The sequence below is a fragment of the Bos mutus genome, chromosome 1, assembly GCF_027580195.1.
Source record: "Bos mutus isolate GX-2022 chromosome 1, NWIPB_WYAK_1.1, whole genome shotgun sequence".
Lineage (NCBI taxonomy): Eukaryota > Metazoa > Chordata > Mammalia > Artiodactyla > Bovidae > Bos > Bos mutus.
The window spans coordinates 116,041,830-116,111,412 of NC_091617.1; the positions used below are offsets into that span (position 1 = coordinate 116,041,830).

General features: G+C 42.8%; 1 protein-coding gene across 1 annotated transcript; it reads left to right on the forward strand.

The window, feature by feature from the left end:
• Positions 1-695: 695 nt before the first annotated feature.
• On the forward strand, positions 696-44,417 carry CLRN1 (clarin 1). The gene is made up of 3 exons (XM_005904792.2): positions 696-948; positions 26,962-27,141; positions 44,152-44,417. The coding sequence occupies exons 1-3, from the start codon at positions 696-698 to the stop codon at positions 44,415-44,417; spliced, it is 699 nt and encodes a 232-aa protein (XP_005904854.1).
• Positions 44,418-69,583: the final 25,166 nt, after the last annotated feature.

Here is a 69,583-nt window from a genome sequence, read left to right on the forward strand (position 1 = left end):
TCTATGGTGCTTCAGATCCATGCAGAAACCAATTCAGTCCAATATTTTATCCTGCTACAATGGGCATTTTTCAAAATCAATTAATTGTCAGTATATTTGCGTGTGTACATATATATATTTATATGTATATATACATATATAAGAAAATATATATATATATTCTTCCTACCTCTAATGCAACTCCTCTTCTCCTCCCACCTAAAACAAAAACAAAAATAAAAACACATCAATAAATGAACTTCTCAAGTAGCTGATCATTTACCAAGGGAGCCAAGCCTGTTTCTGAAAGTTTCAACTCACCCAATCAGACAATAAGCAGAGGAAAGGGGAGGCATTTATCAGGTTACACAGAGGACTCCATCTGTTATCTTAGACCTCTGTTACCAGGGGATTGAAGAGCAGATACTTGCAGGCACTTTGAAAGAGGTTTATTCTCTAGGTTCTTAGTCTTAAGATTTCAAATTAGAAGCAGAGAAAAGGAGGAAAAAAAACCAAGCAAGCATGATGAAGCCGCCTCCACCCTGGGATTCTGACATTTAACCCGGCGAGAGATGCCGTCAGTGGTGAAGTTGCTGTTTCAGTTGGGATTTGTCTGTTTAGCTTCTATAATAAATACAGTCAAAGGGGCAGTCATTTCTCCTTGGTCACAAAGGTCTGAGTTCTGAACCTCACCCTCATAAGAGCCATTTCTCATCATGCCAAGCCAACAGAAGAAAGTCATTTTTTGCATGGCTGGGATGTTAAGCTTCATGTGTGCCCTCGGAGTTGTGACAGCCCTGGGGACACCTTTGTGGATCAAAGCCACCTTTCTCTGCAAAACTGGGGCTCTGCTAGTCAACGCCTCAGGGCAGGAGCTGGACAAGTTCATGGGCGAGATGCAGTACGGACTTTTCCATGGAGAGGGCGTGAGACAGTGTGGCCTGGGAAAGAGGCCCTTTCAGTTCTCGTGTAAGTAACTATTCCATTTGAATTATTTAATAGTGCAGGCAAGCTCTTCCAAGTGTTGCAAGAAATTATTTTTAAGAACCTTGCCCTGTCTATTGCAGGACTTGTTGAAGAGGTATGAACCATCGGAAATACATAGATCTCTTCTGAGCAGCTTCTTTCTGGTTTTTATTATTTCATTCTATTTTTCTTATGACAACTTACAGTTAATGAGTTACCAGGGAATTTAACTTTTGATAAAGATAAACATTCTTAAATATTAATATTTATGTAGGAAATTATGGGCTCTTATTTTTAAAAGAGGGGAGCTTGGAGAAATAGCAAAGTGTAAGAGAAGATCTTTGTTTTGTTCTTTAAAATAGAACCAGTGTCATGTATGTGTGGCTGAGTCCCTTCCCTGTCCAGCTGAAACTATCCCAACATTGTTAATTGGCTATTTCCCAATACAAAATAACAAGTTAAAAAAAAAAAAGAACCAGTGTCATGAGCTCCTTAACCAACTCTAGCTGTTTTTACTCCTGGCACATAAGTTTGTTTCCTGTCTATACCCCCATTTCCCCTGCTAGGAACTTTACTGTTGATAAATATTTTTTTCTTTTTTCCTTACCTAATTTGGATCACCTGACTATAGAAATTTAAAATAATGTGCCATGCTACTTGAGAAAGAATTAGATACCTATTTAGGAAAATTTGCCACTGACTGACCTTTGAATTACGTGGAGCATAAGAGACAGATTTTCCTATTGCGATATTTGTGAAATGGAAGTGTTACCCAGACTATTTACTACCTGTGTGTCTTAAGAAGAGAATTTTTAAAAAATTACCATGTGAATAGGCAACTCATTAAATGAAAATTAATAAGAAGTCATTTGTTATATCTCTCCCAGCACACATTCAGAAATTATTATTATTTCAAATGGGCTGGTTTGGAACAATCTTATGAAGACACAGCCAGTAAATTACTGCATAAATCAGTCTTCAGGAAAGGAGGTTACCAATTGAGGCATTTAAAATGAATTATTATTTTGCCTGGGTATTTTTTTTTCCTAGCATAGGTGGAAAGCTAAATTAATTGAATTTATTATTAACATATGCAGTGTCTAATTAAATTTCAGTGCTGGCCTATTTATATTTCCACAACATTCCTTCCCACTTCTTAGCACCATTGGACACCAACTTTCAACTCACATAGGCTATTAAGTGATAGAAATTTGCACAGGGCTCCAGAAAATCCCCAAGAATTAGTATTCGGCTTTTTAAGAAATCAGCATTGACTAGATTGGATGAAGTGGATCCCCAACCTTTTTATTGAATGGCTTTATTTCCTTAAGGTAAGGGGGCTGTTAGAGTTGTTTAGTTTCCCAAGGGGTTCAGGGTAAGAACAAAGCAGAATGTCACATGAATTGCAACTGTATTAAAAGACAAAGAAGGAAAAAAGATGAGTGAAATGATTTAACCATGAGTCATTGGCAAGCTAAAGTGTGAGTAAAGCTTCTCATAAATGAATTTAGACAAAAGCAGAGAGCCTACAGGGGTTTCTGGAGTCTCTGCATTTTCCACAGTGAAATGAAGATAAACTTTACTCATAGCACAGGATATGTTCCAAAACAATAATATGTTTTCTAAATACGTACTTGACAGTAAGCAGTATGCATATTTTGTCTCATTTAATCCTCCCAGGGCCGCATTCCTCTGTAGTTCAGTGAAGCAATTTTTCATGGCTGTGTCCTATGCCAGCTCTGTCTGTAATGAAGTTGTTCTAATTGGGGGTCCCTTTGCTTTCTGTGAAGTTTCAGAGCTGATGGGGTTTAAACAATACCCCCGCCTACCTCACACCATTGCATTAGTCCCTGTGATTCTCTGAATGTTTCCTCCAGCCTAATGAAGAAAATTTTGCACTGGACAAATTTAGTTGGAGGTTTATTTGGAATAAATTGGGCGTTGTCAGTGTCCATGTTCTAAATGAGTTTTTGCTTGGTTCTGCTGTACAAGTTTATGTGTATTATTTTTATGTGCAACATATGTGTTACTTTTAAAACCCAGATATAAGTATAACATGGGGATGAAGAATGAACCAGAAAATAGTTAGGCAACGTTGTCATGTTTACTCCTATTAAATATTCCCTATTGACCACTCTGTCTCTTTTAATTATAACAAAAATCTCCCCTGTGAGCCTGCACAATTATGCTGGGAAAACTTCTGCCTCGTTTACTCTGGCTGATTCTCATCCATTTATGGGTCAGCGGTTCATCTTCTCGAGATCAGTAGCATTCATACATAAAACACAATTTCATTCATTATAATGAAGGACTATTTTCCTTTCAAGGCAGCACGACTGGTTGGCTTAATTTTTCCTGATATGTCACCTGTAAAATTTTAATGATGGTGTTTAAACTTTAAATGTAGCCATCAAGACAAAAAGTATCAGTTTTGAGCTCAGGGTGTGTGGGTGGGTTTCTGTTTTGGTTTGAAACACTGCGGAGCATTATCAAAATATGATCTTCAAGAATCATATGGCATTAATCATTCCTAGATGTGCTGATCTCTTCATTGCCAAGACTGTTCAATGAGCTGGGGAAAACATATGGGATAATTTTTTTTTTTTAAATCAGAAAAACAAAATTTAACCAATCACAGCATTTCGTAGCTTGTAACTTGAGTCATACTTTTTAAAGCATCTTAATTTGGACCTTATGATTGAAAATTTGTAAAAAGCTTAACAGAGGTTTAGCTTACTTCATATTTTAGAGAAGCAGAGCTTCTTGACCAGTTAAGGCATATGACCCAGATTGCAGAGGGAGCATTGAAACTACTTCTGTGAGCAAAAAGGTGGCTTCTCAAACATATTTTGGGGTAGAATAGTTGGGATTCTGGATTTCTGTGACCATCACTGAGAGTTGGCGTTCTATCCCCGTGGTCTCCTGCTGATCCCAGCTGTTCCAGGTGATCTACCGGTCACCATTCTATATGTCCTGCATCTTTCCCATCACTCTGCCTACACATGGCGGGGCTGCAAACGTCTTTGACGTTCCGCCTTCTGGTAACACTGCCTGTCTCTCCCCTCTTCCTTAGCGTACTGCCATGAGGAAGCCGGCACAGTGGGGGTAGGAGGGACACCTATTGTGTTCACGGAAGACTAGCTGGTGGGAGGGAGGTGGGTAGGATACACTTGTACTGTTTCACTCAACCTGCAGGGCCCCTCTGGCATTGCAGCTTAGGTGCCCTATTGTGTAGCCCCACTCACCCATTAGAACAGTTCCGCCAATGAGAGGTTGTTTACCTCCCATTGAGGAAAAAAGTGATTAGAAGATAGTAATGTTCTAGCTATCTTCACTAATGCGAAGGGGAAAGCCAGCTTCTCACGGCCAAATAACTGTTTGCTCCTCTCTCCTTCCCAGACCTTGATGCTCACTCTGCTATTTCTCATCACCTGTATTAAAAGTTCTTGAGATTTCTCTGCAAGGAGATCCTGAGCCCTAAGAAGGCAGAGGCTATTATGCATCCTGGTACTCCCTCATACTAGGACCTAGTACAACGCATGTCACAAAGGGGTGCTTAATCAGTGTTTGGTAAACTGGCACTATCAAGAATAAGCAATGTGGGATGGGGGCAGCACTCTGCCACTCGCTGCAGATTAGACTTGAAGCAAATTATGTCACTTCATTGCTTTTCAGCTCTTGCATCTATCAAATGGGAGGTGAAACTAGGTGATTTCTAACATTTCTTCCAGTTCAAACACTCTATGATCTGTATAACAAGAGGCTGGCTGTTCTAAACAAGGTCCCTCCAGCTTTAAATTTGCATGACCCTTCTAGTTTCAAATGCTCACAGCTTCCACTGACAGATGTTAGCCACCATCATTAGAAGTGGCGAGTTTGTGTGCCTTTGCTCTCTCATGCTTAAAGCACCTGATTTGTGAAGTATTCTGAAATACCTTCCATTTATTAGGACTCAGACGAATTTCATTATCAAAGTCAGTGCTTCTTTTTTTCCCCTGTCATAACCTTTCACTTTTTGTGTAGAAAATTGCAGGTTAAAGAAGGAGAAAGTGAAAAATGGGATGTTTTGGAATTCTAGGGAGAGGGGTTAGTCGGTTCCAAAGAGCAGGAACAGCCATAAACCCTCAAGGAATTAAGAGAGAATTATCGAGAAAGAGAAAAAGGGAGATCTAAAGGCATGGAGAGGCTGTCCAACCTCCTTCTGTTTTTTCCTCTTCATTTTCTCTAGAAGCTCCTCTTCCATCCTCACTGCAAAACTCCTTTTTCCTGAATCTGATTTTATTAACTGGTAATGTCAAGAAATGAAGAATGACTAGTATATTTAACACTCCAAGGGTGTTCTTTACCCAAAGGCAGAACTTAAGCAGAAATCATCCTCAAATTAGTGAGAAATACAGAAAAGGTGATTTTGAGAGAAGGAACTTCTGGTTCTCCTTGGCTAGTCCAGGACAAGAGAATTTATCTCTGCTTCCTTCCTAACAACTACATCTAATATCCTTATTGGAAAAAATAATCCACAAAATCAGCCTTGTTTGACAATTGTAGTCTTGCTTATATGTGTAAACAGGCTTCCCTGTTGGCTCAGTGGTAAAGAATCCACTGCCAATGCAGAAAACACAGGTTTAATCCCTGGGTCGGGAAGATCCTCTGGAGGAAGAAATGGTAACCCACTACAGTATTCTTGCTTGGAGAATCCCATTGACAGAGGAGCCTGGTGGGCTACAGTCCAAGGAGTCACAAAATAGACCCCACTTAGTGACTGAACAACAGCAACAAAATATGTAAACACACACACACACACACACCCCTGCCTTCCCTTTAAATTACCCTCCATCCTGACAGTGAGTAATGTCATTGACCTGTGCTTTCCTGAGAGAGGAAGTAGAGGTGGATGGGGCTGCTTCTGAAACTCCGTGTGGCAGGTTCTCAGTGGAACTTTTGGAACTTAATCCTGGTGTGTGAACTTTATCTGTTGGAGGATGTCTTCTAAACTGTTCTTATAATTTGCTGCTCTGCTTTCTCGTTTATTTTTTTCATCCTTAGAAGAAGGCTTGTTTAAAAAACTGGAGTATAATTGCTTTACAACGTTGGCTAGTTTATGCTGTACAACAAATTGAATCAGCTGTAATTATACATATATCCCCTCCCTCTAGAGCCTCCCTCCCACCCCACCCCCCATCCTGCTTTCTCTTCTAATCTCTGAGGGTGACTCATCTTCCCCAAGGACTTTCAGGCAATCCAGAAGAAAAAAATACTAGTTTCAGCTGCCCATTTACTGGGTGCCTCACGGGTGCCAGGCATTTTGCATACATGATCTCCAACCTTTAGATGGAGGCGTTATGATCCTGCTTCCCTTGAACAAACAGAAGTGGAAGACGTGGAAACTCAAGAGAGGTCACAAAAATTTCCCAAAGTCACAGACCTAGTAAGTAGCAGACCTAGGATTGAAATTCTTGATCTACTCATTCCTCTACCACCTTCTGTCTCCATACATTATGCAAAGAGATGAGGAAAATGTACAAGCAGGACTTAGTTTCACCACCTATTTAAAATACTATGTTGGGCTGCTGAGGACGTGGAGGAAACGGAAAAATTGTGTACTGTTGGTGGGAATTGGTAACCACTATGGAAAACAGTATGGAGGTTCCTCAAAAACTTAAAAATAGAATGACCACACAACCTGGCAATTCCACACCTAGATATTTATCCAAAGAAAGCAAAAACACTAATTCAAAAAGATATATGTAAGCCTATGTTCTTAGCAGCATCATTTAGGATAGCCAAGATACAGAAACTGTGTCCATCAACAGATGGATAGATTAAAAAAAGATATGTTTTACATATATAATGGGATATTAGTCATAAAAAAGAATGAAATCTTGCCACTTGTGACAATGTGGATTGACCTGGAGGGTGTTATACTTAGTAAAATAAGTCACACAGAGAAAGACAAATACCATATGTTTTCAATCATATGTGGGATCTGAAATAAAAAGTGAACAAATAAAACAGAAAAAGGCTCACAGATACAGAGAACAAACTAGTGGTTATCAGAGGGGAGATGGGTGGTGGAGGCAAAGTAGGCGAAGAGGATTAAGAGTTACCCACTACCATTAAGATACAACATGGGAAATGTAGTCAATATTTTATAATAACTTTGCATGAAGTATAATCTATAAAAGGATAAAACTACTATGCTATACATTTAAAACTAATATAATATTGTAAGTCAACTTTACTTCAGTTTATTTTAAAAGAAAAAAAGAAAAAAAAACCTCACAGATGAAAAAGCACTGTGTTAGTACTTCACACGACCTAGTTCTCATATAACCAAGTGATGGTAGTTGGCCTTCAGATTTGAATTCATTCATTGCCTCTTTATTTCACATTTCAGTGGCCCTGATATTTCAGCCCCAATTTGACCTTTAGAAAATAAAATAGGTAAGCCAGGATCTAGCTTGAGCAGGTCACATGCTTGTGGCTAAACTTTGGGTTATATAATTATATTATCTTGATGTTGATAGTTAACGCTGAAGGCAGAGACACCTGGTTTCAACTGTGGTTAGCTCATTTAAAAATCTCTGCCAGTGAAAACCTTCATGGTAAGATCTTCAAAGTTAGTTACTTGTGTGAGTACATGTTCTCAGTCGTGTCTGACTCTTTGTGACTCCATGGATTATAGCTTGCCAGGCTCCTCTATCCATGGAATTTTCCAGGCAAAAATACTGGAATGGGTTGACATTTCCTTCTCCAAAGGATCTTCCCGACCCAGGGGTCAAACCCATGCCACCTGGGAAGCCCCATTTAGTTACTTGCACTACAATAATTATTTAACCACGGCAATGATGAAAATGGCGGGCTGCTTCCAGAGGTGACAAGAACAGGTTTCAAAACAGAAGCAGGAATTAGAAAAAAAAATGCAGGTACATTTGATTCACTATAAAAACTGATATGAGGAGTCAATGGGTTAGAATTAGAGTACAAATCAAGATCTCTTTTCTCAAAAGATGAAAAATAAAAGCTCATTTTAATCTCTGAACTGTATTAGGGATTTCATAAAGCTAAAAGCAGGTAGATTAAAAAAAAAAAAACTCATTTAAATGAAACAACATCAGATTTGCCTTTCATCCAGTCATGTAGCTAAACAGCCAGAGTGGCTGTGGTGTGATACCCTTTCATTACAGGTCTGATAGCACTGACTAATAGCTAACGGTACCTGGCAGACTAATTTATGCAGGATTCGTATTTCGCTCCCTCTCAGCATGTTATAACTGTGGCAAAGCCATTCTTGGGAGTTATTACCCCAACATAATCATACCCTGTGGATTTGGAGCAGTTAAATGGGTTCTGTTATCGGAGACACATATGCACCAAAGCATCTGCCGTCCCTCAGCCACTGTGGGTGATTAAGACTCACTGATGGGGCTGCTTCCCATAGGCTGGAGTCAGATAGGTAGAGTTCAGCTGAAAGAAATTCAGGCGAGGTACTGAGAAAACTGCATTTTAAGTGGTTCTATCATACCATCGAGTCTCTTCCTTTTAAGTGCTGGGGTCATGGATTTCATTCTCCCTGACCATGGAGCCATCAGAAGCCTGGCTCGATACCTGGGTGTGAGATTCGGGGTGATATTAAAGGAGATGAATGCACTGAGTTCATGTCAAGAAATGTCTTTTACTGGATTTTCATAATGACAGGCTGCAGACGGGCTGAGGGGAAAAGTCAGATAAAGAGCATTTCTGTAAGAAGAAAGAAATCTTCCCCCTTAGTCCCTTTCAAGAAAATGAATAGCTGAGCACCAAGGGGCCAAATACAACTTCTTTTTGAAACATCCCTTTCATGCGAAGGACAAGTCGAGAAGAAAAACAGGACCTCTGAAGCTACCACCACGGCTTTAATCTAGGAAGAAGAGGTGGCACCATTGCTAACATCATTGTCAGAGGCTGCCTTCGTTTTGAGAGCTTCACGGATGGTGTCACCTGCAATTTACATCTGGCCAGATGAAGACAGATAGGGTCGATGAGACCTAAATCATTAGATCAGTGGTCTGTAACCCTGCTGTGCTTTAGAATCACCCAGGGAGTCCTGAAAACTACCGATGCCAAGGCCCCATCCCTGAGCAGCTGGATCAGGATCTCTGGAGGCGGGGCCTGAGCACTGGATGGCTTAGAAGCTTCCAAAGTGAGTCTAATGTGTAGCCAAGATTGAGAAGTACTGTGGCAGATGACAGCCGAGACTGGCAGAATCAGGTGAGGTCGAAGAGTCAGGAGCCCTCTGTGTTAGGGCTGGACGAGGTCACCAGAAGGCGGGCAGGGGGAGAAGTCATGTTTAGTATTGTTCCCAAACAGTTGGGAGGTTTTCTGGTCGAGTTCAAGCTGGAATGCTTGCCTTCCATTCCTTTAGCGGGCGTATTTCTAGGAAGGGTCTCACACTTCATCCACACCCACCTGGGCTCGGAGGGAACAACAGATCTGAATGGTGGGTTTATAGTAAGAAACTGAGCAAGTTTTGGCTTCAAAGGCATTCCGTCTTTCCAAATCTGCCCACCAGTTACAGGAGTCTGCTCTTCTCCTGGCCAGAGTCAGGGTGCCAGGTCTGCCCGGGGGAAGGAGGACTTTCGCTGACAGGTGAGGGCTGACGGGCTGAGGGGGTTGGGAGTGTGAGACCAACCAATTCAATGGAACTGGATGGACAATCTAAACCACCTTCTCCAACACTTTATCAAGATAAAGCTAGTATCTTGGCCTCCATTTCCCTGTCTCCTGAAGACTATCAGGGCCCCTCTTTAGAGGTGTGCTATCAGAAAATGTGCAAGGAATAGCAATAGGGAAATAGAAGTGAGAATGGGGGCGGTAAGGAGATCCAACCGGTCCATTCTGAAGGAGATCAGCCCTGGGATTTCTTTGGAAGGACTGATGCTAAAGCTGAAACTCCAGTACTTTGGCCACCTCATTCGAAGAGTTGACTCATTGGAAAAGACTCTGATGCTGGGAGGGATTGGGGGCAAGAGGAGAAGGGGACGACAGAGGATGAGATGGCTGGATGGCATCACTGACTCGATGGACTTGAGTTTGGGTGAACTCCAGGAGTTGGTGATGGACAGGGAGGCCTGGCGTGCTGCGATTCATGGGGTCACAAAGAGTCGGACACGACTGAGCGACTGATCTGATCTGATCTGATGGGGGCAGTAGATCTGTTACTGAGGGACGTGTGTGACAAGGAGCAAATAAGTGATCAAATCTGAAGTTCTTGGATTATGTATAGCAATAGTCACCTGTCAGGCCAGGGGAAAAACAAAACAAAGCAAAACAAACAAAAAAACCCTGAGCTGCAAGACAGATCATCTGAATGCCATGTAATCTCAGGGCCTCTCTGGGAGGATATTAAGTCCTAATATACAGATATGGCTCCACCTATGGGCTGGATAACTCCCACCAGTTCCAGGGATCAATCCTGAGATTTGAAAACGCCGGTGCTCTCACACTGCACTGGGCTCTTGAATCTCCCACTCTTTTTCCAAAAAACATTTATTTATTGGCTGCACTGGATCTCCGTGTGGCATACAGGATCTTCGATCTTTGCTGTGGCGTTCAGGATCTTTTTTTTTTTTTTAAGTTTCTACATGTGGGATTTATTTTCTTGACCAGGGGATCAAACCCAGGCCCCCTGCATTGGGAGAGCAGGGTCTTAGCTGCTGGACCATGAGGGAAATCCATTAAGTATCTCACTCTTGGTAAATATACAACTCTTCTGCCATTTTCATTATGTTAAAAAAAATGCTTAAGTGATTATGTAAAATTTATAGAACTTCCATATAAATGATATTGTGTTGTTCAAAAGTTCTGCAACTTATTTATATTACCATCCACATTTACAGACAAGGAGCTGAAGCATCATGAGCGGTAAGTGGCAAAACCAGATTTAATCTCAGACTTGGGCTTCCCTAGTGCCTCAGACGGTGAAGAATCTGCCGAAATGCAGGAAACCCGGGTTCAGTCCCTGGGTTGGGAAGATCTCCTGCAGGAAGGCATGGCAACCCACTCCAATATTCTTGCCTGGAGAATTCCATGGACAGAGAGAGGAGCCAGGCGGGCTACAGTCTGTGGGGTTGCGAAGAGTCAGACACGACTGCACAACTAACACTTTCACTTTTCCGATTCCAAAAGCTACTCTTTTCCCAGCCTGTCACCTTTTGATTAATGTCTAACTATTTTTCTCTCTTCCCACCAAGCTCCCTCCTCTTCTTCCTTTGGTCATGTGTGATATTCTAACCGCCTCATACTCTTGATTAGTGCCTAAACAGAGGCTTAGACCAGGTTTACTGAGTCCTGTTTTAAGAATTGCAGGATGAAAGATATAATCAGTAAGAGATAAACAGAGAACAAGGTTTTGGGATAAAATACAGCAGAAGAACCCAGGAGACAGAAATGAAATAAATTTTAAGGCAACTGAAATGAAAGCCATACATTTAAAGAGATCAAATAAAGCATGGATTAATGGCAATAAAAGAACATACTTAGCAGTTAGTAAAAACAAACAGCTTTAAAAAAAAATCTTATTCTTATTACTTTCCAATGATCTATTGAAAACAATGTCACTTCATATGTAAAATACAAATTCTTTGTAAGTTAGAGTATGGTGCTCTCACCACCCCCTGAAAAGATCATCGGTGCTTACGTGCTCCAGTGCTCTTCTAGACTCAAGGGGAATGAGACAGTACTTGTTCCTAAACACCCAAGAATCTAGCAGAAGTGTTTTTAAATAACTGACCACTTGTAAGAGCTGTATGTACAGTTTTCTCAGTCAAGATGGGTGAGGCTATGTTTTAATAATGAAGTCCAATATTATAGGTTTAAATCAACAGAAGACTTAGAATTCCATGATGGCCTAGGATTCTGGGTCTTCACTGCTGTGGACCAGATTCAATTTCTGGTTGGGGAACTGAGATCTTCCAAGACATGCAGGGCAGCCCCCCCAAAAAAAAAATTAACAAAGATTGATTTGTTGCTCACAGTACATATTCATCAGAGATTAGCTGTAGTTCCATTCCAGGATTCAGTCACCATCTGTAATATTACCAGTTATTGTAACAAAGAGCTCTCACCCAGGCAACTAAATTCTCTGACCTGGAACTGACACACACCAAGGATGTTACATGACCGAGCCCTCAAAGGAGCCAAAACATGAAATCCCCATGGGCCCAGAAGGGGGAAGAACCAGAACTATGGACGGTGTAATCGTGCCCATTATCATTATCATCAACACAATCATTTTTGTTTACAAAGTTCCAAGAAACGGAACTACTGTCTGTCAGGGCAAGGCACAGAGAGATCAGAGGAAAGTAAGGATTAGAGTTAGATATCACTAGATGGCATTGAACAAGCCATTCTGAGCAAAGGAACAGCATGAACCAACATAGGAAGAGCCTATTGTGGCCAGAGCACAGAGGACACGTGAGAGACAAAAGAAGGAGGAAGGTAAGGCTGGAGAGGAAGAAGAGAATAGAATGTGAGGGACTTCACTGGTTAACTTTATCTTGTAGGCATTGGGGTACCACTTAAGGATGTTAAGTAGGTTTGTGTCAGAACAGAAGACAGATTAGAAGACTGAAAGAGAGGCAGGGAGTATAGTCAGAAGGTTCCTCCAAGATTTGGAGGTCCAAACCAAAGCATTGTCAGAAGGCTGGAAGCCGGGTACAAATATTCCCAAAATAATCAGAAGCAAATATCAACAGAACTTGGTGATAGAGGATGAACCCCAGGCTTCCACTGGCTAGATGGTTGGGATCACTTGCCAAGATAAGTACAGAAGGGGACAGTTTAGAGTGGAAGTGGAATGACTTTTGGTCACGTTTAATGAGTTCACGTATGGGTTAGCAACAAGAGACGTCCATCAGTTATACAGATATGGAGGTCATGAGCAAGGCTGGGGCAAAGGCAGAGAGGTGGGACCCGGCAGATTGGAGGTAGTAGTTGGAGCTACAACTGAAGAGGAGGCTTCTCGAGGTGGGAGTCAAATGAGAAGGCAAAAGAAGATGTGTTCTAGAAAGCGCTAGTATTTCCAGGTAGAAGAGGAGGGACGTGCAAAGGGGAGGAGAGGAGATGGTCAGTGAACTGGGAGGGCCTGGCTGAGGGAGAACCACGGGAGGAGCAATGTTCAACCAGGGAGCAACGGAGGTGTCACATGAGAGACAATGAAAATGGTCCTTTGAATCTTATACCAGAAGGTCACGGGGGACCTTTGCTAAAGCAGTCTTGATGCAGTGGTCCTCCTGTAGGAAGGGGGAGGAAAGGACCTTGTGGGAGCTGAGGAGGGAAGGAGAGGTAAGGACCCAGAGAAGACTGAGGACAGGGAGTGGCGAGAAGAGTCCTAAGGCCAGGCTAGGGTGTGTGGGTGTGTGTGTGTGTGTGTCTACGTGTGTGTGTGTGTGTGTATACATACGTACATATAGTGGGAGGATATTGAGTACAAGTCTACGCTGACGGGATACAGCAGTAAGAAGAAAAGGCTGTAGACAGATGGGACAGCTAGATGATTAATGGATTCAGAAAGGACAGTGTGGGAAAGGGTCAGAGAGCACCAGGAGTAGGCCTAGACGTGGGAAATCTTCTGATGGCCTCTGTTTTCTCTCTGAAATGGAAGAGTTCAGTTCACTAGGTATCTTTGAGCCTTTTGTAAGCCAGATAAGACTAAGGGAGACAGAGCTGGAGCGTGGTGGGTGCTTAAGAGCTGGGGAATCTGGAATATCCAAAGAGGGACAGAAGGGGGAAAGGCTGGGAAAGGCTTTGCGGGGATGGGGGGACCACAGTTCAGAGGCTCAAGGAGAGTGGGGGTCCAGACACAAGGCATACAGCTTGAGGAACAGAGCCTCCCACTGAATGACGGCAGGAGGGTAAACTTCCTCCAGAGAGCACCACGGTGACCGTGTTTTCACTCCCAGCCGTTACCTTATGACTTACTCGGCTGTTTCATGAGAGCAGACTGCAGTCACAAGGGTCCCACAGCTTTCCTCTGTGTGCTCAGCCATGTGGGTTCCCTTGCCTTCCTATGACTTGTATATGCATGTATGTATGTGTTAGTAGCTCAGTCATGTCTGACTCTGTGCAACCCTATGGACTATAGTCTGCCAGGCTTCTCTGTTCATGTAATTCTCCAGATAAGAATACTAGAGTGGTTGAAGCCTTCCTTTCTCCAGGGGATCTTCCCAACCCAGAGATCAAACTCTGGTCTCCCACATTACAGGCAGATTCTTTACCACCTGAGCCACCAGAGAAGCCCTCCTATGACCTGGGCGCCTTCTATTCTGTTAGGAGAGTCAACTCAACGTCTGGTTTCTTCTAGCTCTGTTTCTAACTTGATATCTTGTCTGAAATCTCTGCTTTCCAGACTTTCCAAAGAGGAATTGAGCTTTGAACCAGGAGTTTAACATGAGTGTTATAGAATATAACTCACTGTCTTTAGATTCCCTTGTATCTACATATCTAGATGGTGTTCTCTTAGTATTCTGGCCCAAGTCATTCTATTCCTGGGAATGCCTCCAAAAGGTTATTCCTGCACATCACCCACCCCTATAATGAGAAAGAAAAAGGTATATACTTGAAAATGCTCGTGGGAAACAGTAACCATAATGCTGAAATAATGGAAGTCAACCTAACGGGCAGCAGGGCAGCAGTTTGATGGAAAATCCACGCAGTTATCGAAATGGTAGTTATGAAGACAATCTGTGTGACATGGGGATTGCTTATATCCTGAATAAAAAGAACAGAATGTGACCTCAGAACTCCATTATGATTACAGTAATATATTTGAAAGGAAAAAAAAAAAAACAAAGGAAAGGCTTGCTTTTTATGTTGATGGGATTGCAGGTGAAATTCATATCTTAATTTCCATTTCAATGTTATAACATTTTTCAGTTATAAGTTCCCTCCATAAACAGCAGGAACGTTGGACAAACTAACAGAAACACAGAGACAGGAAGTCCGTTTTGCCCCATTCTCCCACTCTGGCAACAAAAAAGAGCTGTGTCATGTTAACATTTGATGTGGATTCTTTCACAAATTCCAAACTTTAAACCTTATTATTAAATAACAGCCATCAGTTTCCATCTAACATGTTGACAATCCCCCAAGTATGTTGGATTAAAATTTTTCTTTTAATAAAGAGATTTGAAATTCCATTCTAGTTGCCAGCCAGGTCTTTCAACTTCTTAAAAAAAAAAAAGACCCACACCAGCTCCTCTCATCCCTTTGGCAACTATTCTATTTCCACATTGTCCCAGATTCTCTCCAAAAGCTCTTTCAATTCAGCTTCGATTACCACCAACCCCAGAAACAGCTTCTATTAAGGTCACCAGTGACTGCCTGACTCAAAGGACAAATTCTGGTTCCCAACCAGAAACTCCCAACACACTTAAAACTGCCAACCTGCTTCTTCATCTACTTTGGCCCTGTGGTCTCTGGCTGGACTGACCTCTCCCCTCCTTCCTTCCCTCCTCATAGATGCTGCACTAACGCCCTCCCATCAGAACCACTGGTTTCCACCAAAAAACCCCAGACCTGCTAACCAGGCTCTGCCCCTACATCCTCCCCAGAGCGAGACATATCCACCCAACACACACGTGTCCAGCAGCTACATGGTGCATTCTCCACAGCAGCAGAAACCCCCAAAGGAGGTGAAAATTAGTTCTTCAGGGCAAGCAAAAACCCCTACTCCTTCAAAAAGTGTATATTATAAGGTATACAGTACACATACAAATATAATACAGAAACCAATACATAGTATATCTGTGGTATTAAAATTTCATGTGTGGAGGGCGATTAGGAGAAATGTCTAAAAAGACTCCTGGGGTGAGAAGCAATAGTGAAAAAAAAATGTTGGTAAATACTGTTCTGCGAGCATCCTTAGATGCCAGGAAGACAGCAGTGGATAAAACAGACCAAGGCACTTGTCCTCATGTTATGGGGGAAACAAACAAACAAGTAAAAATATACAATTTATCAGATGGTGATAATTGCTGTGGAGAAAAATAAAAGCAAGGAAAGGGGTTGGTAGTGCGGGGGGTGGGGGAATGGGCAGGAGGTTGCAACTTTAAGATTCATGTTGATGTATGGCAGGAACCAACACGATATTGTAAGGCAATTATTCTTCAATTAAACATAAATAATTTTTTAGAAAAGAAGGTCTCCCTGAGAAAGTGACATCTAAGTAAAGACATGGAGCTGAAGGAACAGGCTGTGAGGATATCTAGGGGATATACAGGCAGAAGGAACAGTACAAGCAAAGGCCCGGAGGTGCAAGTGTTTCTGGCACATTTGAAGTACAGGAATGAGACCAGTGGCTGGAGCACACCAAGCAAGGAAACAGGCAGCAGATGAAGTCAGAGGTTTGACAAGAAGTCCAACCTTGTGTGTGGGTGATCTAATGGGCCATTGTAATGACTTGGCTTATACTCAGCAAGATGAGAATCCACCAGAAGGGCTTAAGTGGGGAACTGAAATAACCCAATTCACTTTTGAAAGATTCCACTGGCCACCGGGTTGAGAGCAGAGTGCGGGATGGAGGGGTGGTGGCAGGGAGACCGGTTAGGAAGCCCTTGCAGTCCTCCAAGTGAGAGATACTGGTGGCTTAGACCAGGAGGAGTAGTGGAGACAGGGAGACGTAGTCTGACTCTGAAGGCAGAACCAGCAGGTTTTCCTGATGGGTTCAACACAAAGTGTGAGAGTAACAGAGGAATTGAGGATGAGGCCAAGAAAGAATGGGACTGCCAGCAACCGAAATGAAGAACGCTAAAGGAAGCAAGAGTGAGAAGAGGAGATTCTGAGTTCACTTTGGGACACACTGACATGCCTACTCAATATCCCATGTTCAGTAGGTAATTGGAGGACATACAAGTTGGGGATTCAAGAAGAAGTCATGCTGGAAACATCTGTTTGAGAGTATTTCTGGTCAAAGCTATGATACTGTATAGAGCACTGGGGGAGAGGGTGAAGAGGGAGAGAAGAGGTCAAAGAAATGAGTTGTCCTCTGGTTGACTCAAGAGATGAAGATGAGCCAACAAAGTAGATCAAGATGGTGGCCAGGGAGGTAACAAACCCAGGAGACGGCAATGTCTGGAAGCCAAGAGAAGAAAGTGTTTCCAGGAGCAGGGGAATGAGCCACTGTGCCAAATGTAGACTGGGTAAGATGGGGAGAAAGATGGACCCTTGGGTTTGACAGCTTGAAGCTCTTGGCTGTCCTGGGAAATGTATTAATAGTATTAGTGCAGTGGGTTCAAGAGAGAAGGTGGAAAGAAGACAACGACGCTGAGAATGTAGGCAACTCCCTGAGAGCTTTTGCTGTAAGAGAAACAGAGAAAGCGGGTAAGAGCTGGAGGAGGACTTAAGTGAGATTTTTTTTTAAGATGAGAAAAATGAGAGCATGTTTGTATGCTGATGGGACTTATCCAACAGACGGGGAAACTGATACTCTGGCAGAGAGAGGAGACCAGTATCTTTGAGGTGGTGGGAGGGATGGATGGTAGGGAAATTGGCCTAAGACAGGGGTGCACTGTAGCAGACCTCTCCTGAGCACTGATCACACACTAGGTTCTCCTTCCACGATGTCATTAAATCCTCACAGAAGTGAGCAAAAGATGGGATTAGTCTTATTATTATTGTTGTTTTTAATTGGCCGTGCCATGCAGCTTGCGGGATCCTAGTTCCCCGACCAGGGATCAAATAAAGGTCCCCACAGTGGAAGTGCTGAGTCCTAACCACTGGACCATCAGGGAATCCCCTTAGTCTTATTTTTTTTCAAAGAAATCAAGGTTTAGGGAGTTCAGAGAGTTAGAAAAGAAGCTAAAACTGAATTTCTTTTGTCTAATTTCAAATGCCTAGTCCATTCCCAGGCTGCCCCATGGAGACCCTTATTTTACAGAGAGAAAGAGGGATCCATTAACCTGCTCACAGTCCCAGAGTGGACCCGAACCTGAGTGCCTGACTCCTGGCCCAGTGCTCCTTTTCTCATCTCTAACCAAGCTCTTCCTTCCTCCATGCCAAACGGTCACCTTTGCCGAGGCTATCACTCACACCTGGAAGGCAGCATTCACTTTACACCCTGTTCCTCCTGCTTTTCTTTGTTTTTGGTGAGCTTTACTGTCATTGTTATTCAGTTGCTCAGTGGTGTCTGACTTTGCAACCCCATGGATTGCAGCATGCCAGGCTTGCCTGTCCTTCACCATCTCCTGGAGTTTGCTCAAACTCATGTCCACTGAGTCAGTGATGTTATCTAACCATCTCAGGTATAACTACATACTGTACATTTCATCCTTTTTAGGTGTACAGGTCTATGAATTCTGAGAGGCATAGAGGCATGTTAATACCAGCACAATCAAGATATAGAACATTTTCATTACCCCCCAAGTTTCCCTTATGCCCCTTTGTGGTCAGTCTCCTCCCCACCCCTAACCCTGGGTAACCAATGATCCTTATCGTTTCTGTCCTTATCATTTTGCTTTTTCCAGAATGTCATCTATATGTAATCATACAATATGCAGCCTTTTGAATTCACTTACTTTCAGTTAGTATAACACATTTCAGATCCACCCTTGCTATCATGCACACCAATAGTCCATGCCTTTGTATTACTATGGAGAAATAAATGGCAACCCCCTCCAGTATTCTTGCCTGGAAAATCCCATGGACAGGATCCTGGCAGGCTGCAGTCCATGGGGTCGCTTATTTTACGGACAGGCCACAGTTTGTCCATTCACCAGCTGATGGATATTAAAATGTTTCCAGTTTTTAACAAATATAAATAAAGCCATTGTAAACATTTAGGAATAGGATTGCTGGGTCATATGTTAAGTCTATGGTCAGCTTTAAAGTCTTGAAACACTAGGTATTCATATGTAAAAAAATTTAACCTTGGCCATACACAAAAAATAACTTAAAATGGATCGTAGACTTAACTGCAAACCTAAAACTAAAAAATTTCTAGAAGGAAAACATAGGGGAAATTATTTGTGACCTTGCAGATCTAACATCTAAAACATGATATATAAAAGAAAAAAAATGATAAATTGGAATTCTTTAAAATAAGGACTGCTCTTCAAAAGACACTGATAAAAGAATGAAAAGACAAACCACAGACTCAGAGAAAATATTTGTGAATTACTTATCTGATAAATGCCTTGTATCCAGCACACAGAAAGAATTCTTGAAACTCAATAATAACAGTAATAAACAATTCAGTAAAAAATGCACACACAAAAGATATGAACAGACACTTCAACAACAAAAAAAAGATATATAGAAGGCAAATAACTCACAAAAGGATGCTCAACATCATCAGTCATTTGGCAAATACTAATTAAAGCTACAAGATAAACTACACTTCTATTAAATGACTACAATTTAAAAAAACCTGCCAAGTGTCCCCAAGAAAGGAGAACAACTGGGACTCTCATGCATGGTGGGTAGGGAAGTGAAATGGTACAGCGACTGTGGAAAACACTTGGCAGTTTCTTATAAAGTCACACATTCAGGAGCTTTGTATGGAGGATGGGTTGACTACAAAGGGGAAGCAGGAAGTTTGGGGAAATGTGGAATAGTTCTGATAATTGATTGCGGTGGTGGTTACATGATTGCAAGCATTTGTCAAAATGCACAAAATTACATTAAAAAGAGAATATTTTACTGTATTAATTTTATTTAATCTTGACAACAGAGGGCAAAGTAAAAGCAAAGGCAGTGAGGCCACTGTGTGACTTTATACAATTTACTTCTCTATGCCTTCTTTTTTTTAAATCTATACACTGAGCATATAATAGTACTTTCTTTATATTGTATTAAGTATGCTGATTTATGCGATATACCTAAAGCATGTGGCACACAGCAAATGCCATATAATTATTTGACTCTTATTTTTATTCGTATTTTTATTACTCACGTATTTCTCTTTGAAGAAGTCTGGTGAAAAAAGAAAGGGTACTTAGGGGTTTGGATGGTTGAAGGATGAGGAGACCTAGACACACGGAGTCATAGACAGATGGAGGAAATCAGTGATAAGGGAATGAAAGAGAGGGAGAGTAATGCTGAACCCACAGACCAAGCCTGTGCTATTAATATGGCATCGGCTGCCCGTTTTCATAAATAACTCCCTTTCACTTGTCAACAGCTAATCAAGTAATTTCTCGAGGCCAGAAGTGACTTGCTGGATTAATGACAGCCCCTCCGGAGATCAACATGTTCAAATCCTTCTTCTGTGTTGTAATCCTACACCTCAAAGAATGGAAAGAGGAACAAATCTACCTCCTGGACACAAAATATCCACTATCATTAAAGTGACAACTTCCAATTTTTATTTGAATGGTCTGCTCTCATCTTCAGCAAAGGAAAAGTCAGATTAGTGTTGGTTGGAAAATGGAGAGTTGTTATCAGAGCTCTGATTGGTCATTATAGACCTCAGGGAATTTTTATCAAACAAAGAAACTTGATAAGATGTAAGCATAATAAGCAGGGATTAGTGCCCTCCTGGGTAACTTTCTCACAACTGTAGGAATTTTAAGAGACTTCGTAAGAATTAACATGCTCCACGTGATATTGACTTAGCTTCTGGCTTTTCTTTCCAGGAGGCAAATCAGTACAATTTCTTCTGCCTTTGTTTCGATTTGGTAATAACCCTCCATTTTCAAACAGGTTTCACCTACCTGCCCCGTCAGACATGAAGAGGTTGCTACTTATTCTACAGGTGCGGAGATAGAAGCAACCAAGGTTTTTGATAACTGCTGGTCAAAACCAAAGCAACAGCTGACCAAGTATAAGAATAGCAGGTCAGATTGATTGAGATGTCTCAGAAGTTGGAATTTTGGGAGGGCAAGTGATCACAGACCAGCTGGTTCACTCTGTGCCCTCAGAACACAGGGCAGCATGGACCAGTACAATCACTAACAACCCAGGCTCAGCATTTCAACACCCCGTGTGCCTCCATCTTCCAAACAAAGCAGAGGCATTTTCTTATTTTATTTTTATCTATCTATCCAGCCATCCAATTTCTAATTAATAAGAACTTTTCAAAACACAATCACAACACCTTTAACATAACCAACAACATCAATAACAGTTGTGTAATATCTAAAACTCAGTCCACTGTCAATTTTCCTTGGTTATTTCAAAAATGTCTTTTACAAAGTTTTGTTCAAATCGCAAACAATACCCACACATTGCATTTGGTTAGTGTATCTCCTAAAGTCTCTTTTAATCTAGAGCAGTCATGGGAACTTTTTGTCTTCATTTATCCTTTTGTGTTGTTTTTAATATTCATGTATTTATTGAATAGATAATGCGTGCAGAGTGGTAAATTTTTTTTTCCCAAACGGAACTAAAAGGAATATCATGGGGACTTTGCAGGTGGTTCAGTGGTAAAGAATCCACCTGCCAATTCAGGAGACATGGGTCTGATTCCTGAATTGGGAAGACCCCACATGCCATGGAGCAACTGAGCTGGTGTGACACACTACTGAGCTTGTGCTCTAGAGCCTGGGAACCACAACCACTGAGCTCGTGTGCCACAACTACTGAAGCTTGGTGCCCTACCGCCCATGCGCCCCAACAAGAGAAGCCACTGCAAGGAGAAGCCCACACACCGCAACTCGAGAGTAGCCCACACAGCAACAAAGACCCATCCCAGCCGAAAATAAATAAGTAAATAAAAATTATGTTTTTAAAAGGTACATAATGAAAAATCTCTCAGTCTCCTGGCCCAGAAGCAATGCTACCAGTTTCACGTGTAATCTTTTAGAAATAGTCTCTGCCTAGACAAGCATGCCTGTCCCCAAGGCTCTAGCCTGGTGAATAAGAGTGGACATGAGTTCAAGTCTCTGCAACTCACTAAATAAAAACCTTGGGCACATTACCTCTGAGTCCCAGATGTTTCCTCTGGGAAAGAGAGGAAACTATTTGCTAGAGGAAAAAAACTAATAATGGTACCTATACCATGGCATCGTTGAATTAAATCAGATATGTGAAATACTTATTACTTGTTTCTATATACATCCTCCTTTGGCTTTTCCCCAAATGACAGAATCAGGCACTTTCTCCTTATGTGTGTTTTTTTCATCACACATCACATTTTAATGATAAGTCCATACCTGTTCTTAAAGATTCGCTTCATTGTTTGAAATCATTGACTTACATTCCATTGTATGGATGCCATACTGATAGACATGTAAATAATTTCCCACCTTTTGTTTTTACAAAAAAAAAAATGCTGCCATGATATGTACACCTATGGCTGATTCATGTTGATGTTTGAAAGAAAACAACAAAATTCTGTAAAGCAATTATCCTTCAATTAAAAATTAATAAATTTAAAAAATGCTGCCATGAATATCCTTGTGACATTCTATTGAATTCATGCACAAAGCATCCATAGGATAAACTCCTGGAAGTAAAGTGCTGAGCGAAGGATACATGTATTTTAATGCTTAACAGTCATGTAAAGCCCCAAAGGAAGCCACATCAACTTATACTCCTAAGAAAAGTACAGAAAGGACTCCATTTCCCTACGTCTTAACTAACACAGTCTATCACTATATGTTTTCATCTTTGTAAATATGATTTGTGGAAAATGGTATCTCACAGATTTAATGTGCATTTCTCTTATTATGGGGCTTCCCTGGTGGCTCAGAGGTTAAAGCGTCTGCCTGGAATTTGGGAGACCCAAGTTTGATCCCTGGGTGGGGAAGATCCCCTGGAGAAGGAAATGGCAACCCACTCCAGTACTCTTGCCTGGAGTAAGAGGGAGGAGCCATGGAGGGAGGAGCCTGATAGGCTACAGTTCATGGGGTCGCAAAGAGTCGGACACGACTGAGCGACTTCACTTTCTTTCATTTTCTCTTATTATGGGGCTTCCCCGGGTGGCTCAGATGGTAAAGAATCTGCCTGTGATACAGAAGACCCAGGTTTGATCCCTTGATTAGGAAAATACTCTGGAGAAGGGAACCCACTCCAGTGTTCTTGCCTGGGAAATCCCGTGAATAGAGGAGCCTGGTGGGCTTAATAGTCAATAGGGTTGCAAAGAGTCAGACATGACTAAGCAACTAACACTTTCACTTTTTTTTCCCTCTTATTATGAGATTGTAAAGGAAACATTGTGTAAGTAAACCTCAGTTCAAATGACCTGCCCAGGACTCCTGAGTGAGGACTCAGAGAATACCGCGAGGGTACAATTTTAGACTCATAGGAAGTTGCAATGACGGTGCAGAGAATACTATCATTTCGGGTATCCTTCACCTATTTTCCCCAGATACATTTATTTTTATTGATACACTGAGGGGTTGGTTCACAATGACTGAATTTCCAAAATGATATTTAAAAACATGAACTTTTTTTGTTTAGAGTGACAAATGAACATGAGCATCTTTAAGTATAAGTACTCTCTCCTTTTTGTGTGTCTGCTTTTCAGTTACAGAGCAATTACTTAAATTTCATGGTAAAGCAATGTTTACGGGTCAGTCTATTTTTGGGGTTTTACATTATGGCATTTCAGAATTTGCTTCATTTTACCTAAAAGGCAGTAGTAGTGTTAAGTCACTCAGTCTTGTCTGACTGTGACCCTGTGGACTGTAGCCCTCCAGGCTTCTCTGTTCATGGAATTTTCCAGGCAAGAATACTAGAGTGGGTTGCAATTTCCTTCTTCAGGGGGTCTTTACAACCCAGGGATCGAACCCAAGTCTCCTGCATTGCAGGCAGATTCTTTACCACCTGAACAACCAAGGAAGCCCATAAATAAAAGGTAGATTTTTATGCTTAAAAGAATGACCTTGTCTGTACTCGTGAAGAGGACGCTCCCTCTCTGATAGCACTAAGCATGTTTCATGCATGTCCATATGTTGTGAGTTATATCTTACAAGTGGTGAAGGGTTTGTTCTGAACCAATGCACCTCCTTCTCCTGGTCGCTTTCGGACACATGATCAGGAGCACAGCACTGTGGCCACAGGACCTGTATTTGCACAGCTGACCACTTCCTCCTTGAGACATTTTCTTCCCTTGGCTTCCCTGCTGTTCAATCTGTGAATTTGCTCCTAACTCATAAGCTCTCTTCCTCTCCTGAGTCCATCTTTCCTCTAGCTATAGCTTCTCCACAAGTGATAGCCATTCCCTGGCTTTAATGACCAGGGCCAGGACTAGGATGAGGCCATGAAGACACCTTGGTCATAGAAGTTAATGAGACATCTACCCTGGGTTCGTGCAAGTACAGGGTTGGCCCCAGAGTGTCACTATCTCCTTAAGCTTTCCTTTTTGCTCTAGACACCTTGCTTTCCTCACCCTAGTTTCACCTCCTTCAATATCTCTGCCTGCTTCCTAGACCTCCAGATACATACAACCTATTTGTCGTCTCTACTTAGGATAGCTTAAATGCAACTCAAACTTCAAATATTTAAAATAGAACTCTTGCATCACTGCCCACCCCAATGGCCAAACCTGCTCCTTCTACTTGTCTATTCCACTTAATAGCATCACCGTTTATTCAGTTACTACAGGAGTTATCCTCAATTTCTTACTTTCATCAAGTCTATCTTCTGTCTCCAAAATACAGTACAAATCTGACAACCTCTCACGGCCTTTGCCACTTATGCCTTGGGCCAGGCCTCCATCTCTTATCATCGCCCCAAATCCATCCTCAGGATCCCAGCTTCCACATGTACCCTTCCCCCTTCTTTCCCCCCCTTAGACTCATGACTCTGCAAGGCAGAGCAATCTTCTTTTTTAAGAAGATTTGTTTTTTCAGTTTTGGCTGTGCTGGGTCTTGCTTGCTGCAGGTGGGCTTTTCTCTAATTGCAGCAAGCAGGGGCTATTCTCTAGTTGCACTGCTCGGGCTTCTCATTGCAGTGGCTTCTCATGTTGCAGAGCATGGGCTCTGGGTGCACGGGCTTCATTACTTGTGGCTCCCAGGCTCTAGAGCTCAGACTCAGTCGTTGAGGCACACGAGCTTATTTGCTCCGCAGCATGTGGGGTCTCCCCATGCCAGGGATTGAACTGGTGTCCCCTGTATTGCAGTGGACCACCAGGGAAGCCCCAGAGCTATTGTTTTACATCCTGGAGTAGATTATGTCATTCTCCTATTTAAAACCCTCCAGTGGCTTCCAAATGAATTTAGCATAAGGGCAGACCATCCCCCGCCCCTTACCATGGTCAACAGACCAGGAGCTAGCAGGTGTAACAATTTGATCCCAGCCTAGCAACCCCACTTCTGCCTCAACCTCATTCACCAGGAACCTGCACTGGCTCCCTCCCGCTTCAGCTGTGTTCCTTTCCCCTGGATTGCTCTTCCCCAGATCTCTGTATAGCCACCTCCCTCTCAACATTCAGGTGTCAGCTCTGGTGTCACTTTCCTGACCACCCCCATCCACTTATCCATCACTCAAAATCCCATCACCCTCTTTTATATCTCCATAGCATTATCACTATCTGAAAGTGTCTTGTTCCCAGTGCAATAGCTGCTCAAAGCTCAGGGGCTTAAAACAAAAATGTACCAGTTCAGCTGGGACAGCTCTTGATTGGGTCTCTCTCTGCTGCAGTTGAACAGCAGCTGAGGTTGGAGTCACCTGGAGGCTTTTCTGGGCTGGATGTGTAAGATTCTTTCCTCCTGTGTCTGGTGCCCTGGTGCTCCTCTGGGTGGTCTCTTTTCCCAGCAGAGAACTGGACTTCCTGCACGGCAGCTCAAGCCTCCAAAAGAAAAGAAGTGGAAATGGCTGGTCCTCTTACAGACCAGGCCTGAAAGTGGCATGATGTACTTCTGGGTGTGTGCCAAGTTGCTTTAGTTGTGTCTGACTGTTTGCAACCCCAGGGACTGTAGCCCACCAGGCTCTTCTGTCCATGGAATTCTCCAGGCGAGAATACTGGAGTGGGTGCCATTTCCTTCTACAGGAAATCTTCCTGACCCAGAGACTGAACCCATGTCTCTTATGTCTCCCGCGTTGGCAGGCAGGTTCTTTACCATTAATGCCACCTGGGAAGCTCTGCCATATTCAAATGGTCATGGAGCAGTCCCCCAGGTTCAAGGGGACTGAGGAATAAATTCTACCTCTTATAGGGGAAGTAACATATATGTAAAAAGAGGCAAGGAATTGATGGGGGCCTTCTTTGGCAATAAACTATCACATTCATTTATTTATCTGTTATTTATCTATCAACTCCCGTTAGGTTATAAACTCCACAAGACAACAGGGACCTTGTTTTATTTTATGGCTCTATTAGCACCTAGAACAATGTTTGGCACACAGTAGGTGTTCAATAAATCAAGTTTGTGGACTAGACTAAACTTATCCAGATTGGTTTTGCCTGGTTTGCTGATGCTAAGCAAGCTGATGCCTTACCAGATAAGAGAAATGCTACATTTATGAAGTATTTCATTTCCTCTGCAAACAAGAAAAACTTGCCCTGAACACAAAATCTAGAAATAGATTTGGCATGTTTTCTAAATGGAAAATATTTCTTGTATCACCAGAAATTATTTTCCCACAGTTTGTGCTACATCAAAATATTGAAGTCAACTGAAAATACCTCATTCTTTAATCTTGGTGTGGACTAGATTTTTTTTTTTTTTTTTTGTAGCAAAGGAAGTATAAAAATCTCCTGATGGTTTAACTCTCCCAGTTCTGAAAATGTCATTACGAGTTAAGATAGATTGAAAAAAAAAAAAAAAGGCTACGGAGAAATGTCTTTAAAAGTTTGGTCATCAAAATGTATAGGTTTTGGTTATAAGACTAGCACGTGCTTACTTAAGTAATTATATATGACCAAGGGCAAAAAAAATCCCTCAAATTTTCCCCACTGCTAGTTTTTACTGGTGAGTTCTATAAAGTAATACCATGTTTAAACCTTTTTGTAAATCCCTTGTAAATGAGTAAGTGAGAATGTATTCATCTGAAGGATTTTAGGGACTGTTGAAGTGAAAAAAGAGGGATTTAATCTTTTAAATTACACTTGCAAATGACCACTGATGAAATTTTTCCCAATCTTTGTTTTGTCTTCAGTTTTCCCGGATTTGCTCAAAGCTATCCCAGTCAGTATTCACGTCAATGTCATTCTCTTCTCCACAATCCTTATCGTTTTAACCCTGGTGGGGACAGCCTTCTTCATGTACAATGCTTTTGGCAAGCCCTTTGAAACTCTGCATGGTCCACTGGGGTTGTATCTCTTGAGCTTCATTTCAGGTGAGTACAAAATTCTACCTCTGAAGACAAATGGGCTTGTCAGTGTACAAAAGATACACCTACCCACATGTAAAACGACAGTACATATATATGGACATTCACTGTGGCAGTATTTATGAGAGCAAAAGGCGGAGAAACGTATAATTATCCAACAAGAGCAGAGCCAACAAATTCCTGACGGTAGTCTATCCAACTAGCTGGCATTAAATTGTTTTGAAGAAGATATAATCGAAAGAACAAATGCTGATATCAAAAAGTGGAAAAGCTGTATATAAGATTTTATACAGATAAACTTAATTTGATTTCCCATATAAATATAGGGAATGTATACATATATATAGACTCTCCATATATATAGCCCCGCCCCCCACATATGTGTATGTATATATATATATAGAGAGAGAGAGAGACAGTCTATTCTGTTGGTGGTAATCTCTGAGCAGTAAAATTATGAGTGGTTTTCATTTTTCTCATACTTTTTAATATTTCCAAATGTTTTGTAATATGCATGTATCTATTCATAATCAGAAAAATAAATACAAGGCATCAAAAAAGAGTAAAGAGCCAGTGTACCCCCACACATGAGTGGCCATATTCAGGCCTATAGGGACTTTGTGTAGCCTACGGAGGTGTATCTGAACAAGTAAAACTCTAAACCCAGAAATTAGTTCATCAATAAACATCCTACTCCAAGGCTGATGGGAAACAATATAAAACCCAGTTCATGCCACAGGATGTTTCCAATATATTTACAAGGAAGAGAAAGATACAGATGAGAAAATCAAAGGAGTCTAGCTCATATGCACCGCTGTTCTATGGGAGGTCTCTGATTTCACTCCACTCCAAACTCGCAGAGACTCAGTGTTTGTCCTGTCCCCAGGAAGCGAGTAATTTTATTAGTGATTTCACAGAGAGACAAGACAGAATACAGCTCACACTAGCAAACGCTGTATTGAAGATCCATATTAGACTCTTTCCTTCTCCTCTGCAGCTTTCCCTTTGGCTGCCAGCTCCCCATCCCAGCCTCTAGCCCCCAGGCCCCTTCTCTCTCTTGACACCACTCCCTTCTCCTTGCACAATTCAACTCTGTTCACCAACTTGCACAGCTCCTTCTCTATCAAACAAACCCGTGCAGTTAACAGATGCTCACTCATCTTAGAAAGCAGTATACCAGCCTCTCTCCATGATAACCTGAGCACAGTTTGTTACTGCCCTGGGCTCTTGGGCTTCTTAATCAATGGAGATTGCTCAGAGGCCAGAGGAGGCATCCAGGCAAGGCTTTATGGGGACTTGTGCTGAAGCATGAGGGAGTAAAGAAAAGTAACAGGTGTCCTTGCTTGCTCCCTGAGTTTACGGGGAGCTGGTTTCTTAAATGGGATGAGGATTGCGGGGGGAGGCAGATCTGTGGGTCAGGCTGGAGAGGTGGCCTAAGTGCTCTTCCCACCTCCTCAGGGTGCTGTGTGCAGGGGTCAAGAGGAGTACCCTGCTTTTGTTCCCTGAAACTCAGAAGTGGCAGCTGAGCGTTGGCCTTTTTTGTATTTTACTGTTCATAATTTGCCCCAACTGCCCATGCATGCACTGATTTTTAGTCCCTTAGAGTTTCTTCACATCCTGTCTCTCAAAGAGATATTTGTCCAGGTGTTAACACTCTAGTAAAATGTCCTAGGTCTCAGCCTGTCTCAACTTCTTGGGGTCTTACCCCCTTTCAACATGCGTGCGTGTATGTTGCTCAGTCAAGAACACTAGAGTGGGTTGCCAGGGGAATCTTCCCAATCCAGGGATCGAACTCAGGTCCCTTGCACCACAGGTATTCTTTACCACTGAGCCATCTGGGAAGCCCTTTACCCCCTCTACATCTTGCTAATCAAATTATTTACCCAACTGAAGTAGTTCTCTCTCTAGTGAGGGTTCTGCTAAGATAGTTTCCATAGTTTTCACAAGTAAACAATACAGTTTCAATCGTACAGCAATGATTACCCTATGACAGCAGTGTCTAAGTCCTTCCCATCTTTGGTACTCTCACAAAAGCCTCCAGCATGGGGCTCTGCACACAGCAAACGATTCAGTACATATTCACTGACTTGGCAAAAGCAAGTCCAGAAAGAGATGTGAAGCTGGGCACGTAAACAGCACAGGTCAGAGAAATCAGAACTCGAATGGGACAGAATTAGCAGAGGCCCATAGAGGCCCATAGCAGAGGCCCATAGAGGTGGTGGGACAGGCTCCAGAGAGATAGGATAGAACAGTTTAAAGGGGAGGCCAAGGCCTTTGCAATCAGGGCTGAGGAGCAAGAACACAGGTACAAGGTGCAGACAGACAGACAAAGACAGTGATTCAATCCCAAGGGAAGGCCAGGCTAAAAGTGGGTATTGGGGTTACTTCACTCCCACCCCACACAGCAAACCAAACTGGCAGATCTGGATGGTGTGCTATTTTAGTGGAACTCCTTGCATCAGCCAAGGGCCAACTAGACCACAGGATACATACTAACTTATCAAAGGGAACATAATGTTCCGCAATGGTTCTTCAAGTGGAGGCCCCAGACCAGCACCATCTGCATCACCTGGGAACTTGATAGAAAAGCAAATTCTCTGACTTCACCCTAGACCTCCTGAATCAGACACTCTGGAGTAGAGCCCAGCAATCTGTGTTTTAGCAAGCTCTCCAGGTGACTCACAGCTTCCCAGGTGGCACAGTGGTAAAGAATCTGCCCGCCACTGCAGGAGACTCAAAAGACTGGGTTTGATCCCTGAGTCGGGAAGATCCCCTGGATGTAGAGATGGCAACCTGCGCCAGTATTCTTGCCATGGACAGAGGAGCCTGGTGGGCCACAGTCCATGGAGTCCCAAAGAGTTGGACGCGACTAAGCATGCACACCAGGTGACTCTGCTGAAAGCTCAGGTTTGAGAACCAGGGCTATAGGGAGTTGATTATGCAGACATTGGAGGACTGAAAAAAAGGAGACCCAGAGGTAAGTCAGAGATGGCAATGTCAGATAGCAGTGGCCATCCCTATGGCTTAGAGAACCCAGGGAAGAGTTTAGGGTTACCAGAACCTTGAGGCTGGAGGAGAGGCACAAGGGCACTGGGTCTCAGCCCTCTGAGGAGGTGGCACTGTCCCTTGAGGAGATGTCACTCTCACGTGACACCAGGGGGCAGCTCTGGGAGTGTGGCAGGAGCTTGGGAACTCCCCAGTTGCTGCCTGGCACAGCACTAGCCCACAGCACGACCAGCCAGACCTCTCTTTCCTGCTTGCTCCTCTCCCTGTGGGCAGAACAGGAGGCAGCCAACAAGGCAGAACCCGAGTGTGGGGAGTCTGGACCCAGCATCACAGGGTAGAGGAAAGAAGAGTTGGTCTGATGCCGAGACACAGCAGCTTATTAAGTGGCACAGCTATCTCACACTCCGGCTTCTGAATGAAAACTGAGAACAGCCCATTTGGAAGACAAATTATTTGACAGTTCTAATGGACGACCGAACTAACGGTATTTGAAAAGCAGGATGACTCAGAAGGATGCAGAATTTAATCCAAGTCCCAGTTCTTATCTCGGCTTTTGGCCAAGTCCAATCCAAAGAAAGCCTGAGCACAGAAATATATGCGGGAACACAGGCCCTGTGCTTATACTGTATTGGATTTATCCTTGAACTTATTGCAAAAGCAGGTGCTCAATGAAGTTTTGTGGATGAGAGAAGGAAGAGGGGGAGAAAGGAATGAACCAACTACAGACCGGCCTCTGGCAGAGGATAAATGCCCTGTGTTGCCAGATTATCTGCTTTCTTAAAGTCCCAAATTCTTGTTTTTCAATGGGATTTATCTATTTATTTACATTTTGGCCCAACCATTAGCATGTGGGATCTTAGTTCCCAGAAGAGGGATCAAAGCCATGCCCCCTGCACTGGAAAAGCAGTCTTATTAATCATTGGACCACCAGGGAAGTCCCCAATTTCTTATTTTGAAATGCCAAAATTTTCAACAATTTTTAAAAAACTGTGCATGACAACAAAACATGTGTGACGTCAGATGGACTGACACTTTGTGACCTCTAGAGGTAACAGGCCATTCTTGAATCACAGACTAACTACTCCATTCTGTTTGGTCTACCTATAGTACCCGGAAGTCCCTGGAGGTTTGGAAAAGTTTCTCTAAAGCTATAACAGTCACAGCGACTCCCAGGTTTAACCCCTACTTGTGGAAAGATGGGGATTTCACAGCCCTTAATCACAGACACTCAGAATGTGAGCCACTGGAACATACACTCAGAGGCTGGAGCTTGTACTGGGGGAGGAGTCCCTTAGTGCCCTAGGGTGCAGGGGTTGGGGTTGGGGCGGTGGGGGTCACACGTCACTAGAGACTCCTCCCCCGGGGCAGCTCCCTTCTGCTGAGTGGCCTCCCCTGTTTCTCTGCCCAGGTGGCCTCCCTCACAGCCAGCAGAGAAAAACTCCTTCCTCCCTTTTTTTCTTCTCCTCTAGCTCACCCTGGCTTCCCCAGGATCCCCCCTTCCCTGTGCTATGTCATGCCAGGGCTATTTCTTCAGCTGTCCACCTCCCTGCTGGGTGGGAACCCCAGACTTGGCATCCTGAGGTGTGAAGACAGGAGAAGGGGAGGGAAAAGAGCTCTTTCTGCTTGTCTGTCTGGGACCTTGCACGCTGCCTGGAGTAACAATGCTGTGAGCATCTCCTAGTGTGTCCTGATGTGCTGCATGCCAGACCCTCTGGGGAGAGAAGGAAAGGGAGCCAAGCTCTGGATGAGGCCAACAATGGTGCAGTCACCACAGCTTGCTTGTCTTTAGGGTCCAGAATCCTGGTGCCATCCTGGACCAGAAGTGCCTCCCACTTCTCATGGCCTCCAGTCCAGCTCACGATCCTCAGTCTCCTATTATTCTCTCATGAAACCACCCAAGTCAGTTAATTTGGTTTTTCTCATCTTGTCAATTATAGCCTAGATCTGAGATATAACACTAGATTGCTTAGTGGTCTCCCACAGTGCATTTTGGGGCTTCCCAGGAAGGGCCAGTGGTAAAGAACCAACCTGCCAATGCAGGAGATGGAAGAGACACAGGTTAGATCCCTGGGTTGGGAAGATTCCCTGGAGGAGGGCATGGCAACCCACTCCAGTATGTTTGCCTGGAGACTCTTATGGACAGAAGAGCTTGGCAGGCTACAGGCCATAGGGTCACAAAGGGCTGGACATGACTGAAGCAATTTAACACACATGCATAGTGCATTTTGGACAGTGATTCTCTTCCGGGACGGTGTATTAGAATCACCAGAAGAAAGTTCTAAATATACTGGGACTTCCCTGGTGGTCCAGTGGTGAAGACTCCACCTTCCAATAACGGAGATGCAGGTTCAATCACTGGTTGGCGACTAAGAACGCACATGCCTCAGGGCTAACAAGAGAAGCCCATATCCTGCAACTACGGAACCTGTGCACCCATGCTCTGCAACAAGAGGAGCCCACGCATGGCAATGAGAAGCCCTTTCACCACAACTAGAGAAAGTCTGCATGCCACAATGAAGACTCAGAGCAGCCAAAAAAAAAGTTCTAAATATACGGATGCTGGATCCAACACCACACTAATTAAATTGGAATCTCTGGGGATGGAGGCTGGGCACTGGTCTTTTTAAAGGTTCCTAAAGCAGAAACATTACTTTACAATAAAGGTCCATCTAGCCAAAGCTATGGTTTTTCTGGTAGTCATGTATGGATGTGAGAATTGGACTATAAAGAAAGCTGAGCACTGAAGAATTGACGGTTTTGAACTGTGGTGTTGGCGAAGACTCTTGAGAGTCCCCTGGCCTGCAAGGAGATTAAACCAATCGTAGAATAAATCAGTCCTGAATACTGTGATGCTGAAGCTGAAACTCCAATACTTTGGCCACCTGATGCAAAGAACTGATTCATTGGAAAAGACCCTGATGCTGGGAAAGATTGAGGGCAGGAGGAGAAGGGGACGACAGAAGATGAGATGGTTGGATGGCATTACTGACTCGATGGACATGAGCTTGAGTGGACAGGGAAGCCTGGCGTACTGCAGTCCATGGGGTTGCAAAGAGTTGGACATGACTGAACGACTGAACTGAACTGAACAGGGGATTCTAATGTGTGACTAGTGTAAGAACCACTGATACAGGTGCCTATGTTTCATTTATTCAACAAACCCTGACTGGTAGCCGCCATGAACCAGCCATTATGAGTGGGTGCTGGTGTTACCACAATTCACAGGCATACTGTCCTGCCCTCGTGGAGCCAACCATCTAGTGGGAGGTTCAACAGAAGTGTACACAGGGAATTAAAGGTCACAATAATCACAAAAACGGTGATAAACAGACTGCCATGATGGAGAATGAAGGGGAGGGGAGATCAAGTCTTAATACGGTGGTTGGTCAAGGCTTCTCCAGGTAGCTGAGTTCTAAAGATACAAAGCTGAGAACCCTCAGAGAATTTCCCAAGGAGAGGAGAAAACACACAAAAGGAGATGCTAGGGAAAGAGGCCAACTTGCTGTAGGCACTGAAAGAAAGCCCATGCGACTAGAGGGTAGGCAGTGAGGGGAAAATGGCCAAAAAAAAAAAAAGAAAGAAAGAAAGAAATTAGAGAGATCAGCTAACATCAGTTAATGTCAGACCTCAAAAGCCACTGTAAGTCTTTTAGAATTGATTCTAATTGCACAGAGAAGCTTTTTTGAAAGGCCTTAAGAAGCTGTCTGATAGCTGATTTACCTTTTAAGAAATGTCTGGTGAAAGAGTAGGCTATTGCATCGGAGATAGAGAGAGATGAATGGATTCTAAAAACATTTTGAAAGTAGATCCAAAATGTTTTGCAGGCAGCTTAAGCAATTAGTAGACAGTGGTGGCATTAACCAAGATGAATAAATTGGGGGTGGAACAGGCTTAGAGTTCAGGGCAAAAAAGTGGTGGGGAGAGGAGCTTAGCATTAGAAATCAAGAATTCTATTTAGGGCCCGTCAAGTTTGAGATCTTATGAGATGTTCAAGAGGACATGTCGAGTAGACAGTCAGGTATATGAGTCTGGAACTTAGAGAAGAGGTCTAGACAAAAAACATAAATTTAGGAGTTGTCAGGATATACATATTATTCAAAGCAATGAAAATGGATGAGATCATCTAGAAAGAGAATGTAGATACAGAAAAATTGGCCTAGGGCCAATCCCATCAGTTGGTTCTGGGGTTGAGAAGGAGGAGGAGCTAGGAAAGGATACTGACCAGGCCTCTCTGGAGATGAAGAAGGAAAATCAGGAGATGTGGTATCCTGGAGGCTACAAGATGGGAAAGTTTCAAGAGTACAGGTCAACAACAGAAAACCAACTCATAGTTACCAAAGGGGGAAGGTGTAGGGGGAGGGATAAATTAGGAGTGGCGATTAATAGATACTAACTATATATAAAATAAATAAACTATATTTAATAAATATAATACTATCTATCTATCTATATATATATATAACCATATATAAAATAGATAAACAGCAAGGTCCTGCTGTATAGTACACGGAACTATAGTCAAAATCCTGTAATAAATCATAATGGAGAAGAATATGAAAAAAGACTATATACAAATATATATATGTAACTGAATTACTTTGCTGTACACTAGGAACTAGCACTGGCTCAGACAGTAAAGAATCGGCCTGCAGTGTGGGAGACCTGGGTTTGACCCTTGGGTTAGGAAGATTCCCTGGAGGAGAACGTGGCAACCCACTCCGGTATTCTTGCCTGGAGAATCCCCATGGACAAAGGAGCCTGGCGGGCTACAGTCCATGGGTCACAAAGAGTTGGACACAACTGAGCAACTAAGCATAGACAGGAACTAACACAACATTGTAAATCAACTATACTTTAATTAAAAGTTTAAAAAAAAAAAAACACCAGTACAGGTCACCAGTGAGCTTTGTGAAAAGGAGGCCACCCACAAGAGTCAATGAGAGGGAGGCGAGTGTGGCCAGGGAAGGCAGAATGGGGAAAACAAGGTGAAAAAAACCTTCCTTCAAGGTTCATAATATAGTAGGAGAGAGATAAATGTACTCAAATAAAGGAGATAGAGAAATAGAGGGAACCCAAACAGAAGGAGTGGAGCATGGAAGCAACTAGACCCATAGCTTCACACCGGAGAATTGACTATATAAGTGTATGCCTTTTCTACATTCCAAAGAGTCTAACTCCCATGTGCATGAAAGAAAGCAGGTTACATGGAAGACTTGCCAAGGACCCATGGTAGAATATTCTAGGCAGTTCAGTGAATATTCTCTGAGGATGCTATAAAATGCATTGATTCATGCCTTTTAGAGGTGATGAAAACCATCAAAATGTGGACTTACTGCAAATTGTACTTATTGTATCTTCTCTTATATGCAGTGTCATGTTTGAGTTACACCAATCAAGGTAAACAATGAAAATACTGCTTTTCTTTAAAAAGGGGACACTCCTAATATGGGAGTAATTAATTAGGATAATTGTAACCATGGCATGGGACATTAATAAGCACAGCCAATATAAAATATGAAGACAGGAAAATAAAGAACAGTACAGAAATAGAAAGATGCTTATGTCATAGATCAGTTTCAGGATTAATAATATCCTGGCCTCTCTAACAAGTCTGTGTATGCATATGTGTGTGTGTTTGTGTGTGTGTGTGCGCCAGCTAAGTCGCTCAGTTGTATCTGACTCTTTGTGACCCTGTGGACTGTAGCCTGTCAGGCTCCTCTGTTCATGGAATTTTCCAGGCAAGAATACTGGAGTGGGTTGCCATTTACCACTCTGAGGGATCTTCCTGACTCAGGGATTGAACCCAAATCTCCTTCAACTCCTGCATTAGCAGGCAGGTTATTTACCACTAGTGCCACATGGGAAGCCCTGTAATAAGTCTAGGGCATATTATTCTGCAACTGTTAGTTGAAAAACCAATTGCAACTTATTTCCACATCAGTCCTTATGGAGGAGCTGTTGTTCAGGGTCTGAGAAAGAAATCAAGGATGTCCAGGCATCAAAGCTACAGAGCCTGAGGAGGATAGGATTGGTTGTAAGAAAAGTCAGCAACAAAAATATTCCACGAGTTTCTCAGCATATACTTTGGAAGGAGACCACAGGAGGGAAAGAAGTAATATTAGCCAGCCTGTCATGGCAATGGGCAAGGAGTTTTGTCTAGATGTGCAGGGTACCATCTGAAGGGCCAGAATCATAGTGAAGGGACTGCATTCTAGGTCATTCATGGTAAGGATGCAGTAGAAGGGCTGTTTAGATCACTTAGCTCAGGGCCTGGCTGTGTGTGATCTCCTGCAAGGAGACCCTCAATCTTGTCCTAACACAATTGCAAAAAGACTCCTGTCTGTTCAGAATGGTTACTTATGTCTTCCCTCTGTTTCATTTATTTTTAAGTTTTTTATTTTGGCTGCACTGGGATCTTCATTGCAGTGTGGGCTCTTCATTGCAGTTCAGAGGTTGTTGTGGCATATGGACTTAGTTGTCCCACAGCATGTGAGATCTTAGTTCCCCAACCAGGGATCGAGCCCGTGTCCACTGCATTGGAAGGCAGATTCTTAACCACTGGACCACCAGGAAAGTCCCACCCTCTCTTTAATTTAGAGTCAAAACCTAAGTCCTTTCTACAACTTTCAAAGCAGTACTTGCTCTGCCCACCACAAAAACCACACACGTGCCTCATGTCTTACTCCTCTCTGCCTGGTTCTCTTCTAAAACCACCTGGTTCCTTTGCATTCACTGTTCCTTCTGTTTGAAATGCTCCTCCCCTCAAATACCTGTCATCTAACTCCCTGACATCATCAAGAGGCACTGAAATGTCATCTTCTCTCTGGGACCTCCCCTGGCCATCTCTCTTCCCTGCTTTATTTTATTCTCTTTAGTACACATCACACTCTGATAAACTATAGAATGGACTTACTTATTTTGTTATTGCCTCTCTCTCCATTCTCACCATCACTAAGATACATATCCCATCAAGATAGGAATTTTCATCTGCTTTTGCAGGAGTCGGGATACTATGATATAGAAGATAGCATCTTATTTATTTTTGGCCATGCCATGTGGCATGTGGGATCTTCGTTCTGTGACCAAGGATCCAACCCATGTCCCCTGCATTGGAAATGCAGAGTCTTAACCACTGGACCACCAGGGAAGTTGCTCATCTGCTTTTTCAGTGCTGTATCCCCAGTACCTAGAATGTTCAGTAAGCATCCAGTATTCGTTGAATAAATGAATAAAACAGAAGAAGCTCTAAACATTTTCTAGTAGCAAATGACCATCTCCTTTTCTGAAAATTGATTTAGATTAGACAAACATGGTGTTTTAAGACCATTTCTTCTTTGCATGAATCATTCTCACTCACATGACATTTATAAAACTTAAGTTAGATATGGGCTCTGCAACTCTCTATGACAGAAGACATACATTACAGAAGAAGGGGGAAAGCTGAACCTAGCTGGTATTATGAGTGCTGAAGAACTGATGCTTTTGAACTGTGGAGCTGGGGAAGACTCTTGAGACTCTCTTGGACTGCAAGGAGATCAAACCAGTCAATCCTAAAGGAAATCAACTCTGAATATTCATTGGAAGGACTGATTCTGAGGCTGAGGCCCCAATACTTTGGCCACCTATTGTGAAGAGCCATTGGAAAAGACCCTGATGCTGGGAAAGATTGAAGGCAGAAGGAGAAGGGGGTGGCAGAGGATGATATAGTTGCATGGCATCACCGACTCAATGGATGTGAGTTTGAGCAAACTTGGGGAGATAGTGAAGGACAGAGAAGCCTAGTGGGCTTCAGTCCACTGGGTCACAAAGAGTTGGACAAGACTGAGCAACAGAACAGCAACTGGTATTATAACTTCATCCACACCTGCTATTTAGAAACACGTGACCAAATGGCTCTCATGATAACCTCAATCTATTCTTAGGGATTAGCTTGCCTTGGTAGCCACTGGTGTCTAAAGTAGTCTGGAACTGGAGCAGTTTCCTTTTGGGGAAGAAATCATGGCCAGAGATCTCACCAATAAAACTGATTTTCTAATGAAATTACATAATTTCACAGAAAATTAGCACTTACACCTGAAAAGTTGTGGTTTTCCTACCACCGTGTATCATCTCTGAAGTCTCCTTAAAGAAGGAAATTTTCAATTTATCATGCTGTGGAGGAAAGGGAATGCCTCTAAGAGTTGCCATCGCAGGTACAGAAAACTTTTCTCCCTTCCCTTCCAGGTTCTTTGTCTGGTCTCATAATTAAATTGATAAAGGCAGATTAACAAGAGAAGACCAAATTTAATTTCGTACTAGAGCTCATAAAATATGAGACTCGAAGAACTGACCCAAGCAGGCAGCTTTTACATCTTTCAGACAAAGAAACAATAATTTGTGAAAAATTAGTAAGACAAAGTGGCTGGGGCTTGGGGTAGTAAATTGGTGAAGAACTTACAAGTTTTGTTTAGACAGGCATCTTGGCCCTGAATTCTCTATCTCTGGTGATAAGGATGTCCTCCACCCTCCAGGTGCAGAGAGGGTGCCCTTCAAGTGGGCAATTTATTTCCTGATTTCAGGGAGACAGAGGAGGGTCAGAGTATCCTTCTTGTACTAGCTGTTTCTTATGTAACTTAAATTCAAAATAATCAATATGTTGAAGTGGGATAATTTAGGGTGGCAAATCCTGACCCCAGTTATCTCTAAAAGAGTTTAAAGATGACGTGTTAGCTCTTTGGAAATCTTGGCCATTGTTTTAAATGAATTGAAATTCTAATTTACTATTTCCCAAATGCAATCTTAGTGATAATAGAATGCTTCAGAGTTGGGGTTTTGTTTTATTTTTTCACCTTTGAGGGAACATTTCCACCAGACTCCATGGATCCTGGCAGGATGTTCCCACCCATGAGACCATAGTCAACCTTAGGGGTCACCAAGGGATGAAGAAGCGGTGTTCTTGTTGGCTGTGACCTTCATTCCCTACATGTAAGGACTGGAGGAGAGAGAGATGTCCAATCCTGCAGCCCCAGACAGCTGCCAGAGGGGAGCCCTGAGTGTGCAGTGTCTAGTACATGACACATGTTTGTTAATTGACTGATGATTCATGGTTTGATGGCCTTATAACTTGGCTATCCTATTCAGTCAGAAATTAACTGAGCAATCAAAGTCATTAAAAGGAGAAGGGGAAAAAGCCACTATGGTACCAGCCAGATGGTGGGGAAATCAAACACGTGAAAGGAAAACAGCTCATCTTTGAGTAAGACACCGACAGAAAAACCTCAGTCATGTGCCTGGTTATAGTCTAAATCCTAGCTTGAGCAAGGCTTGTTGGGTTTTCCTACATCTGTTGTACTCCAATCTTTCTTGTGAGCTGGAGCAGTGTTGGTCAGATAGACAGACCTGGGGGGTGGGGACTGAAATGGCCCCAGCTGAGTTTGGGCTCTTGGGGGACACACAAGTAACTGGGCAAAGAAAGAAGGAAGCATGCAGGCATGATCCTAACCTCTGAGAGGCTGTGGGCGAGAGCATGAATGCAAGTCCACATACCACATGTCTAAACAGTTCAAAGTTATAAGCTAAACTATTCAATGAAACATATTCTATCCTTCTCCCTTGACAAATAAGGTTCTGGAAGCAAGATTCAAATTAGAGTACTTAAAAAATTAATATTCTCTTATAATCAAAAAAATTTATATTTATTTATTTAATTGGCTGTGCCAGGTCTTAGTTGCAGCATGTGGGATCTAGTTCCCTAACCAGGGATTGAACCCAGGCTCCCTGCATTGGGAGTGTAGAGTCTTAGCCACTGGACCACCAGGGAAGTCCCAAATTTAGAATTCTTGAGCTCTGGAAATTCTGCACCTGAATGTGGCTAAGGGAGGAGTACCATCCCCTCTCTCTTCACTTCTCTTCCCATGCCTGGTTCCATCCACACTGTAAAGGGCCTCAAGCAAGCACATATGAACACTCCACCGCATATCCAACCTCTGACCATGCCTGCCAAACAGCTGTTCTTTTCCTTGGCCACTCTCAGGCCTCAGAGCTGTACAGCACCTGCCACAAAATCCACCCCTGGGGAGATGGACCCTGGAAAGACACTCATGCCAGCTCAGGAAGAGTGCTCAGGGCTGTGTGCAGAGAAAATTCCTGAGTCCCAAGAGTACAGTCTTCAAGGCAAATAGATGGGGAAACAATGGAAAATGACAGACTTTATTTTCTTGGGCTCCAAAATCACTGCAGATGGTGACTGCAGCCACGAAATTAAAAGACGCTTGCTCCTTGGAAGGAAACCTATGACCAACCTAGACAGCATATTAAAAAGCAGAGATATCACTTTGCCAACAAAGATCCATATAAAAGCTATGCTTTTTCCAGCAGTCATGTACAGATGTGAGAGTTGGACCATAAAGAAGGCTGAGCACTGAAGAACTGATGCTTTTGAACTGTGGTGTTGGAGACGATTCTTGAGAGTCCCTTGGACTGCAAGGAGATCAAACCAGTCAATCCTAAAGGAAATTAGCCTTGAATATTCATTGGAAGGACTGATGCTGAAGCTCCAATACTTGGGCCACCTGATGCAAAGAGCCAGCTCATTAGAAAAGACCCTGATGCTGGGAAAGATTGGAGGCAGGAAGAAAAGGGGCTGACAGAGGATGAGATGGTTGGATGGCATCATCAACTCAATGGACATGAGTTTGAGCAAACTCTGGGAGATAGTGAAGGACAGGAAAGCCTGGCATGCTGCAGTCCAAAGAGTCAGACACAACTTAGTGACTGAACAACAGCAAGAGTATAGTCTAGAACGCAGTCAAGGACTGTAGACGGACCCATTCCATTGACATCAAGGATTCCTCACCTTATGAGGGAGAGGTATCAACAGGACAGAGAGCAGGACCCTTTAAATATGGCGCCCATAGCAGGAACCCCTTCGATGGAGTCTAAGAGCCAAACTAGAAACATGCTGAACCCTATTCTTATCATTACTCACACTTATTCTTGTCCCTTACACCCTTCTCTCCATGTCCCCAGCAGCCACGACAAAAAGAGAAACACTTCTTGGGTATCTTTTGTTCCATAAGCCATAAAGAGGTATCAGTGGCCCTATATTTCTTTTAGAGCTGGGGAAAGAGAAGCAAAAATGCCCCAAGTTCACACTGAGCTGTTTCCCTCCATGTGTCTTAGCATCACTCAGGGGTTGGCAGAGACTCAGGCTGGGTTTCCATGCTCTGACTCTGAAATGACCAAGTCTACTTCACGGATAACTCCTAAATCCAGAGCGAAATCATAGACTATCCTCTTAACGACTACATCGTGTTTTGGGAGCTTGCAGGCTTGAAGTATTAGCTCCAGCAAAGGGCTATTGGTTTTAAGATACCCCAGCAACCTTGACTTTAAGAATTTGAAATGTGGTCTCACTATGATGCAGTCTTCTTAACAAAGTAGTACCTTTAAAATATTAAACAACTTGAAAAAGGAAACCGAACTTGAATTTTTCTTTCAAGCACCCAGAATATACAGGGTTTCACTTCTGTCTGAAATTCACCATCTCCTCACACAAAGAAGGTTCTTATGGTAAAAGCAATGGCATTTTCTCCACAATTTTCAAATAAAAGATAAAGAGAAAACAGCATCGCAGCCTCTTTGTTAGTTCGAACAATAAAGGAATAATACAGTTTTGCCAGGGGAGAGCTCTGGTTTTAAGCTCAGAATACAAAAATAGGCTGACAATTTTTACAAAGGAATATTCCGCGAGGCCGGTGGGAAGTGAAGTTTCTAGAAAATTATATCATTTGATTATTTGGGGGTGTATGATTACGAGGAGCAAGCTGGTGGGGCCAGTCCTCAGTGAAATTCTAATAGAAGAAATGGAATTTCACTTTTCCTGTTCACTCCTGACCCTACCCCTCTCTACCAACCCAAACCCAGCCTTTGGAAAAGGAATGGGGCAGCATTTGCATGTTAGCACCTCATGTCTGGAATGTTCTCCCCACACAGTCCAGCCTCCCTTTGCTAACTTTTCCTACAGCTACTTCCAAAGAACCTTCTAGGATGCTGCCCGCCCTCTCAGGTATAGCCACCCGCACCTCCCTTTACTATGACGCTCACTGCGATAGGTTTATAACTTTTTTATCTGAGTTCCCTGCCCAATTATACTCTCTGTTAGAGCAGAAGCCACCATATACCTTTTCTTTCATGTTGAAAGCTCCCCACTACTACCGTGCTTGGCCCATCAGTAAGTCTCATTGAATAAAGGATTGAGTGAATTAATGAATGAGAACTTAAGCCACTACGTTGCTGCTCCCAGACATCTGAATTAACTGTCACTGAAGGCAAAAGCACTTACTCCTCTTCAAGGAGTCACAAATCTAATGGGAGAGCGTGTAAAGGAACAAGGCAGGGTAGCCTAACTGATGGAGTTAGGGATTTTTTGGAGTGTAGTAGAGTGCAGTAAGGGATGATGGTTAAGACTTGCAAGGCAAAAAGAATACATAAGCACCAGAGGAATAGTGACCAGTTAGCAAGCATTTCTCTGTGACAATTCTAATATCAAATGTTAATCTTGAATCATCTTTCTTACCCACATTTTGTAGACAAGGAAGGGGAGACTGGGAGGATAAAACTGACTTTGGGACTTCCCTGGTGGTCCAGTGGTTAGGACTCTGAACTGTCACTGCAGGGGGTGCAGGGTTGGTCCCTGATCAGGGAACTGAGATCCCACATGCAGCACAGAGTGACCAAATAAATAACATTTTAAATGGACTACTTTCATATAACAAAAGGGAGATTCAGAGTGTGAAACCAAATTGTTTTAATCAAAGTCAGAAAACCATTTCAGCAAGTCTCCTTTTAACTAGCAACCTGTTATGATGACCTGGGATGCATCTGTAGCTGTGGGAGCCCTCAGAGCCCTGGCTCTCCATGGTGTCCCCGACTCTGCCCCTCCTTGCCACGTGCTTCTGCCCCCCTGTGCCACCCCCCCCTCTGGGGGGCTCCCTTCCTCCATCCTCAGGGGAGAGGGCCTGAGTTTTCAGGCACCACTCAGTATGTTGTGCCCCTGTCCTGCAGAGAACTCCAGGCCATAGTCACACCATTTAAAAGTAGATTAGGCTACCAATGAGTAATAAACGAGAGGAAAATAATAATGATGGGTTAAACAAAATAAATACTTATTATTCTCTCATGTAAAAACCTAGAAGTTGAAGTCCAGGGCTGGTCTGGTGACTCCTGGTATCTGATATCCAAGATTCCTCCTTTCCTATTTTACCATAACACATGGCTTCCATTTCTAAGGCCACATTGCCCAAAATGGTGCTCTAGCCATTGCATACATATTTCAGCGACAGGAAGGACAACAGGGAAAGAAAGTGGAGGCCCCTAATGCTGCACACTTCAAGGAAACTTTTCTAGCCCCACATACCAACCTCCCTCAACCAATGTAGTCTTTGTTCAAGGCAGCCACATACCTAGGTAAAAATCCTGAGTTCTGTTACAAACAAGGAGAATAGATACTCTCCACCTCAACATGTTAGACATGGCTGCCTTTGCGCAGGGACACCTCTGGGCAGCTGTGGCCAGGTGGGAGCCGGAGGAGGGGAAGGAGAAAGCTTTCAGCCCTTTCACAAGGGGACTAGTTGACAACATTTCTCGTGTATGGCCTGTGAAGTACAGAGAAACGTGCTCTCTTGAAGTCACACCATAGCCGGGCTTGCTGTGCAGCCTGATTCCACCACCGCGCTTTTAAGGCGCCCAGCAATTCAGCCTCTCTTCATGCGAAGTGGGACATCTCCTAGTCTTTGTAAGACTGGCTCGATTCTACCCTGCAACAAGTCTTCTCACTCAGAGCCATAACCCAGACACTGCCGCCCGTCGTTGGGGTATCAGGCTCATGATTACGTATTTGAAGTATTTTTGTAGACGAATGCAAATGAGCTGGTGGGAAAGGCTTTCTTTAGCTTGCACGTAAACCCTCTTCCTCGTCCCTTACAATCAGGAGATGTTGTCCCAGCGCGTTGTTTGTTCTTTCTCTTGCAGGCTCCTGTGGCTGTCTTGTCATGATATTGTTTGCCTCTGAAGTGAAACTCCACCACCTCTCAGAAAAAATTGCAAATTACAAGGAAGGGACTTACGCCTACAAAACGCAAAGTGAAAAATATACCGCCTCCTTCTGGGTGGTTTTCATTTGCTTTTTTGTTCATTTTCTGAATGGGCTTCTAATACGACTTGCTGGATTTCAGTTCCCTTTTGCGAAATCTAAAGACACAGAAACAGCTAATGTAGCTGCAGACCTAATGTACTGAAAGGCCAACATGTCTGTCATTCTCACAGAGATGAGACTAGCTCTGGTCACTCGGCTGTGGTTACTTTTGCTCAACCTTTTAGGTGCACAGCTTAAAGCACCAAGTCCTATGTGATATTATATACAAACTGGGTGCTAAGGACACAGGCAGGAAATGAAAGGGAGCAGAAGAAAGGCTTCAGAAGGTTGTTCAACCTGGTGGGAAATTGCTTCACCTGGCTAGTTGAGACAGTTGACTAGAATGACCAAATCATTACTCCACATCCACACCAGAGCGCAAAATGTCTGCTCTGCCAGGAAGAAATCAAGAGGTCTGAGGAACACATTTTAAAACAAACAAATACTATTTCTGATAATATCCACACATTTGTTGCCACAGATACCAGAAGACAGAACTGGAATCGCTTTCCTAAAATGATACTGCATTAATTGAGCAATGCTAAGTATATCAGGCACTTTTTAAAAACTCATTCAAAGCACTGTCTTATTTCCATGCCTGTTATTCAAAATGTATAAACCTCTAAAAGGGAAAAAGAAGAAACGCAGTACTTTCAACAGACATAATTGCTGGGACCACTGAGGAATCATGAAAAGTGATTCTGCCCAGTAAATTTGTTGCAAAATGACTCATTGGAGCTGTTGCTTCAAACTTTTTAGTGTCTTCAAGCACTAAGTCCCACTGATGAAAATCGTATTACGTTGTGGAATTAAGACAGTATCACTGTCATCTTGGGTGGTGGTCTGTCACAAAGCATGACCCAAGCTGACTTTTTTCCTCAGTTACCCATGAAGTTGCTGACCAGAGGCCGCAACTGAACCTAGAACTGACTATTTGTCTGTCTTCCAACGGCTACCCTGGAGAAAGCACTCAGGAAGAGGCGGGGAATGACAGAGAGCAGACCACCAGGCCCTTTGCCACAGCTGCTCAGCACTCAGTCCCCACACAAGAGGTTCTGAAAGGGCTCTTTTTAAAAAAATCTTTTTTTTGGTGGGGAACAATTTACAAGAAACAAATGACTGTGTACCTGACTATATACTTGCTCTGATGGTGATCTGAAGCCCACAGGCTAACATGAGAACACTCACTTCGTTTCCAGATGTTAGTCTCTCTACCTTCATTCAGGAAAGATAACCTGGAGAATTTCTAGAAGACCATGAGTCCCTCTAGTGAGAAAGAGGCTGCTTATTTCAGTAATGGGCTGGGGGCACCCAGTTCTGGAAGTCTTCATGAAACACTTACATACGGAAGCATTTCGTGGTCCCGTCTGCTCCTTCAGAGCAGCTGCTCTAGGAGTGGACAGGACAGCGCAAGAACTCCACAGACCAGGGCAACTGGCCTGAGATCACGAGAGGCCCCTCAGTCCCTTCTGACTCCTTTCTCTGTCCTCAGTTCTAACACCAAACTTTCTTCTTTAGAAAACATCTCCCTGGTTCTCTGTTCCATAAACAGAGAAAACTCAGAGCAGCCGCTGAAAATCCAGTGACAGCCTAACAGGCAAATGATCTTCCCTGATGAGAACGATCACTCCCTGAGGAGTGGAGGCAGGGCTGCCGGTCCCTGCAAAGTGGGTCGCACCCAAAAATACAAGATACCACCCAGGCCCTCAGAGGACAGCACTTAAGTTGGCTCCCTCTCTTCTCTCAGAAGAAACCTCTGTGCCATGTGGCCTGCGAGTAAAGCTTTCCAAGGAGGACGTGGCCGGGTCGATCTCTGAGAGTCCCTCTGGGAGGATCACAGCCCAGGGATGACAATCATCACTCTGTCTGACCTCCCGCCCCAGGTGGCAGCCTCGGTCTCACATTCTCACGGGGACGCTGGGCCCCCTGCTGGCTCCGGGGCAGCAAACAGGAGCGTATCAGGGCGCTCCTTTCCCGTGTCCACACATACCATCAGCATCCGTGCTTATTACGCTGTGGGAAAGAACAGCAAGGAACGGAAAGCCAGGTGCTCCGGGGCAGAGCTGGCTGTGCACGTACACAGTAAGCTCCCTGAAGCCCGTGGAGGCTGCAGAACCGAACACATGCATATGGGGCGGGAGAGGAGGCGGCGGAGGAGGGCGCCTTCCCTCCGTGCACGCTGTGCCGATTACAAAGGTCTTTTGCTCTGGAGGTCCCCTTGGCTGCTTCAGAGCAGCTGCTCTCACATCCCTTTACATGCTCTCAAGGCCGGTGCAAAATGGAGACGGTGCCTGCACACAAGGAAGGGCAGTGTCTGACGCGCATCCTTGCCCACCAGAAGCTGCAGACTCACACTGGCTGCCACACAGGGGCTCCCTTAGCCCTGCTCGTTTGTTGCCCCCTTTCCCCCGCTGGCCCTCTGTAGTGGATAATGTTTTGCATTCCCCATCAGGTTCCTCTCAGGCACACAGCTAAGCCACAGTTCCCAGCTCCTTTGCAGCTGGGGCCATGGGAGTGAGTCTGTGTCGATGGGATGTAGGCTGGTGACCTGAGCTACTCTCGGGCTTGGCCCTGAAGACTCTCACTTGAGATCCTCCACCTCTGTCCGCCCCTGGCAGTACAGCCTGGGAAGTCATGGGATCCAGGAGGTGAGGTAACGAAACAGAGGCGGGCCTTGTGACCTGCCTGGGAGTGTGACAAGAGTGGTAAATAAACTTTCTGTAAAGCCGCTGAGTTGGGGTGGTTATTTTTTAGTACCCAAGCCTCGCCAACAAAGCCTTGCTCTCCAGGAAAGCTCTGCTTCACGCCAAGGAGACACTCTCTAAGCCCCTTGAGATACAGCCTCAGGCCAGGGGCACCCTCAACCACAACCACTGAGTGACTGTCTGTACCATTGCCTTCCTTGAAGCCCCGGCCCTCTAGCCACATTACTTATCCCCTTATCCCCAAAATGAAGACCAGAGAATGAATTTTCTGCATAAATATCTCAAGAGTAAATGAATACTATAACTTATGCTGGTATCCTTCAGCATGCTTTCCAAATGCTGGTTAGTAAATCCCTTTTCATTCATTCAAATCTTTCGTCTACAGTGGATCTAGCTGTGTGTAAAGCATTGAAGATGGGGGAGGAAACGTACAGCCAGGAAAATGTTTTTTCATTTTTTAATAAACATTTTTTCTTGATCTTTGGTTGAGAGCCAAGAAAAATATCTTTCAATTGCCTTGAAAAGAAGTGAAAGTATTAGTCGCTCAGTTGTGTCTTAACTCTTTGCAACCCCATGGACTGTAGCCCGCCAGGCTCCTCTGTCCATGGAATTCTCCAGGCAAGAATACTGGAGAGTGTTGCCATTTCCTTCTCCAGGGGATCTTACCAACCCAGGGATCAAACCCAGATTTCCTACATTACAGGCAGATTCCTTACCATATGACCTTACCCTCACTTCCCCCTTCTGAGGGGTCATGGCATTGAGAGGAGGAATTTTCCACAGTTCTGGGTCAGACAAGTCCTAAGCCAAGTCTTGGGGCCTTGAGTGGTGTCCTTCCTGCAAGGCCGCTGACAGGACACTCATTCTCTGCTGTCAACTAGGGCTTCACCTGGACTGGTGAAGGAAAAAGATGACCCTCACTCCAGCAGAGATTTTAGGTATAATCTAGTGTACTTCCTCTCCTTTTCCTGCCCCTCCTGGCCCTAGGGATTTTCTAGCTAGTTTGGAGGAAAAGGGGCTTCCCTGGTGGCTCAGATGGTAAAGAATCTACCTGCAATCCAGGAGACCTGGGTTCGATCCCTGGGTTGGGAGACTCCCCTGGAGAGGTGCATTGCAACCCACTCCAGTATTCTTGCCTGGAGAATCCCATGGACAGAGGAGCCTGGTGGGCTACAGTTCATGGGGTCACAAAGAGGCAGACATGACTGAGTGAATAACACTATCACTTTTTGGAGAAAAAAGCAACCTTCTTCTGCAAGAATGTATGTGACTCTGTTTCACTCCTAAATTAGTGACCATTGAACTTAATATCACTTTTTACATTTCACCACAGTCATCCACTTCTGTCCAAATTGTATATGAAGCTACCTGAACTGGGCAGAGATGTTTGGAGTACAGATGTAGGAGTGAAACAGGCATGGAGGAGCAGAAAAGCAAATAGAACCAGTGAAATATTGCCCCTACCCTACAAACACACATTAACATAAAACCGGCAATAAGAACTGGAAACTATACACAATATTTTGTAATAATCTATAAGGGAAAAGAATCTGTAAAAGAGTATGTGTGTGTATACACACACACACACACACACACATATATATAAAATGTACAACTGAATCACTGTGCTGTACACCTGAAACCAATACAACATTGTAAATCAACTATACATCAATTAAAAAGAAACGTAACACTGGGAACTCTGCTTCACTTTTTTTTTTTTTTTCAGTTTTTAGCAAATTTCACAGCCACCCTTCCACCTGCACAAATAAGCTATTTCCTTTTTTAAAATTCATAAATATACAAAAACATAAAATGTATTTATGCCATATCCATTAATCCTCTATTCCTTACCTCAAAAAAAAAGAAAACATTCTATTTTACTTAGTATCTTGGTCAGGAAACATTTAATTTAGAAACAAAGACCCACTTAAAACATCTTAAGTGAGAAAGGAGTGAGGGAGAGAATGCATGGGAGAGAGATTCACTCGAAAGACACAAGGCATCTTCATCTCACTGGTACCCAGGGCGCTGTGTGCACTCAGCCCCTGGACAGGCAAGTCTATCGGAAAGTCCAGTGAGACCAAGGTTGCCCTTCCCTTCCTTTCTCTTTTCTCCTACCCCTCCTCTGTGTGTGTGGATCTAAGGCCACTGGCTCAGGCCCCTGTTTTCTCCCTAAGCCTTTAATTCACTTTCCTCTCTCTTTCTGCCCACCAGCTTTGTTTTTTCAAAGTATGAGAGGAGAAACTCCATCTCTACATTGTCTACAGGATCTACAGTATCCCCTAAGACCCAGGACCAATGAGTGAGAGGGATTGGGGGAGGGAGTGGGAGAGAGAGAGAATGAACATCAGAATGAAGCAGCCAGCCTCTGTACCAGATGCCCTTGGTCAAGTGCCCACCCTTGTTCCACACAAGCAAAGAGAGGGATGAGTCACAGCTACAGGGAGGGGCTGGGGGCAGTGTGTGTGTGTGTGTGTGCGCGCGCACACGCGTGCATGTGCGTGCTTGCATGTACCTGTGCGTGTGCTCATCCCAGAAGAGGATGTCAGTTTGGCAAGTTCCCCAAAACCACCATCAAGGTTGGTTATATGAGTCTGTATCCTACACATTAATCTTTATTACTCATTGTCTTTTAGTGTCATTTCTTGCCTTCTAATGATGGACCAAACTTCCTTCACTATTTTTTTACCCATTCTATTGTTTTCTAAAATCAGAGAGAAAAGACATGGAATTACATTGAGAGAAAGACATAGAGATGCAGCTTCACCTTTTCTCTGTGTATTGTATTCACCGATATCCTGGCTGACTGAACAGTGGGTACTCCCTTTTAAAAAGGGCAGGAGGGCACTCTAGATGATTCCTATGGAACAGGCAAAGCAGTTTCATTCCAGCTTTATTCTTTCTATTCTAACAAAACGTGACAGCCTGTTTCCATCCTTTCTCTGGCCTTCCTCACCCACCTGGCAGCACAGCTATGGTCAGACCCACTTGCACATAACAGCTGGGTGAGCGAAACGGCCCGAGTGGAGATGGTTCTGATCGTGTTTACAAGCACACATTTCTCCGCAGGAAGCTCACTTCAAGCCTTCTTATCTCCCTCTTGCCTTGCTTCTAGCGATTCTGCGAATCACATTAAAGTTCTTTATCTCATGAAACACATGCAGGATCAATAGCCATGCTTTCCCGTGTGTTAATGTCTGCCAAAGAAAGCTGCAGGGACCTACTCACTAGGAGCATGCCTCCCCTCTGTTGTTGGAGGAGATGCCATGTGAACCCACAGAGACCCGGCCGCTGGATTCATGGTGAGAGCTCTCCCAGCCTCACCCAAGTGGTGTTTGGTTTCTGATACAGTCCTTTAGCATATTCACAGAGTGACCTGCTTTTTGGAGGATTCTTAAGTTTTTCCCTCCTCTTGCTATTAGGACTTATAATTCTTCTTCCAAAGACCATGGGTGGTTGGTTGTTTCAGTGATGGTATCATCTTTCCCCACTGAAAAGCCTAAAGCCCTGTCTGTGGCTCACTTGCGGTGTCTAGCATTTCAAGGATACATGTGTCTTAGTAACAAGGCTTACTCTGGGCCGGGTCCATATTCCAATGATTTTTAAATTTTTGAAATGTATTTACCTATTGCTTCTACTTCTATTTTATAATCTCATCATTAATTGCATACTACTTTAGAAGTTGCTTTGTTTTTTTGAACAAGGAGGATACAGATTTTACAAATCCAAGTCTTTCCATCATCTTTGAATGACAAGAACATAATAAGGAGAGATGTAAATAAAATATAACCCAATCTTTGAAATGCTTTCATTGTAAATCAATTCTGTTTTGTCCACTCAGCAGTGGTCCCCAGAATCCCTGGTCCCTAGAACAATACCTGACATGTGCTAAGCACTTGATAAATCTCTGTTGAATGTTGGTCAGTTTTCAACTCTTCTTTCTGTTCCAGAGATCTGACTACTCCTAATATTTACTGAAGTCCCTAAACTCAGTCTCCTTCCTACCATTTTGCATGTACTCTTCCCCTTGGTTTCTGTCTAACCATGAAGCTACCAGGGCTTTCACTTCTTCATTTTGGAGGGGGTGGCAATGTTAGATATAAGGTCTATTGTTTAACTACGTCTTCCCAAATCTTTGCCAGTGAACTTCCTACAACATTTAAGAGAGGATGCTGATGCTGGTTCTAGTGAATAAAATGACTCATGAGATATTGATTAAGCTTCAAACACACACCCTACAGGAAAGATGTACAAGGCATTGGCCCCTTCTCTTAGAACTTAAATCAGTTTCCTCAAATCACTGAAACTATGCTGCCACTAAAATATAGACTATTTTCTCAGTAAGTGAACTCCAATGGAATCAGCTTGCTGAAGTGGGAAAGCGACTTGGCTTAAGCCCAAACTCTTGCTCTCACCAGTTTTGTAATACTGGGGCAAAAGTTAAATTTTCCTGACTTTTCTTTACCCATCTGAAACCAATCTAAATATCCCCAGACTTTCCCAGTAGACAAACATAGATAACAATCATACTAGATTTAATTTCCAAATTTCATGGCTCTTAATAGCCTCCAGCCATAAAGAGAACCAAGACATTGATCCCTACCTGGCCCTTTCACTCATGTCCCTTTTCAGTTCAGTTCAGTCGCTCAGTCATGTCCGACTCTTTGCAAGCCCATAGACTGCAGCACTCCAGGCTTCCTGTCCATCACCAACTCCCGGAGCTTACTCAAACTCATGTCCATTGAGTCAGTAACGCCATCCAACCATCTCATCCTCTGTTGTCCCTTTCTCCTCCCTCCTTCAATCTTTCCCAGCATCAGGGTCTTTTCAAAAGAGTCAGCTTTTTGCATCAGGTGGCCAAAGTATTGGAGTTTCAGCTTCAGCATCAGTCCTTCCAATGAATATTCAGGACTGATTTCCTTTACGATTGACTGGTTGGATCTCTTTGCAGTCCAACGGACTCTCAAGAGTCTTCTCCAACACCACAGTTCAAAAGTATCAATTCTTTGGTGCTCAGCTTTCTTTATAGTCCAACTCTTACATCCCTACATGACTACTAGAAAAACCATAGCTTTGACTAGACGGACCTTTGTTGGCAAAGTAATGTCTCTGCTTTTTAATATGCTGTCAAGGATGGTCATAGCTTTTCTTCCAAGGAGCAAGTGTCTTTTAATCTGCAGTGATTTTAGAGCCCCTAAAAATAAAATCTCTGTTTCCCTTGTTTCCTCATCTATTTGCATGAAGTGATGGGACCGGATGCCATGATCTTAGTTTTTTGAATGCTGAGTTTTAAGCCAACTTTTTCACTCTCCTCTTTCACTTTCATCAAGAGGCTTTTTAGTTCTTTGCTTTCTGCCATAACGGTGGTGTCATCTGCATATCTTGAGGTTATTGATATTTCTCCTGGAAATCTTGATACCAGCTTGTACTTCATCCAGCCTAGCATTTCTCATGATGTACTCTGCATATAAGTTAAATAAGCAGGGTGACAATATACAGCCTTGATGTACTCCTTTTCCTATTTGGAACCAGTCTGTTGTTCCATGTCCAGTTCTAACTGTTGCTTCTTGACCTGCATGCAGATTTCTCAGGAGGCAGGTAAGGTGATCTGGTATTCCCTTCTCTTTAAGACTTTTCCACAGTTTGTTGTGATCCACACAGTCAAAGGCTTTGGCATAGTCAATAAAGCAGAAGTAGATGTTTCTCTGGAACTCTCTTGCTTTTTCGATGATCCAATGGATGTTGGCAATTTGATCTCTTCTTCTTCTGCCTTTTCTAAATCCAGCTTGAACATCTGAAAGTTCACGGGTCACATACTGTTGAACCCTGGCTTGGGGAATTTTGAGCATTACTTTACTAGCGTGTGTGACGAGTGCAACTGTGTGGTAGTTTGAACATTCTTTGACATTGTCTTTCTTTGGGATTGGAATGAAAACTGACTTTTTCCAGTCCTGTGGCCACTGCTGAGTTTTCCAAATTTGTTGGCGTATTGAGTGCAGCACTTTCATAGCATCATCTTTTAGGATTTGAAACAGTCCCTTTTACTTCATTCTGAAAGTTTCTAAGTCCTCCTGTTCCCACAGAATCAAGTCTGCTACCTCAGCTCACACCATGGCAGCTCACAGCCTACCTGACTCTGAGGCTTCTGTGAGAAGATTGCTTTCCCAAGGCAAAGGAAGTGCTCCCCAGGGATGCTCTGCAACCCTAGGGTTCTAGAATGCATGGAGCCTGTGATAGGGAGAGGTTGTGCTGGAGAAGAGCACACCCTGTCATCTGCTCATAGTCCTTTAGTGTTAAATGGAGGTGGAGAAGGTTGAAAGCTCTTCCTTTTCTTCAGAAAGTCCACCTTCTCATTTCTGTTTTAACACAGAAAACTCTTTTATTATATAAGTGGAATTAAGGCTCATTTGATCACCCTGGGAGAGGTGTGTGTGTGTGTGTGTGTGTGTGTGTGCTGTGCTCAGTCGTATCTGACTCTTTGCAACCCCATGGACTGTAGCCTGCCAGGCTCCTCTGTCCATGGAATTTTACAGGTAAGAATACTGGAGAGGGTTGTCATTTCCTTCTCCAGGGATATATATACACATATATATGTACATACATACATACATACACACACACATAAATTCACATTTTTTACAGCATTAATAATTGTTGTCAGAGCCTCTTCTAATGCCCAGTTATGATTGGGAAAGATCACGGAAACACAAAAAACCACCATTTACCTTTCACTTTGAGAGGGTGAAAAGGCACAGATTTATAAGATGAGAGCACCAAATGTTACATTCTGCCAAATTTGCCAATAATAGAGTTTCTTAGTTGAGGTTCTTGTACGGAAAAGAAACCACTCTAACAAATCAAAGAACAGAAATGCAATATGTTGAAGGAATAAGGCATCACACAGAATACAAAGACTTGCTGAACTCCAAGGATCCCAGGGTTTGTGATTTGTTCCTACAGACCGCAACCACTTAGAGGATTCTCTAACCATCATATGACTCTTCAGTTCAAATGCATATTCCCCAAATAAACAGTCAAGCCTGTTGGGGACAAAATTCTATGTCTGAATCTGCTATGATTGGGATAAGGTCACATGCAGCTACATGGCTCCCAGCAGCTCACTCCATGAGAAGAGCAGGATGATCAGGTTTTGGGAAGGTACAGCATACCTGGGCTCCCTCTGTGCATTACTTCCCAGCAATGTGGCTCTTCACCCTTTATAAAGTCCAAGCACTTCCCCACGACTATTCTCATCCTCACAGTTATCAGATAAGTAGGCTAAGCAGGGACTCTTTAAGATACAATGATGCCTTCTTCCAGGTGAGGAAAACAAGGCTTACAAAGCTTAGTGGAGTTAACCCAAGATCACAGACAGACTAGGAGAGGAAGTAGGACTTAAACCTATGTCTCTCGAGCTGCAAAACCAAACTTTGTGTGAGTGTGGGGGAGACAAATGACTAAATGGGTAGAAATGCATGAATAATAGGTGAGTGGGTGTCTGAATCGGAACCACCAGAACTGAAGGAATGTAGTCACTTGCACTCTCAAACTAAGCTATTCACAAGATGCCAAGGAAAAGGGGAGGAGGGACCAGAAGACAGATGGAGGAAAGAGAAAAGCAAGAAATAGATTCAGATCAAGAGGGAGACTTCTGGAAACTGTACATAAACATATCTATCTTTTAATATAAGGTATCAATGGAAGAGGCTATTCATTGTCCCTCCCATCAATGGCCTCTCTCCCCTTACAATATAGTAAAAACATTCTTAGCAGCATGAACGGTTGCCCAGCTAGGGGTTTCACGAGCAAGAGTGACATGTGCAAATGCCACGTCATGCTCTTAAAGGGCCTGTCCTTTCTTCCTTCCCCTTTCCACACTCTGGAATACAGAGTTAATGGCAGTAGGTGAAGTAGCCATATCGGACCATGAGGTACAAGCCAAGTATGAGGATGACAGAGACACAAATGGATAAAGCCTGGGTTCCTGATGATTAAGAAGCCACTATACCAATCACTGCTAACCCAGACTTGTTTTCAAGCCCAAGAAATAATTTTATTACAGTTATATTGGAAAAAATAATATAAGACCATCCATCATCCAGGAGGCACTGGTAAATGCTAAATGTTTATATGATTAATATGCAAGCTTAATAAAAGCTGGTACATTTGGCTAGGGAATTAGTAGCAAGTTCTATGTTTTCTTTTTCTATTTACTGTAAGATTTTAAATAATTATGTATCAATAGCAAAATTATTAATAAACTATATTTCAGCAATTGAAATTTTTTAATGCTTATAGGTTTTAATACAGTTATTCCTCTTCAAGAATTTTTTTTTTCTCATAGGGAAACTTTTTACCAGAAATTTCTATCAAAGACACAATAACTACTTTTGGCTCTTGTGTAAGGTTTTTTGGACTAAATTCCTTTAAAAATACAAATTTTAAATTACTGGTTATGAACACAGATATTTTTAACTTTTTATTATGGAAAATTTCAAATATACACATGATTAAAAAAAGTAATATAATGAAGCCCTGTTTACCTATTACATGTCTTCAACTGCTAACTCTGGACCAACTTTCTTTCATCTATATGGACTCATTCACTTCAGATCCTCCTCAAGTGGGTTATTTTGAGGCATATCCCAGACATCACATCGTTTCACCCATAAATATTGTAGTATATATCTACTCCTTGGAAGGAAAGTTATGACCAACCTAGATAGCATATTCAAAAGCAGAGACATTACTTTGCCAACAAAGCTTCGTCTAGTCAAGGCTATGGTTTTTCCTGTGGTCATATATGGATGTGAGAGTTGGACTGTGAAGAAGGCTGAGCGCTGAAGAATTGATGCTTTTGAACTGTGGTGTTGGAGAAGACTCTTTAGAGTCCCTTGGACTGCAAGGAGATCCAACCAGTCCATTCTGAAGGAGATCAGCCCTGGGATTTCTTTGGAGGGAATGATGCTGAAGCTGAAACTCCAGTACTTTGGCCACCTCATGCGAAGAGTTGACTCATTGGAAAAGACTCTGATGCTGGGGGGGATTGGGGGCAGGAGGAGAAGGGGACGACAGAGGATGGGATGGCTGGATGGTATCACTGACTCGATGGACGTGAGTCTGAGTGAACTCCGGGAGTTTGTGATGGACAAGGAGGCCTGGCGTGCTGCGATTCATGGGGTCGCAAAGAGTCAGACACAACTGAGCAACTGAACTGAACTGAAGGACTCTTCTTAAAAAACATGATCATATAATTCTATGTTATTATGATCATACAGTATTTATTCACTTTTTAAAACATATAGTATTTAGTTTCCTCCATAAAATTTTTTGTAGGATCCAAATAAATTCCTTATATTGCAATAAGTTGATATATCTCTTTTAGAATATAGGTTACCTGGATTTACCAACGATCTTTTGGCTTGTATAAGCCACATACTTGGAGTCTGTCTATCAAGGCAAGGACATCCTAACACCTTCATCTCTCCTCTAGACCTCCGGGGGCTTTAGCCCAGCATCACTGCAGGTCATGGCTCCTAGAGCAGGCGTGTGTGTGGCTCATTACCCTGGTCCCCAGGCCTGGGCCAACCCAGACAAGGGCAGGACCAGAGTCCAGCAGCCAATCCTGTCTTGGGTTGAGATATTTCTAGTCCTTATCAGGCCATTCATCAGCCAGGGCAGTAATTAGGTCTTGTTGGAAGCACTAGACAATCCAGGTCTGTTTCACCTAAAGCCTGAAATTCTTTCCCAGGTTAAGAAGGTTCTATGCTGAGACTAAGTCAATTTGTATGGTGACTAAGACACAGCAGTCCCCAACCTTTTTGGCACCAGGGACCAGTTTTGTGGAAGACAATTTTTCCATAGCCAGGGGGATGGTGGTGGGGAAGGTTTCAGGATGATTCAAGAGCATTACATCTATTGTGCACTTAATTTCTGTTATTATTACATAGACTCAGATCATTAGGCATTAGATCCCAGAGGTTCGGAACCCCTGGTAAAAGACCATCTAGGTCAGGGGTCAGTGAACTTTTTCTGTAAAGGGCCAAATAGTAATTATCTTAGGCTTGGAAGGCCGTACAATCTTTGTCACAACTATTCAACTCTGCTGTTGAGTCTGAAAGCAGCCATAGACAGCAAATAAATAAATAAGTGTGGCCATGTTCCAATTAAACTTTATTTCTAGAGAGAAACTGGGATTTCATATAATTTTCATAAATATGATTGTGTATATTACATATTATAATTATGTACTATTAAATTACACTATTAAATAGTAAAGTATTTTCTGTCATGAAATATTATTCTTTTAATTCATTTTCAACCATTTTAAAATGTAAAAACCATTCTTAGTTTGCTGGCCACACATAAACATATGGCAAACCAGATTTGTTGGTTCATGGGCTGTCATTTGTGAAGCCCTGATCTAGCCGAACCTTCTCATCTCTTTTAACTGAGAATTAAACTGAGGACCAGAGATGTGAATTAATTCACCCAAAGTCACACAGCAATTTTGATGACAGAGGTCAAATTAGAACCCCCAAGGTACCAAAGAGTAGAATAATATGCAAGAAGAGTGCCCTCAAGAACCATTTGAAAGACCAAGGACAGAGAACCAGAGCTTATACTCAATGCCATATGGATACATAATGACAATAGACAGCCTGACTACAGTGCCCGTTTCCTAGTAACCACAGCCTCTCTGATGAAAGATTGCTCCCACTTGTTATTTATAACTTATTTCCCAATAGGGAGGGTGAGTGATTTGTTTATATTTAGTTACAAGAGCCAGGGAAACCCTGATCTACCATCTCAGGATAGACACAAACCTTATAGCCACAGCTGCCAGGAGATGGGAGAAAGCAAAGAAAGCTGCAATGTGCAGTGTAGCCTCTGTTACCAACAACAAGGGTCACACAGAGCAATTACCAACTGCCTGACACAAATAACAGATGGTGTGAGGGGAGACGGGAGGGAACGGATGCATTCCCATTTATGCTCTACGGAGGCAGTCATTACGAGAAACCTTTCTACACCTTGTTCATTACTGGGAGCATCTGTTAATTTTGCCTGCCTTTTGACTTTGTTAGCTTTACTTTGCTTCTGGCTCCTAGAATTATGCTCCTGAGAATGAATCCTTCTGTCTTTGAAGGGGTTTTCTTGATTCCATAGACAATTGGATGACCTGAAGTCCAAGAAGAGAGCACCAAGCATTACAGAACCGTGAACAGCCTATTAAATAGAAGAGAGTTATAGGCCTGAGTCAAGAGTTTCCAGGTGGAGTTGGGCAGAATTGACAAATGAAGCCAAAATCAGAGAAGGTACGCACTGAAGGGGTTATCTGGTCCTAGTGTCGTCCAACATCTTATTTTACTTCTGCAGGCTCAGAGAGGGTAGGTGACTTTTGTAAAATCACACAGCAATTTGAGTGTGCTCATATCTCATTACTTGCTGCCCCATGACCTTTCTGCTGCCTGAACAGACTCTAAAACAAGGCAGAAAGTATTTCAAAGCAGGCAAAGGTGGAGTGTCAACATGATGAATAGGTGCAGAGCCTTCACTTCTTTTCATCTACAGATGTAAACAGACAATTGTGTCACTGCACAATCATAGGAAAGTAGTCAAAAAGCAACTTTTTTTTTACAAGACTGAGAAAGACAAGCCCTAAAACAACAACCCACCACTATTTGTGGTGCTTTTCAGTTAACAGAGATCCACATTCCCCTGAGTTTTGTAAAAACTCTAATGTTGGGGGCCAGAGTGAGGTACTCCGCCCGTGACAAAGGTCATGAGGAAGGAGGCTCGACATACGCAAAGGCGGGATCGAGCCTCAGGAGTCCCCCTGGAACTCCTCGAGCATCTACCCCCATAACCAGAGCCTGCCTACTTTACTACTTTGTGCTCACCTACACCTCTGACTTTACAGGGGGCTGTCCCCCACCACCTCTTTCGGAGAAGGAGTTAACCTAGAGCTCCAGTCAATAAAAACTCTTGGGTGTGACAAGAGTGTTTTAACCTACAAACTCCTCTGAAGGTTCTCTAGCCTGCCTGACAGGCTCGTCCGGCCACATGTGATTGCTCACAGCCTCCCAACCGTGAGAGGCACGAGATGCTTTAAACCTTCTAAAAACAGGTTCCTTAGAAAAGTTAGAAAACTATTAGTATAAGTATAATGGGCTGATTAGAAATTGTGTTGGTGAAGGGTTTTTCATTTGTTGAGCCAATGTTTGTTGCTAAGTCTCCACATCCCCTGCCCTTACACACATTAATGAATATATAGAAGAAATAAGTATTAACCTTTGATATTAATCACGTTAGACCTTAGGCTAAGTAAATTCTTTCCTTAACTAAAACCCACTACACCCTCACCCTGTAGGAATGTAACTTTATTTGGGTGGCGTCTGTTTTGAGAATAATCAGCCCTGGAGAAATAAGTGTCCTGATTGACTGACCGATGTCACAAGGAGAGGGTCGTAAATTGTCAGCAGGCCCCCCTGGCCAGAAGATGATGTAACACCCCTAAGACCTCTGTATACATTTGTGTGAAGCACCTGACTTTAATAAAAGTCAGGACTGCTGTCCCCACGTGACTTTTGTATAACATCTTAGTGTATAAAAACAGACTCTGGAAAATAAAGAATTGGGATCAGTTTCTCAAAATACTGGTCTCCCCATGTCTCTCTCTCCCTCTGGCTGAGTCTCCATCTGGAGCGCGGAACCCACCAAGCTTACTAATTTTGCCTGGGCTTCTAAGATCCGACCGGGGAGGCCTCAGTGTCTCCTCTCCTTCGGGAGAACGGAAGGACGCCTTCGGCCTACGTAAGTGGTGCAAGCTTCTTGTCTTGAAGTTTTATTGGTCTCCCGCGTAAACCAAGCTACTCAGCCTCTTTTCTCCACTGAATTTTCCTACTGAGCTATCCTTATTCTATTACTCTTTATATCTCTAATTAATATCTAATTGAAACTATCGTATCCTGACCCTCGCCGACGCCGTCTCTCCTTCGAGTACCCTGGATCAGCCGGGGCTGGTCCCCGGCACTCTAAGAGGTCAACAGAGCAGGAATTGTCCTTGTTTTGAAGAGAATCCACTAAAAGTCATAGACATCTGCTATGTCCCAATGTTCTAAATGCTTCTTAGGTGTGAATAAATCCTCATAGTGATCCACTAATGCATTTAAAATTATTATCCCCATTTTTCAAGGTTAGAAAGTAAGGCAGAGAGGTGAAATGATTGGTCCAAGATCACTGCCAGTATCTAGATATGGTGGACACACCCTAAGGTGACCTCCCCACCCCAACAATCACAATTCTGTATGATACCCTTCCTTTGAGTGTCAGCGGGACTTGTGACTTGCTTCTTATCAACAGAATATGGGATATAGAGGGATATTACATAATGATAAAATGGTTAATTCTCCAAGAACACATAATAATTCTTAATATGTATGTGCCTAACAACAGACCATGAAACTTCAAGAGGCAAAAACTGATAGAGCTGCAAGGAGAAATAGATGAATCCACCATCATAGCTGGAGACTTCAATACCCTCTCCCAGAAATGGACAGATCCAATAGGTGGAAAATCAGCTAGGACACAGTTTAATCCAACAATGCCATCAATCAACTGGATATAATTGACATATAAAATACTGCATCCAACCAGAAGCAGAATATATGTTCTTCTCGAGCTCACATGGAATGTTCACCAAGATAGACCACATTTTGGGCTATAAAACACACCTAATATACTATAAGTGGAGAAGGCAATGGCAGCCCACTCCAGTACTCTTGCCTGGAAAATCCCATGGACGGAGGAGCCTGGTGGGCTGCAGTCCATGGGGTCGCGGAGAGTCAGACACAACTGAGTGACTTCACTTTCACTTTTCACTTTCATGCATTGGAGAAGGCAATGGCAACCCACTCCAGCACTCTTGCCTGGAAAATCCCATGGACGGAGGAGCCTAGTGGGCTGTAGTCCTTGGGGTCGAGAAGAGTCGGACACAACTGAGCGACTTCACTTTCACTTTTCACTTTCATGCATTGGAGAAGGAAATGGCAACCCACTCCAGTGTTCTTGCCTCGAGAATGCCAGGGACAGGGGAGCCTGGTGGGCTGCCGTCTATGGGGTCGCACAGAGTCGGACACGACTAAAGCGACTTAGCAGCAGCAGCAACATACTCTAAGATATTAGGTTGGTGCCAACATTCTATTAGGTATTAGATAGGCCATGAGATACATTTACCTGGTCCACCAGTTGAACTCTTACAGTTGTTACAAAAGCTAACAAATTTAAAAGAATAAAAAATATACAGTGTCTACTCAGACTACAATGGAATAAGATGAGAAATCTATAAAAGATAACTGGGAAATCCCCAAATATGTGGAGATTATTTTTTTTCTATATTTAATATCTCATAATAAACTATAATGGAAAAAAAGAATATTTTCAGAGTGCTGTGTCACATGTCTTAATTTTATTTTATTTTATTTTTTTGTGTGTGTATGCTGATTTTTTTTTGTCTCTGCTGTGGTTTCTTTCTTTTTTTTTTTTTTTTTTGCACATTTTTAATTTTTAATGTCAAGCTTAAAAAAAGTTCCAAAAAATAATACAAATAATATCCATATAACCTCTGCCCAGATTTTTCACTTGTTCTTATCATTTCACCCCATTTCTTTATTATTTGTCTGCTCCCCACCCAAAAAGTTTTTTTCTAAACTCTTGGAAGGCCTGCTGCAGATATCATGGTTTTTATTCCCATGAAGTATCCCACATACTTCAGTACATATTTCTGAATTTCCTAAGAATAGGGATATTCGGTTAATAACTGTAATAGTACAGTTGTCAACTTCAGTAATTTAACATGGATAAAATACTTTTATTAAATCTACTGTCTGTATTCTAATACTGTTAACTGACCCTCAGTGTCCTTTTTAGCACTTTTTCCTTCTAGTACAAGATCTAGTCCAGGATCAGATATTGCATTTCATTGTCATGTTGATAAAGTCTCTTTTAATCTGGAACACTTTTACAGCCTTTCTTTGTTTTTTATGATATTGTCATTGTTAAAGAATACTACCCCTACTTTGTTTTTTTTTTTTTTTTTTTGACAGCTTTAATTTTTTCAGCACTTTATTTTTTTTTATTTGATAAATTTAACGCCTTTTATTGCCATACCTCATTTTACTATGCTTTGCTTTAGTGAGCTTTATAGATACATGTTTTTTGTTTTTTTTTTCCCTTGTTAATTTTCTGTTTAGTTGATCTATCCATAAGTGTGAGTGGGGTATTAAAGTCTCCCACTATTATTGTGTTATTGTTAATTTCTCCTTTCATACTTGTTAGGATTTGTCTTACATACTGCGGTGCTCCCATGTTGGGTGGATATATATTTATAATTGTTATATCTTCTTCTTGGATTGATCCTTTGATCATTATGTAGTGACCTTCTTTGTCTCTTTTCACAGCCTTTGTTTTAAAGTCTAATTTATCTGATACTTAGTATTGTGACTCCTGCTTTCTTTTGGTCCCAATTTGCACGGAAAATCTTTTTCCAGCCCTTCACTTTCAGTCTGTATGTGTCCCCTGTTTTGAGGTGGGTCTCTTGTAGACAACATATGTAGGGTCTTGTTTTTGTATCCATTCAGCCAGTCTTTGTCTTTTGGTTGGGGCATTCAACCCATTTACGTTTAAGGTAATTACTAATAAGTATGATCCCGTTGCCATTTACTTTATTGTTTTGGGTTGAGTTTATACACCATTTTTGTGTTTCCTGTCTAGAGAATATCCTTTAGTATTTGTTGGAGAGCTGGTTTGGTGGTGCAGAATTCTCTCAGCTTTTGCTTGTCTGAAAAGCTTTTGATTTCTCCTTCATACTTGAATGAGATCCTTGCTGGGTACAATAATCTGGGCTGTAGGTTATTTTCTTTCATCATTTTAAGTATGTCTTGCCATTCCCTCCTGGCTTGAAGAGTTTCTATTGAAAGATCAGCTGTTATCCTTATGGGAATTCTCTTGTGTGTTATTTGTTGTTTTTCCCTTGCTGCTTTTAATATTTGTTCTTTGTGTTTGATCTTTGTTAATTTGATTAATATGTGTCTTGGGGTGTTTCTCCTTGGGTTTATCCTGTTTGGGACTCTCTGGGTTTCTTGGACTTGGGTGATTATTTCCTTCCCCATTTTAGGGAAGTTTTCAACTATTATCTCCTCAAGTATTTTCTCATGGTCTTTCTTTTTGTCTTCTTCTTCTGGAACCCCTATGATTCGAATGTTGTAGCGTTTAATATTGTCCTGGAGGTCTCTGAGATTGTCCTCATTTCTTTTAATTCGCTTTTCTTTTATCCTCTCTGATTCATTTATTTCTACCATTCTATCTTCTAATTCACTAATCCTATCTTCTGCCTCTGTTATTCTACTATTTGTTGCCTCCAGAGTGTTTTTAATTTCATTTATTGCATTATTCATTATATATTGACTCTTTTTTTATTTCTTCTAGGTCCTTGTTAAACCTTTCTTGCATCTTCTCAATCCTTGTCTCCAGGCTATTTATCTGTGATTCCATTTTAATTTCAAGATTTTGGATCAATTTCACTATCATTATTTGGAATTCTTTATCAGGTAGATTCCCTATCTCTTCCTCTTTTTGTTTGGTTTGGTGGGCATTTATCCTGTTCCTTTATCTGCTGGGTATTCCTCTGTCTCTTCATCTTGTTTAAATTGCTGAGTTTGGGAGTCCTTTCTGTATTCTGGCAGTTTGTGGAGTTCTCTTATATTGTGGCGTTTCCTCGCTGTGTGTGGGTATGTAGAGGTGGCTTGTCAAGGTTTCCTGGTTAGGGAAGCTTGTGTCGGTGTTCTGGTGGGTGGAGCTGTATTTCTTCTCTTTGTTCAGTCACGCTATGGGGAGGGAGGGAGGGATGGGATGCTGCAAACAAATGACACTGGCGTGCGCCGCAGTGCTTCAGCCACACTGGGTCTGCCCGCTCACGGCGCGTGTAGCCTCCTGCCCACACTGCTCGGGCTCTAGGTTGTTCCGCTGGGAACAATCCGAGGCTGGCCCTGGGTTGCATGCACCTCCCAGGTCCAAGCCGCTCAGGTTCAGGCACTCAGGTAGTCCTCAGAGGCGCAGACTCAGTTGGGCCTGCGTTTTGTGCTCTTCCCAGGTCCGAGCAGCTCAGGTGATGAGGTGTTTGGCGGCGCCAATGGTGCGACTTATCGCCTCCCGCCACTCGGTTATCTGGGTGTAAAACCGCGCACCTTCTCAGGCAGATGTTGACCGTCCAGACCCCAATAAGTTTTAGTTAGCAAAGAAGCCTGCTTACAGTTTTATAGATAACGTCTCTCTGGGGCTGCGATTGCCCCCTTCCGGCTCTGGCTGCCTGTCACCGGAGGGAAGGTCTGCAGCCGGCTACCTCTGTTTAGTCCTTTGTTCCGTCTGGCGCTGGCTGGCGGTGTCTTAGGTTAGGGCTGGCTTTTTGCGTGGTAGATATCCCACAGTCTGGTTTGCTAGCCCAAATTATTTCGCTCAGATAGTGCTCAGGTATTCAGGCCAGATTCTTACTCTCAGCGATGCAGCCCGGCGCCCGCGCCTCCCTGCCCAGCCCCGCTTGTTAATGGCGGATGCAGGCGTCTGCGCTGCTTCTCCGCTGGGGAGTTACCGTAGGCCTCACAATCTGCGAGTTTTAATTGTTTATTTATTTTTTCTCCCTGTTATGTTGTCCTCTGTGCTTCCAAAGCTCGGCACGGATTCGGCAGTGAGAAGGTTTCCTGGTGTTTGGAAACTTCTCTCTTTTTAAGACTCCCTTCCCGGACGGAACTCTGTCCCTCCCTCTTTTGTCTCTTTTATTGTCTTTAATATTTTTTCCTACCTCCTTTCGAGGAGTTGGGTTGCTTTTCTGGGTGCCTGATGTCCTCTGCCGGCATTCAGAAGTTGTTTTGTGGAATTTACTCGACGTTTAAATGCTCTTTTTTGATGAATTTGTGGGGAGAAAGTGTTTTCCCGTCCCTACTCCTCCGCCATCTTGGCGCCTTCCCTTAATCTATGTGGAGATTAAACATACTTCTACATAGGACATGGGTCAAAGAAGAAATCTCAAGATAACTAGATAAAAATAAAACAACTTATCAAAATTTGTGGGATGCAGCAAAAGCAATGTTTAGAGGGAAATTTATAGCATTGAATGAAAATGAAACTTATAGCATATATTAGTAAAAAAAGATCTAAAATCAATCATCTGAATTTCCACTTTAGGAAACCAGAAAAAGAAGAGTAAATTCAATCCAAAGCAAGATAAAGAAAACAAATAATGTATAAAACTAGAGCAGATATCAATAAAATTAAGAACAGGAACTCAATAGAGAAAATCTATGAAACCAAAAGCTGGTTCTTTGAAAAGATCAGTAAAATCAATGAAGCCTCTAGCCAGGCTAAGATAAAAAAGAGATGGGATGCAAATAAGTAGTAGCAGAAATTAAGGGGGGACATCACTGCAAATCTCATGGACATTAAAAGGGTAATAAAGGAATACTATAAAAAAAAACTCTATGCTCACAAATTTTATAACCTAAAATAATAAAACTGACCAGTTCCTTGAAAGACACAATCTGCCAAAACTCACACAAGAAAGAGACCACCTGAAAAAGCCAACAAACCATGGCAATGGTGGTAGGATATCACTCTCATAATTGTGTTACCTTATATGGCAATGGTGAAGGAAATTTGCAGATGTAATTAAAGTCCCTAATCAGTTTGACTTTCAGTTAATCAAAAGGGAGAGTACTCTGGGTGGGCCTGGTCTAATCAAGTTAGTTTTATTATAAGAGAGCTTAGGCTTTCCCCAAGATCAGAAACTTGAAGCAGCAGAACCTCCCTTTTTCTTTCTGGTCTTGAAGAAATAACTTCTACAGTCACAAGGAAATGAATTCTTCCAACAACTATGTGAGTTGAGAAGAGAAGAGGAGCCTAGATGAGAATACAAGGCCTGGCCAACAGACTTGTGAGACCCTAGGCAGAGGATGCTAAACCATGTCTAGACTCCTGACCCGGGGAAATGGAGATAATATCCTTGGGTCAGGAAGATTCCCCTGCAGAAGGAAAATGGCAACCCACTCCAGCATTCCTGCCTGAAAAATCCCAGGGACAGAGGAACCTGGTAGGCTACAGTCTGTGGGGTCGCAAAGAGTTGAAGACAACTGACGCATGCATAGAAGAGGAGCAAAAATTCCCACCCACTCTGACTCCAGAACATGTGCTTTAAATACTGGTTCTCAGATTCTTTCTGACACCAACTGGGAGATGTTTTTCCCCCCAAACTAATGAATTCTCTATTTCTCCAACACCACCTAGGTGTTCTACAGTTGAAATACCAAGGTTTCTAGGAATACTTTGGACAAAGACCAAATATATTTCCTATCATACCGCATTGGTCTTTAAGACCTTTCAGAGCAGGAGTATGATGCAACACAAGTGTCTAAGTGACCAACCAAAGACCACATGCCCACTGATGGAGGGACCAATGCCCCAGTCTTCATGCCTGAGCCCTTCTGACTTCTCATTGTATCCCTAGCCTGTGCTACCACCCGTAAAATGCATAAAGGTAGGAAAAAGTAAAACTTTTAAAGGAGAATTTGTAATATATGAGAGGCAAGAAAACATTGGTAAAAGGTTAAGAATTTTCACATAAGTCATATTCATTATGATTCTGTGAGGTAAGTCAAAGGAGACTCAGAAAGTGAAGCTCATAGAAATGAAGTAACTTCTCCAAGGTTAAGGTCACGAGGGAGGCTCTGGCATTTGATCTTGAGCCTGACACTCTCTTTCTCTTCCTTACTACACCACCAAGGAACAAAAGGGGGAATATATCAGCTATCTTCTAGTTTCCAGGCCTTAAGGAAGGACTTAATCAAGAAATTTCTATCTCCACAGAAAGAAAAACTAAAGAAAATGAAAGATTAAAGTGCAAAGGATTTAACTTAATCCGAAGGAAGAGCTTTCCATGGGTAAGGTTAATTAAAACACTTAACAAGATTTTATTTAAGAAAAAACACCAAAAGGCTTGAAAATTCTCCTTCCAGATTTCTATATATAAAGCCTCCTATGAAAACAGCAAGAAGAAAGGTTGGGGATCATTTTGCAAGCTGGTCAAAACACTTGCAAGCACAAGGTTTTTCAGATTTGACCATAAGGATGAACTGAGTAACACTATAAATATCCATCATAGTTTGCTTAGGAACTATAGCAAATAGTAATAACATTAAGTGTTCATATGTTTAGAATAAAATGTTTAGAATAAAAAGTTTAGAATAAAAAGTAGTTTTTCTCATGAAATCATTGGAATTATTTTTTTAATTATCAACAAAGAAAGGAAATGGATTCAGGCACAAGTTTCTGTACTTACATAGTGTATTTCATAGGCAAATACAGGCTCTCCACCATCCTCCCTAACCCCCTGATTCACTGCAGGGTTGCAAAACTTCCCTCCTCTCCCACAACCCTGCTTTCTACTCTCCTTTTGCTGCTACGCATCCACTGCTGTGTGAGACCTTGTATTCAGGCGGGAAGCTTTGATACACCACAGGCAGTCTAGGGAGATTTAGGTGACTTCACATGCCATGTGGTGGGAACAAAAATATTAAAAAGTGAGGGGGACAACCTTAAATTCTACATATTTCTATACCCCTCTCCCACCTTATCTCTCCAGATCTGGCTCAAGATCCCCCAATTCCATCTTTTCTTTTCAACCTACTTCTTACACCCAGGCTCCTGCTCTAAGTTCTTTGACAAAATGCCCAAGAGAGATTGACTTCCTCTGAATATAGCTAAATCACATTCTTAACTCCTGATGTCATCTACAGACCAGTCCTTTCCATTCTAGAACCTTTATCAACATCTAACTGCGAAGAAAGATAAGAGAAGTAAAGACAGCACTTTCTTGATTGAAAAGAATGGGACCACAAATTCCAATTTAGGAATACAAGGAACAAGAGGGACTGGGCAAGGGATGCTCACAAACAATGGTAAAACTTGGCATTATGTAGCAAAAGTCTTTAAATAACCAAATCATTTGGTTCAGGCACTCTACTTTTAAGGATTAAACTAAACAAGATAAATAAGACCTGTGTAAGTAAGTGATATCAGAGAAGGCAATGGCATCCCACTCCAGTATTCTTGCCTGGAAAATCCCATGGATGGAGGAGCCTGGTAGGCTGTAGTCTATGGGGTTGCTAAGAGTCGGACACGACTGAGCGACTTCACTTTCACTTTTCACTTTCATGCATTGGAGAAGGAAATGGCAACCCACTCCAGTGCTCTTGCCTGGAGAATCCCAGGGACGGGGGAGCCTGGTGGGCTGCCATCTCTGGGGTTGCACAGAGTCGGACACGACTGAAGCAACTTAGCAGCAGCAGCAGCAGCAAGTAAGTAATATACCATTTTCATAGATATGCAACTACTCCCATTTTACAGATGAATAAACTGGCTGCAGAGAGGCTAAATAACTAGTCCAAGGCCATACAACTAGCAAGAGGTGAAAACATGATTCAAAACAATTGGGGCCCAGAGGCCACGCTCTTTACCACTCTGCTCTCCTACCTGTCCCCTGCATTCCCATAGTTCCAAGCCACCATTAAAACTATAAAGGAGGAAATGAAAACGAATTTCTTTGTGCCTCTTATATTTACAACAAAAATACTGAACCCAAAGGAAGTTTATGAGATGTCTGAATATTAAGTGGTTAAACAATCACTAAAAGTTAGTTTAAGAAACGAGGTAGAGCATCCTCAGGCAAAAGTGGTTGATGTGGTATCTTGCTGCATTTCCATATACAATCAGTCCCCTTAGCTCTGACCCTCACTCTAGTCATAATAAATCCACATAGCCTCTTTGCTTTGACCTCTTAGTCTTCCCAAGATTTTACAAACCTTATAATCAGAAATGTCATAGAGAAAGTGACCTCCTGCTTAAGAGGTTCTATTTCAAACAGAAAAGATAGGAATCCTTTTCTGATAACCAGTATTTGTTTTTGATTTAAAAAAAAAAAACCCACTGTATTTCTCAGCATTCTCCAGAGAAACAGAACCAACAGGATATAAGAATCTCTCTCTTTCAGTATATATACACATATATATCGGCCAGAGCTTCCCTGGTGGCTCAGACAGTAAAGAATCTGCCTACAATCTGGGAGACCCAAGTTCTATCCCTGGGTCGGGAAGATCCCCTGGAAAGGGAATAGCAACCCACTCCAGTATTCTTACCTGGAGATTTCCATGAATAGAAGAGCCTGGCGGGCTACAGTCCATGGGGTTGCAAAGAGTTGGACATAACTGAGTGACTAACACTTTCATGTATACTGGCTGCACGAATGTGGGGACTGACAAATCTAAAATATGCTGGGCAGGCTGGCAGACTGGGGGTCCAGGAAGAGGCTGACACTGCAGGTTCAAGTCTGAAGGCTGTTTACAGGCTGACTTCCCTTCTTCTGTTGGGGATCTTTGTCTTTTCTCTTAAGGTCTTCAACTGATAGGAAAAGGCCCACCCACATTATGAAAGATAATCTCCTTTACTCAAAATCTAC

Bases quoted from the DNA above. Each gene is read 5' to 3' on its own strand.
- CLRN1 (XM_005904792.2), top strand. From the start codon at position 696: ATGCCAAGCCAACAGAAGAAAGTCATTTTTTGCATGGCTGGGATGTTA. The intron at 949-26,961 runs GTAAGTAACTAT...TTTTGTCTTCAG, and splicing joins GAGGCCCTTTCAGTTCTCGT to TTTTCCCGGATTTGCTCAAA. The intron at 27,142-44,151 runs GTGAGTACAAAA...TTTCTCTTGCAG, and splicing joins TCTCTTGAGCTTCATTTCAG to GCTCCTGTGGCTGTCTTGTC.